The sequence below is a fragment of the Malus domestica genome, chromosome 17, assembly GCF_042453785.1.
Source record: "Malus domestica chromosome 17, GDT2T_hap1".
NCBI classification, from domain to species: Eukaryota; Viridiplantae; Streptophyta; class Magnoliopsida; order Rosales; family Rosaceae; genus Malus; species Malus domestica.
In genome coordinates, this window is record NC_091677.1 from 10,271,767 (window position 1) to 10,329,708 (window position 57,942).

The 57,942-nt window shown below is 37.7% G+C and overlaps 6 protein-coding genes and 1 pseudogene across 6 annotated transcripts; 5 read left to right on the forward strand and 2 right to left on the reverse strand.

Annotated features, from left to right (window-relative positions):
* Positions 1–22,384: 22,384 nt before the first annotated feature.
* Positions 22,385–23,383, forward strand: LOC139193345 (zinc finger BED domain-containing protein DAYSLEEPER-like). The gene is made up of 3 exons (XM_070816339.1): positions 22,385–22,660; positions 22,758–23,067; positions 23,349–23,383. The coding sequence occupies exons 1-3, from the start codon at positions 22,385–22,387 to the stop codon at positions 23,381–23,383; spliced, it is 621 nt and encodes a 206-aa protein (XP_070672440.1).
* A 933-nt stretch (positions 23,384–24,316) lies between these two features.
* On the forward strand, positions 24,317–25,458 carry LOC103405047 (nuclear transcription factor Y subunit B-3-like). The gene is made up of 2 exons (XM_008344017.4): positions 24,317–25,084; positions 25,192–25,458. Exon 1 carries the CDS (start codon positions 24,412–24,414, stop codon positions 25,069–25,071), a length of 660 nt encoding a protein of 219 aa, XP_008342239.3. The 5' UTR covers positions 24,317–24,411; the 3' UTR covers positions 25,072–25,084; positions 25,192–25,458.
* Positions 25,459–28,432: 2,974 nt separating this feature from the next.
* On the forward strand, positions 28,433–29,870 carry LOC139193346 (putative FBD-associated F-box protein At5g56700). Its single transcript, XM_070816340.1, has 2 exons — positions 28,433–29,560; positions 29,667–29,870. The coding sequence occupies exons 1-2, from the start codon at positions 28,433–28,435 to the stop codon at positions 29,868–29,870; spliced, it is 1,332 nt and encodes a 443-aa protein (XP_070672441.1).
* A 4,061-nt stretch (positions 29,871–33,931) lies between these two features.
* LOC103405048 (fasciclin-like arabinogalactan protein 2) lies at positions 33,932–36,794 on the forward strand. The gene is made up of 2 exons (XM_008344018.4): positions 33,932–34,622; positions 35,977–36,794. The coding sequence occupies exons 1-2, from the start codon at positions 34,104–34,106 to the stop codon at positions 36,631–36,633; spliced, it is 1,176 nt and encodes a 391-aa protein (XP_008342240.1). The 5' UTR covers positions 33,932–34,103; the 3' UTR covers positions 36,634–36,794.
* A 1,215-nt stretch (positions 36,795–38,009) lies between these two features.
* Positions 38,010–40,642, reverse strand: LOC103417202 (thiohydroximate-O-sulfate sulfur/sulfate-lyase (nitrile-forming) NSP5-like). The gene is made up of 2 exons (XM_029097539.2): positions 40,464–40,642; positions 38,010–39,182 (listed from the first exon to the last, which is right to left on the reverse strand). Exons 1-2 carry the CDS (start codon positions 40,491–40,493, stop codon positions 38,226–38,228), a joined length of 987 nt encoding a protein of 328 aa, XP_028953372.2. The 5' UTR covers positions 40,494–40,642; the 3' UTR covers positions 38,010–38,225.
* Positions 40,643–43,451: 2,809 nt separating this feature from the next.
* On the reverse strand, positions 43,452–47,281 carry LOC103405050 (nudix hydrolase 2-like). Its single transcript, XM_029097889.2, has 9 exons — positions 47,019–47,281; positions 45,732–45,946; positions 45,564–45,629; positions 45,171–45,308; positions 44,564–44,641; positions 44,422–44,472; positions 44,297–44,331; positions 44,065–44,173; positions 43,452–43,905 (listed from the first exon to the last, which is right to left on the reverse strand). Exons 1-9 carry the CDS (start codon positions 47,176–47,178, stop codon positions 43,696–43,698), a joined length of 1,062 nt encoding a protein of 353 aa, XP_028953722.2. The 5' UTR covers positions 47,179–47,281; the 3' UTR covers positions 43,452–43,695.
* A 4,312-nt stretch (positions 47,282–51,593) lies between these two features.
* On the forward strand, positions 51,594–52,679 carry LOC103405240 (large ribosomal subunit protein uL10c-like; annotated as a pseudogene).
* The last annotated feature ends 5,263 nt before the right edge of the window (positions 52,680–57,942 follow it).

Below are 57,942 nucleotides of genomic sequence, written 5' to 3' on the forward strand. Positions count from 1 at the left end.
CAAAGAACAGGAAATATAAGTGCAAGGGATCAAGTGCTGCAGGTTTCCATCCTCAATGTTGAAATTTTTTACATTTGGGGTATTGATTTTATGGGTCCCTTTCCTTCCTCGTATGGTTTCATGTATATTTTGCTTGCAATTGATTATGTGTCAAAGTGGGTGGAAGCAAAAGCCACCCGGACTAATGATTCTAAAGTGGTTGCAGATCTCATTAGAACTAACATATTTGTAAGGTTTGGCATGCCACAATTCAATAACTTAAGGAGAACTTGAAGGTTAATTTAAGCGGACTTAATTAACCTGGGGTGTTGAGTTTCATGATTGATCGAAAGAACAACTGAAAAATTGGTTTATGTGCAAGTATGTCATGTGTGGAGAAGAACCTCCTAGCTAGCCTTCCATCCATTCAATTTACTCAAATTCGTGCAGATTTTATTAGTTCTTTAATTTACTTGTTTTGTTTTCAAATTCATCAAAACCAAAACCCCATTTACCTTGTTAAGTCATATTAGTTAGAAACTGATTTAGTTTGTGCTTTTAAGTATTTCGAACCAAGTTGAAACCAAAATTCTTCCAAAAGTGTGTTTAGAGTCCAAATCTGCCCAGTTTGTGTTTTTAGGCAGATTTGAGTGTTTTTAGCTTGTTTTGAGTCCTTTGAGTTTGTTTTAAGTTCTTTGAGTCTAGTTTAGTGTTTTTAACTTTGTTTATATGTTTTTAAGTCAGTTTAGAGGTTTTAGCAAGCCCTCCTAATCCCCGGTTTAGAACGATCCCTACTTGCATTTATACTACAATTTGACAACAAGAGGGTTTAATTTGAGTGTTTAATTTTCATCGCATCAGTTCTAAGTGGATTGGACCGTTTGTTATTACTAATGTTTTTGTTCATGGTGCAGTCCAAATCCAAAGCTTGAAAACGGGACACGAATTCAAGGTGAATGGGCATCGTTTGAAGCCCTATTATGAGAACTTTGAGGAGCATGTCATGGATGATATCTCCCTGCATGTCGTGGGCTCTAATGGGGAGTGAATGTGTTCTTCGTCCAGCTGCAAGACGTTAAAGCAAGCGTTTCTTGGGAGGCAACCCATGCATTCAATAAAGGAAGACCTAGGAATCACTCCACTTCCAGATTTGCATTCCTAAACCCTTCTCTTTGTTGTTTATATTTTGTCATGTTTAGTTACTTAGTTGGTTGTTTGTTTACTTGGCTTTATGTGAGTCTATGCTTGAAACATTGAGGACAATGTTTGAATTAAGTGTGGGGGGGGGGGGGTAAATAAGTGCTTTTGATGCAAATTTGTGGGATTTTATCACCCATAACTTCCAAAGTTGTTCCTTGCTGTTTTTAAGTGTTTTTAAGCTGTTTTGGGGCATTTTAGTGTGTTTTGACATAAAAATCCGAAAATCTCATAAAAATTTGAAAAATTGTTTTGAAAAACCCAAAAAAAGTTGTTTTTGAATTGTTTTTGTGTGTTTGTTTGTGTCTTAGGGTACTTTCCAACACAATGATGAGGATTTGGTTTTTAATTGCATGACTGTTAAAGAGAGTTATAAACATGGATGAAAGTTTGATTTACTCTTTGGTTTATACTTGGTTATGGTTATAACTTATGAATTCACATGCAATCATAAAAGAAAATCAGTTTTTGTAACATGCTTGAAGGAAGGAACTCAAATTAATGCTACAACCTTGTGAGACTTGAGCCTAAACGTTTATTTAGAAAGTTGATAATCTGTGCATTATTGTTTTCTAAAGTCATTGCATGATCTCATTATTCTTTGCTTGGTTGCTACTTAGAAGGCGTCTCATCATTTAGTTCCAAATGCTAGAACTTATGCCCATTTCATTCAAAGCATGCTATTGATTTGCATAACACATATTCAAGGTGAAGTTGTGTAGTGACCACCAAAGCCAAATTGCCATGACCTTATTCCATTATGTGTTTAAGTTTAACCCCGTTGAGCCTTGTTTAGCCTATATTGTTTGTTAACCCACATTATCCACACGCCTAGATTAGGACCATCCATACCCTTGTTCTTGAAGCATAGTAAAGCATGACTCAAAATGAATTCCTTTTGATCAATGTATTGCAGAAAACAAGTGTGGGGGAAGTGATTCTTTTGTGTGTGTGTGTGTGTGCCCAAGCCCATAGTAAGGCACGGGTAGAAGAAAGAAAAAAAAAATTTGTGGAAAAAAAAAAGTTGTGAAAAGTATGAAAAAGATGTGAAAAAGATCTCTAAAGTGTTGTTTGTTGAAGAAAGGGTCTAAAAAGTTAAATTCAGCCCTAAGTGTTGCATGAATCTTCCCTTTGTGTTTAAAAGTTGATTTCTGCATTCTAAAGTGAATTCCAAGTGTCGATTTCACTACTTTGCTTGCTATTACTTTAAGAACGTTTGTTATCCCTATCCTTTCTTTGTTAGCCAATACCCCCTAGCCCCGTTACAACCCTTGACTTCAATCTTGAGTGTTGTGTGTTTCAATTTGTGGAGTTTGAATTTGGTATGAGCATATGGTGTCACTGGTTCTCGCATTAAAGTAGTAGCATTCCATTCATGAGATCATATCTAAACATGCTTACTAACTCCAGAAATTGCTTTCTTTGTTATAACATATGTGAGTACTAGTCTTTCATGTTTACATTAATCTTCTCACATATAACTAGTGTAGGGTGTGTAGTCAGAAAATGTGTGTGAAAATTGAGTGCATATCTAGTAAGGAATTGAGCAAATTGTCTAAGGCATGTTGCTACATTCAAAACATCGTTTTAACTAGTTAAATGTGAACTAGAAAGTGGTGATTGTGATTAAGTATGTGCTTAAGTGTGAAGATGACTTAAATATGTGGGAATGATGATTTTTAACATGTCATGTGCATTGGAAATCCCTGAGGCAAATGTTGAAAGGTTTAGGTTGTGTTTTGTTTTGTTTTGCTTTGTTTTGTTTTGTTTGTTTTGTTTTGCTCGAGGACTAGCAAAAGCTAAGTGTGGGGGAATTTGATAGGAGCATATTTATATGACTTAGTTAGCTTGTTCTTGTGCATTTATGTTGTGTTTTCTTGGTTAAGTTAGTCTTTTAAGCCATTTTCATGTGTTTTCAGGTTTTAAGGGCAAAGTATGCAAAGTAGTGCATTTTGGAGCAAAATTGAGCTGGGATTGGATATCACATGCTTGGAGCGAAAGGAATGGACGAAATTGAAGATTTGAAGATTTGAAGGATTCCTAGTTGAAGAAGGGTTCCTAATCAACGAAGGAGTCCTAATCGAAGAAGGATTCCTAATCGACGTAAGATTCCTAGAAGAATGAAGATTCCTACTCAAACAAGGTTCCCTACTTGAAGTAGGAAAGTTAAGCCTAAGTTTCCTATTTTGGTTTGATCTTTCCCAAATCTAAAAGGCCTAAGTTCCAGCAACATTGAAGGCTTCCTAAGCATTTTTGGACACAAAGTAGAGGTTCTAGACACTTTTCCCTCCCTTGCCGTGCCTTTCCTTGTGTTTTAGGGTTTCTAGAAGCCCTATCCCTTCACACCCATCCTTTGCCGCACCTATACCCTTCTAGAATCCTTTTTCCTTGCCTTGCAAGGCATTCTAGAAGCCCTATCTAATCTGTCGCACCTCTTAGCCCTTTTTCCCTTTAAATTCTGATTGTTTGGGCCCTAATCCTTATTTTCTGCTAAGTCCAAGTCCTAACCTGATTTCCCTAGGGTTTTATGTGCCTATATATACTCATATTAACTCTATGCCGCAACACCACCTCCCATATTCACAATTCATGCCAGAAACCGTTTTTCCCTCTTTGTCGCAGCCATCCCTCACCATTCTCCATAGTTTCTAATCTAAAACACCTCTTGCCGCACCATACACCTATCCTAGCCTTAACCCCATCCTTACCATTCATAACCCCCAAAACCTAACCCTAAACCTTGTGCCGCAACAAAGAGGAATGAGGGAAGTTCGTAGACGTGCTTGCTGTTCAGTTTGGATCGCTGGAGCGTCTAGGTGTTTTCTTTCTTTTGTTTTCAATGTCTAAAGTTATTTATCTTTGCTTTGTGAGTATGAGGAACTAAACCCCCCTTAGCTAGGGGGCATTCGAAACCATGTTCATGTTTGCAATATGATTTGATTACTTTCATTTGTGATTCATAAGTTGTGAATTCAATTTACTTATCCGTTTGAATTAGAACTGATTTGTGTGTGTTGGTTGAAAATGCATGCTTAATTTTCATGCATAAATCTGATGCTAGGATATAAAGGAGTTTCACCTAATCGTTATGAACTTATATCCACAAGTAGTGAAGGTTGCTCGTCACAACCGTGTTAAGTAAATTCTTGGCATAAGTTTCATGCAATTCATAGTTACAAGTGCTTCGTCAATGCGTATGATTTTCATAGAACTTAATGATTCTTGCTTTTATCTCTATTATACAATTCATGTAGGGAACTTGTGGGGAATGCTTTGGGTTGTTGTATGCAATCATCCAATTCAATGAAATTAGGAAAATCTGAGGGTTAATTAGTGCAATTCACAGTTAATCTGGGGCGTTGAGAATTCATAGTTTATTGAAAAGCAACTGGAAATCTTTTTTTTTTCAAGTGTGTCATGTGTGGAGAAGAACCTCCTAGCTAGCCTTCCATCCATTCAATTTACTCAAATTCGTCCAAAAATCTGTTTTATTTTACAACTTGTTTGTTTTGCTTTCAAATTCGTCAAACACCAAACCCCCTTTACTTTGTTGAGTCATATTAGTTAGAAACTTATTTAGTTTGTGTTTTTAAGTGTTTTGAACCAAGTTACAACCTATTTTAGTCCAATTTCACTCTTGGTGGCAGATTTGAGTCTTTTAGCTTGTTTTGTGTTGTTTTGAGTCTTTTGAGTTGTTTTAGTGTTTTAGAGTTTAGTTTTGCATTCTTTGAGTCAGTTTAGAGGTTATTAGCAAACCCTCCTAATCCTCGGTCCAGAACAATCCCTACTTACATTCTTTACTACAATTGGTACAAGAGGGTTTAATTTCTGTGCTTATATAATTTGCATCAGGCTTGGCAACACGTTGAGTTCGCGTTCGGCTTAGAGTAACATGGCTTGGGCAGTTGCCTTGGTGCCATGAGCCTTGGATGGCACGGCTCGGGCCGTGGTGAAGGGACCATGGACCTCGCCACTGCGGTGGTTTCCATGGTGGAAACTCGTGGTGGTGGTGCCGCTCCACTTATTGTCACATTTAGCCTCGTGGATCGCTGTGGTCCCATTCCTTAGATATTGGAATTTTCACTCGTGGAATTTTCTAAATTTCTAGTCATTGTATTCTTCTTTTACGTTTTATCAAAGAATCTTTGCAAATAAAAAATTCTAATAATAAGAAAGTATGAAAAAATAGAAGTAGACTAGAAAATAGAGAAAAACCTTTTTTATGCGAGATTCTTCTACGAGTGTGGATTTATGCTTTCAACAAGAGCACCAATTTGTGGATGCAAATTTCTTCCTCCTTGATCTTGGATAAAATTGCACCTACAAATCAATTAACACCTTAGGTCAAGGCAAAGAGCCTCACACGCCCACGATGAATGGGGGGGCTTTGGTCGAAGAACCTCCGATGCCAAAGTTAGAATTTAGAGAGAAAAAGTGTTTGAGAATTCTAGAGAATTTTAGCAAGAGTTGGAAGTAGTTTTTGGGAGAGAATGGTGAGCTATATATAGGGATATGGCCGGCCCTATTAAGAGAATAGGGACCGGCCATTTAGGTATTTTTTGGGTGTAAATTGTGGTTAATTAGCCATTAATAGATTAATTAGGTAATAAATCTATTAATTGACTAATTAACATATTTTGAAAGAAATTATGTTGGGAGTTATGGAATGATTAAGATAATTAGCTAATTGATTAGCTAAAAAGGAGAAAATGAGGTAAAAAAATATATGGAATGAAATAGGTTTTGGGAGTTACCTTGTAGAAGGGATTTGATGAGATAGGTTTTGAATTGTTACCTATTTTGGGCACTTTTGACTTGGTTAAGGGATGATTACCCATTGCTCGCACGTAGGAATCCCATTATGCAAGGTATTTTTGTCCTCTTCTGTCCAAAAATCCACGTGTCGCATTGTGATTATTTTGGCTCTACATCAACCATTTTGATCTACTATTCTGCCACAAATATAGGTTTAGGGATTTGAACTATTTTTCTTTACAGCTTGAGATCATAAAAATCAGTCAAATAAGGCTTCGTGTTCTCCACTTGTAATATCATTTCATAAAGATTTGAAGCTGATTTCCTATTCTTCCTACTAGGATGAAAACTGAACCTAAAAATATCCTCTATTACACGACAACACAAGCTCTAACACTAATCGAACGAAAGAGAACAAGAAAAACTGACAAATGTGCATGCAGATATTGCATTATTGCAATCTGCATTCCAAGCAATATAAGAAACCAACAGAGATTTACAAAAATATACAAAAAATTGCCACATCATACATACATTCAATTATACACAGAGGTTTAATCATATACAAATATACATACATATACACATATATAGAGATAGAAAGTTAAAGGTGCTGACCTTCTAAGAAGATTGACAAATTCATTTACTATGTTTTACATGGCAAGTCACAAATAAATTGCATTATTCATCATCCGAAATATAATAACTTTCGCTATCGTCGCTATCATCACTTTTGGTTTCCTAATCCTCTTCCTCGATAACTACGTCACCGTCATCATTCTGGCCTACTGCAACATCGTATCGCAGAAGTTCACCGAGGTAAATCGTAATTGAGTGAATCCATATTTCGATTGAAAACATTCATTGTATCTGAAACGGTTCTTGGATAAGATTTGTATCTCAAAATGTTTCCGCATCATTTTCCATTGAAGATTCTAAATGTTGGTCAGCAACGTTGTTGACGTCGTCGTCGTCAATTGGGTCTTGTTCAGGTATATCATACACGTTCTTCTGATCCATCTTCTGAACAACTTTCCAACCTCTCCTGGCTTTATGGTCATCTAGATACACAATTTGTTTTACCATGTTTGCCAAAATGTAAGGGTCATCATCATACCAAGCTCTGTTAATGTTCACAGATAGTAATCCATGGTCAATTTTAACATTTCCCTGCCTATTTGGTTTGTATCAAATCATCGACACTTAAACATAATCACTTGGTATTGGTCTTTGTAAAGCAATTGTACGACAGTTGTTAATTTGCCATAGAAATCAATGTCCGTACTTTCACCTCCACCTGGGACATGGACACCACTGTTTTGCATACAAAACTTGTCATCTAGTGTGAATTGGCAACCCAAGAACAATTCAGTGTGAATTGGGCTGAACGCCAAGTTATATAACTCTTCACTGTAAGTGGGAGAATTTGATGCTTTCAATTTATTCACCTAATATTATACAAAAACATACACATGTTAGTTTGAGAAAATTAAATACTACAGTATATTTCCCAAATAGAAAACACTTATAACTTACATATTCAAGAAACTACTGTGGAAACAATTCTCGGTGTTTCTTCGCATATAAATGTGATGGATGTTCTCGCTTCATCATCTCTTCATGCTCATCTAAGTATGCCATTATCTTGTCACAATTGTTCAGTATGAACCAATGCGCTACCTCCATGTCATTTTTAGAAAACGACTCGCCTCATACAAGATCTCCAAAGGGTCTTACGCTTTGGGCAAAAATAGAAAGTTTCTGCTTTTTCACACCCCCGTCATTATTGCGCTGAGGACGATTGAAAGTCATCTCCACATCTTTTAAATACATTCCACAAAATGTAAGCGACTCATATTGAACCTAAGCCTCTATAATTGATCATTCGAGCTTTGACCTGTTACGTACATTTTTTTTCAACTCCCCGAAAAGCTTGCCAAAATAAAACAATACGATACAAATTAGTAAGCGTGGGTTAATGATGCATAAACAAATAATGAGGATTATATACCTTTCTATTAGATACATCCAGCGATAGTTGACGAATAAACATGACAAGTATAACAAAGTAAAAACCAGACAGAGTAGAGTTTAAGAACGTAAATCTGGTTTTGGAGATAGATGATCTTGTTGACTTTCCACAACTTTGATCTCGAACAGGTTTGGAATTCTGAGTGAGGAATATTAGAGTTCCTTGGTTGTGTGGTCTGCATTCTTCTCTGCTTGTTTCTTCTGCACGGCAGGCAGGCACGAGGTAGAGGTAATGGTCTGTTTCTTTCTTCAATCTTTCCAAGTGCCCATCATTTGCTTTCTTTCTCCTTGTCCCTAGCTGAGGATGAATTATCACATTGTCTCCGCATGCTTCGAGGTATCATTTTCACTTCCCTTATCTGTTACCCAGGCAATGTGGTAGACGAATAGGAAGCATAAGATGTTGAAGATGAGTACTTGAGAGCAAGGCTAGGTAAACAATCAGGAAGGGGTTCCAGGCAGTCGGTTCCAGATCGGAAGATTGATACCAAGTGCTGGCTGATTGCTCTCGTTCTCCTTGTCTCGCAGATGAAAACAACGACAAGGAGAAGGACAGGGAGAAAGCATGATATGAGATACTCTTGCTTTCAACCTTCATGATATGAAATACTTTTGCTTTGGATGAGTTGTTTGCAGAGATACCCCAAGGAATAAGGAACACTGAGTGACTCAAGAGGCTTCGTTGGGAAGGCATTCTCGGAGATGAAGAAAGGTTATGTATGTCTGCCTTGCAATAGAGGGTGAAGGTTGACATGTATAAGAATTAATAACTGGTACTATTCTTTCACTCTTGTCGGCAACCGTTGGATGATTTAACAGTAAACTTCACGTGCTTTCTAATTCAATAGAGGGTGAAGGCTGAGTGTGCATGTGATAGGCGCTGACATGTCTGAAAAAGCAGATGCCTCTTCGATATCTGGAATCGGCGCTTCGACAAACTGCCCGTGATTTCCACAAAGTTGAGTGTGCATGTGACAGATGCTGACACGTCTGGAAAAGTATATGCCTCTCCGATTTCTGAGTTTACCTCTTTGAGTTCTGAGCTCACCTCTTCGAGTTCTGATCTCCGTCGAGTGCAGAGGTTGCATGTGACAAGTGCGGACAAATCTGGAAAAAGAAGATTGGCCTGTGGTTTATGAGCAAGCCCAGCTTTAGAGAAAGCTAGCGCCTCTTCGATTTTTGAATTGGCCTCTTCGATCTCTGAAATCCCGTCGAGTGCTGGTTTTTATAGAGGCGTGCAGTACGTTTCAAAGCACACTTGAATTTCTGCCTGTAGAAACTCCCTTCTTGAACTTCTACGATCATGACTTGTCTGACCTCTTCTTTCTTCAACACCTTTGAAAATGTTTCGCCCCTCCAACCGTCGTTTTGACTTGAACCTTGGTGAAGAGGTAGCCATGCCTTCTCCAGACAACATATGGCGCCCATCCTTCATATCCCCTACTGGTCCTCTTACTGTTGGGGATTCGGTGATGAAGAATGATATAACCGCTGCGGTGGTGGCCTGGAACATTGTCACTCCCAAAGATAACAGACTGCTTTCCAAATGGTCTGATGAGTTGGCTGTTAAGGATTCTCTGGCTCTCAGTGTGCAATGTGCAGGTTATGTGTCTAATATGGCCCAACTCCTATTTGCTCGAACCCGTCAAGTTGAATCGTTGGTGGCTAAAGTCATGAGTCTCAAACAGGAGATTAGAGGGCTCAAGCATGAGAATAAACAGTTGCACAAACTCGCACATAACTATGCTACAAACATGAAGAGGAAGATTGACCAGATGCAAGAATCTGATGGTCAGATTTTACTTGATCATCAGAGGTTTGTGGGTTTGTTCCAACAGCATTTTCCTTCGTCTTCTGGGGCTGTACTGCGTAATGAAGCTCCAAATGATCAACCTCTGATGCCTCCTCCTTCTGGGGCTCCGCTGACTACTGAGGCTCCGCCGACTACTGAGACTTCTCCTAAACAGCCTTTGTGAAAGCTTCCTCTTGTATTTTCTGCTTAATGTTCCTTTTTTTTCATGAAAATGAATGTAAAAATACCTTGCATAACTGTCAATGTCTCAAAAATAAACCCACACCCAAAAATAATTAAATAAGCAACAAATAAAAATGACAATCATGGCAAAATAAAACTGCAGAAAAGGGAAAGTTTTTAGAAACGCAAAACTGATTGTAGAGCGATTCAAAAATCTTCCTCATTTGAATACATGGGTTGCCTCCTAAGAAGCGGTTGCTTTAACGTCTTCTAGCCGGACGAAACTTCCTTCTAAGCTTAGATAGGGCCCATAACATGGAATTGATCCTTGAATGGAATGTGATACTTGACGTGATCCATCAATGGTTTAAATTCTAGTGTAGGTGCCTGAATCATCAAAATCAGCAAGTTAGTATAAAATAAAATCGAAGTTGGAGAAGATGGCTTACTTGCTTGCTCCGACACAAACTCAATTACGAACACCACATCTTTGAAGGTTGCAGGGATATGGGATTTGGCCAGATTTGGTGTTTTGAGAGTTATGACTTGTCCCGTGTCATAAAATCCAACTTCTTTGGGATTTTTCGTCTCAAGTGTATCTTCTTTGATGAATTCTAGACATTCCCCATCCACTTCTTGCTCTTGATTCTTTGGAAAGGTTTCGAAGATGCCTTTCTTACCCTCTTCTTCCTTGGATTGCTTGATCCTGCAAGGAATAAGGACATTTGGTGAAACGGGGTCAAGACGAATTGAATTTAGGCTTACCTTGGTTGTAGTGGATGGCATAGAGGGCATATGGGGCTACGGCAATGGTGGTTCTTCCCTTACCGTGGCCTTGTTATTCTCCTCTTCTTCGAGCATCAGCTATTCATCCATGTTTTGGCTTGGTTTGGATGTCTTGGGTTCACCTCCAACCTCCATAACACTTCCCAAAGTGATAGCATCATGGATTTCAAAATCTTCCTTTAAATTTTCAATATTTGAGTTGGAGATTTCACTTTGCGCTTGAATTTATGCCGTGAACTCCATAATCTCTCCAAGTTGATTTTTCAATTCGCTCATCTCCTTAGCTTGATTGAGCATTGTTTCATTTTGATTTTGCTACCCCTGCACCAAAGAGGTTAGTAATTGAAAATTTTGATCACTATCCGTGGACATACTTGAATTTGATTGGAATTGTTATAGGGGAAGCTGTGGTGGCTGCATAGGTGTTAAATAAAACTCATCAGATTGCTGCCAATATCCATCTTGTTGAGCCTCCATAGTTTGATTTTGTGAGCCCTGCACCAAAGAATTTATTTCATCAAAAATTCGATCATAATCTATTGACGAACCTGAGTTTGATTGAGCATATTGTATATGAGGTTGTGATGGCTACATAGGTCTTGAATGGAACTCTTCTTCTTGTTGCCAATATCCATCTTGTTGGAATTGTTGAGGTTTCATGTAATCTGAATAATCTCTCCAATCCGAATTGTAAGCGTTGGAAAACATGTTGTCCCATGATTGGCTATGGCCTTGATAACCCCAAGCATCTTCATTCGCAGCGAATTGAGAATATTGCTGAGTTGGATATCCTTGCCCATAGGACACACCACATGTAGGGACACTTTGCATTATGGTCCTTTTGACATATTGTGACAATTGAGAAGTAAGTTCCACCAATTGAGCTTGAATGGTAGCAAAATCCATGTCTTACTTCTCTAGTACCCGAAATCAAGGAAACAAAACTAAATCAAATATCAAAAGTAAAAAAAAAAAAAAGCACAAACAGAAACAAAGCCAGTAACTAAAAACAAAAGACACAAAAATAAACAAAAAGAAATAACAAGGGATTAGCAAAGTTGCTAATCCCCGGCAACGGCGCCAAAAACTTGATGTGAAAATTATCTTAACATACAAATTTAACCCTCTTTTGACAATTGTAGTACAAGTATAAGTAGGGATCGTTCTGGACCGGGAATTATGAGGGTTTGCTAATAACCTCTAAACTGACTCAAAAACATAAAACTAAACTTAAAAACACTTAACAAGACTCACAAGACTCAAAGCAAACTTAAAATACTCAAAACAGCTTAAAACAACCAAATAAACTTAAACTAGACACTAGGAATGACTTTGGATGAAAATTGACTTTTACTTGAATCAAAACACTTAAAAACACAAACTAAAACAGATTTGAAACACTTTGAAACAAGAAACTAAAAGGGGAGTTTTGATTTGGATGAAGTTGAAACAAACAAACAAGTATGAAAAACTAGACAGATTGTAAAACGAATGTGAGAAATAAGATGATGGATGAGATAGCTAGAGGCTTTTTCTCCACACATGACATGTATGCAAATAACTCGATTTCCAGTTACTACTTCATTGAATTATGAACGACAATGCTTCAAATTAACCGTGACATCACTAGTTAACTCTCAGATTTTCCTTGTTTTATTGGATTGGATAACATCATTCGACAACCCAAAACATTCTTCTAAAGTTCCCTACATGACATCATAATAGAGATACAATCAAAGATCATTACATTTAATGAAAATCATAAGCATTGACAAAGCACTTGCAACTATGACATCATGTCACTCATGCTAGGAATTGAACTTAACGCGATCGTTTATAAGCGACCTTCACTACATGTGAATATAAGTTTGTAACGATTATGTGAAACTTCCTTATATTTTAGCAACGGATTTATGCATGCCAATTAAGTGTCGACCCTTAATTAACAAATACAAATAAGTTATCAATCAAATAGTTAAGCCAATTGCATTCACGATTCAAGAGTTCATAACTAGAATTTATCAAATTATATTACACACATAATCATGGCTTTGAAATCACCCCTAGCCAAGAGGGGTTTAGCCACTCATATTTACAACAAAACGAAAGGAAATGAATTTAAACATTAGAAACAAAAGAAAGAAAACACCTAAACGCTCCAATGATCCAAGTTGGACAGCAAGCACATCCAAGCACTTTCCTTCCCTTCCTTTGCTACAGCACAAGGTGTTGGTGAGTGTTTGAAGGTTTGTTTGTATAGAGGAATGGATGTGAAGATGAATGGATGTGTTTGAATGAAGGTTGTGTTGAAATGGGAGTGAATGATCTAACAAAGTATGAACTAAATTTATGTTACACACACTTCCTTTTATAGAGGAAATGCATGGCAATAGAGGGGAACATGGAACATGGAGTGGTGTAGCAATTGAGTGCAATGATGCATGAAATCTGAAATGATGGAGGGAACAAGGAATGGTGTAGCAATTGAGTGCAATGAGTGGTGTTTGAAATGATTCAAAGGTGAAAGTGAAGTGATGATGCAAAGCATGGGGGTAAAATGGAATGGTGTTGCAGCTAGGGAACATGAATGATTATGAACATGGTAGAGAAAGGAAAGTGAGGTGGAATGATGCAACAAATGAGTCAATGGAGGGAACATGGATGATGATGCACGACATAGGAATCCAAAGGGAGTGCAATGGTGGTGCACAGCAATGATGGAAAGGTGAATGGTGGAGTGACACCCTTTGTGGCTGAGCTCTTTGTCATTTTTACATTAATTCTTCTTTCTCTTTAACACATTCCTAGCCTCTTTAGTCTTCAATTTCGTCCATCCACCTTGCTCCATGCATGTGCTATTCATTCCAAGCCCAAAACTGCTCCAAAATGCATCTTATTACTTTATAAGGCCTATGGACCTACAAACACACGAAAATAGCTTAAAATAAGTAATTAACTAAGAAATAACAACATAAATGCATGAGAACAAGCTAACTCAATCGCATAAATATGCTCCTATCAACAGTCTACATAATTGCTGCCCACAAAGTGAACATCTTCCCAATGGACTTATCGTCCGTGCGTACACCGTTTGTCCATAAATCTTTTAGCTCATCAACCAACAACCTTAAGTAAACATCGATTGACCTACCATTATCCTCAGTTATCAAAAGAGTCATCATCATGAATTCTTTTTTCATGCATTTCCAAGGCGGCAAATTATATGGGAATACGAAAATCGGTCAAGTGTTGTGGTGTTGGTTTAAAACCCCGAACGAATTGAATCCGTTAGTGGCAAGTCCCAATCTAACATTTCGGGGATCAGCAGTAAACTCAGGGAATGTTTGATTGAACTATTTCCATACCTCTTCATCTGCAGAATGCCTCATCACATCGTCGTCTACCCATTTATCCTTATGCCATCTCATGTTAGTGTCAGTATACGTCAACATATACAATTGCTGTAACCTAGGTTTCAAAGGCAGATAACGCATGACTTTTTGTGGGATCTTAGTCGTTCTATTCTGAGATGTCATTTTGAACCTCGATTCATTGCATACAAGGCATTTATCCAATCCTTTATTCTCTTTGTAGAATAAAATACAATTATTTTTGCAAGCGTGAATTTTTTCATAACCCAATCCAAGACCATTCAACACCTTTTGCGCATGTCTATGGTCTTTCAGCAAACAATTGTCGTTTGGAAGCATTCTCTTGAAAACCCATAAAAATTAATCAAAACACTAGTTTGACATACGATACTTTATTTTTCCGTGCATTAGTTTCACAACAGCCATGAGAACCGAAAAGCTCTCGCACCCCAGGTATAACTCTTGGTTGGCATTTTTTAATAGTTTTTCATATTGTTCGAACTTTGCACTGTCCATTGGTGTAGACACGTCATCTTCCCCTTCCTGATTAGTGTTTGTCAATGCAAATGGAAAAGCATGATTTATAATATCCATGACTTGTTCATTAGGATCCACAATAGGTTCAACATTATCCACTCTTGTGGCGTTTGAAGATGAAGCATTGTCTAATTGTTCCCAATCATGGTTGTAAGTATATGTCTCAATCATTCTATTCCTTACTAAATGAAATCAAACATTTTCAATTGTCTCCCTTAACGTGTTGTTACACCTCCTACAAGAATACCGAATTCTAGTTGCACCCGAGTTGTGTGTACGTGCAAAGTCAATAAAATCCTCGATTTCATCCAAGTATTTGTCTGCGCATCTATTCGAGTTCTGTATCCATGTTTTGTTCATAATTCCTACAACCACAATAATAGTACAACAATCAAAACAACTTCATACAAATCATAGTGTCACCTTACGCCTCCGGTAAGGGCTCTATCTCATTCGGGAATGCATAGTTATGTCACATAATTTATGGCTACATCATATTATATTTCAACGTTGATGAATTTCGATAGCATCTCGGTACAGTTCTTCAGATGTACGATGTATATACAAAATACCTATGTGCCACCCGAAGAACGTACAGAGATGACACCGAAATCTCCACAACCGAAACTTAATCCTGCAACCATAAACTATGCGCCATAACTATGCATTCCCAAACTATTCAAATAATGAGACAATTAAAGAATTAATTAGACCACAGTCATGCTTTCGCATTCATGCACGAAATCCAACTAATTCTCAAACAGGAAAGTGTGTTTTACTAAAAATAAAAAACAAGTACGAAGTTAATTTCAATTAACTTCATACATCACAACACATATTTGTACGTCACATACAAATTTAACAACATAATATAAACATAATTTCACAACACAATATGAACATAACAACATAAGTTCAACATCATTTAATTAATTTGATATTTTGAAAAAATATAACAAACAAAATACCTTCTCAATCGTTCCCCACCAATCGCTAATCACACACAATATCCCTATAAACAACAAAGTTCATGGTGTTAATATGAATTTACATTAATACTTTTACCCTAACAAAAAAACGCTTACCAAACACACTAAGATAGCTCGATCAACCTAGGAAAAAAGATGGAGGGAGTATTAGATGATGAAATTGAGAGAAAATGGAAATGACGGATGCCAGAACCGAAGGGGATGAGTGCAAAGGCTAAATCTGTAAATTTTGTGCAGTTTGCCTCTTCACTTTTGGACAAATGATTTTGCGTGATGAATATCCATTTCGTCGCTCAAAGAGCCTTTGCGCAACTAACAAATACTTCGCCGCGTTGCGCGACAAAAATAACATATTCATCGTGGAAGTTTACCATTTTTTTATTTATTTCCTTTACTTTATAATTTATTCTTTTCAACTGTGCAGCCTCTGCACAATCTGAATCCAGATTAATTATAAAGTTGATTTTTGGACAAATATTTTGCACGACGAACAAGGTCTTCGTCGCGCAAATAGCCTTTGCTAAACAAAATTAATTTATTCGTCACGCAAGTTTACATTTTTTTATTTTATTTCCTATACTTTATAATTTATTATTTTCAACAAATTACGCGACGAAAGCATGTATGGTCACGCAATGCATATTTTTTAACTTTTTTTAAAGCTTTTCCATTTTCTTTTTATGTAATGTAAAATTTAATTTTAATCTAAATTATAAACTCAAACCTAATTAAACATGAAATTAATTACCAAAACTAATTTACTATCCCAAATACAAATTATAATTAATGTAAATATTAAATATTCATCCATATAACATAAATTTATTAATAAAAATAAATATAGAGTACACAAAATCTTATTTAAACAAAAAAAAATATTTAACAATTCAACTTCAAGCCTCATCCGCCTCTGCATCCCGCAGTACATCAAACTTCCACTACCGGAAACAATGCCTAAAAGCCCATCCAAATGCTTATGCTGCTTCTCATCGGTTTCGTCAATATCCTAATGAATCTACATTAATGCCAATAACAATAAATTAGTAATTTTAAAAATACTACATTTTAACAAAAATAAATATACATTATTTAATACAAACTTACCGATAACTCCCCCAGCATGGACTTCTTCAACTCCTCAGGCACATTTTTCCAAGACTCAAACTCGACAAAACATTCCCTTCACATTAAATCGCCAATATCATAAATAAGTTCGGCGTACGCCTCATCCATATTTTTGTCTGCAAAGTACGGCACTTGCTTTCGTCGATACCTCTCTAATCGCACTATAACTTTCTTTTTGCTAGAACCTTCTCCATAATTGGCCATTGCTTTTGAAACAAAAAAAAAATATTGAAATTTAGGGTTCTAAAACTGTGTTTATATAGCAATAAGAACCCTTTGCGCGACGAACATATTGGTGACGCAAAGGCTGTTTTTGTCGCGTAAACGCGTCATAACTGCGCAATAAATAGGATCGTTTGAATGCAATCTAACATTTTTCTTGCATGACGAAAGAAGATCTTTGTCGCGCGAAGTGTGCTTGAGCGACGACATTTTCGTCGCGCAATCTCTTTAGCGATGACATGATTGATTGTAATTATAAAGTTTACGTAAACATAGATATCTATGTTTACGTAAACTTTATAATTAGAATCAAATTTCCAGTTAAATATTTATTCTAAAAATAAATATTACCTTAAATATTTATTCTAAAAATAATTAATACCATAATCCATTCAATTCTTTAAATAACCAAGCAGGAGTTAAAACCTAATTAAGTCCAAATACGTAGCTTAAAAAACCTTAAATTTAAATATTGTTATACAAAACATAAATTTAAAACTACTATTTTGATGGTCCTCTATTCCGCTAGACGTCATAACGTCAGCGATTATAGTCTCCCTCCAACGCATCCTCCATCAACTTCATCAACTATTCGTTTGTATCATCATCAAGAGTATACTTACACTGTTAGACATATATGCAAATAATTAATTCCAACCTATAACAACAAATTTCACCAAATTAATTATTGATTCATCAACAATATACTTACTAATAATTCATCCATCACCGCCTTCTTCGCATTCTCGGGCACAAATTTCCAAGAACGCCACTCATCAGTATGAGAATTATTTCGCATGGCTACAGCAATGGCATGCGTGAACTCAAAATGTTCCCTTAAATCATGTGGGTTGGCGTCACGCACACTTTCATCCTTGTTTTTATCCTCCATCCCAGCATGAACATAATTGTGAAGAATAAGGACAGCAGAAGCAGATATTTATAGGAAAGTTAGGGCCTTTGCAAGACGAAGGCTTCGTCGCGCAAACATGTGTACTAAATGTGGTACAGATTCCTCTGATTCACCTGCAGTGAATGGTTTGAGTGAAAACTAATAGCAACTTATGTGACAAACCTTTTGTCGCGCAAGGTTTTCGCGCCAAAAAAATTACCTCACGTTTTTTCTTGTTGACTTTGTGCGACGACAACACTTATTTGTTGCATAATTTTTCTTTTCTTTCCTCTCTTTTTTGCGCGACGACAAATATTCTTTTGTCGCGCAAGGACCTCTTGTGCGACAAAATTCTCTTCGTCGTGCAAGCTATTTTTTTCTACTAGTGTGCAAAGATCATCTTTTTAGAGCATCTCCAATGAGAGTCCTACTTATGAATTCCCACCATGAACTTTGAGGACTTATTTAGGGGCTTTAAAATAATATTCGAGTTCTTAAAAGAATATTGTCAATAATGAAAAATCCTTATAGTATAAGTCCTAAATGTAGGGACTAAAATATTAAAAAATTATTGTTCATTTTGTTGGAGTATTGTAACCATTGATAATAATTAAAAAGCTATATCTACCATTAATTTTTCAAGAGTTAATAAAATAAAAAGATACAAGAGAAAATTAATGATAAATTGTCCCATGTGGGTGGGTTCAAAAAATAAGGAAAAACACATAAAGAGCAGTAGCATTCTCACTAAAAATTAATATGGGTCCACTGAGTCTCTATATGTAGTCCTTATATTTGAGAATTTCTTTTAGGTATCCGGCATGTCCCTATATATTGAGATACTTTGAGGACTTCAATTCTAGCCCATTATAAGCTTTTTGTCCCTATATTTAGGGACTATACAATTGTAGGGACTCCATTGGAGATGCTCTTAGTTACTTGAGCTGAAGATTCTAAATGGTTATTAGGAGTGTTAAAAATCCAATCTAATATTAAAAAAAAAATTGTCAAAATTAAATGGTTCTAATTCAGCAAAAGCCTTATTGAGCTCTGGTTATAAATGTTTTTTTTTTTAACAAACAATATTATCTACTCTAAGAGGGAGAATGATGAACTTAACCTCACAATGTGGTTTAAATTTGGCTTTGGCGATAATCGAACTTAAAACCTCTTACTTACTTACAAGTAAAAAGTAATTTCATTAGATCGTAGTAATAACTGACACATAGTAAAGAAGAGGCATGGATGCCCATATAGCACATAATCCAAAGTGTTTCCTTCTCCATCTCCTGCAAAACTCATATCAGAAGCTTTGGAGCCTTAGACCTACTTTATCCTATCCGCAAATATTTCTCAAATTGTTTTACCTTTTCTTTTCAATCTAAATTGTTCTTCACGCATTTTGTTATAAATTACTGCTTGTGATAATTAGGCCTCATCCATGCTAAACCCGTGGGCTAGCTATCTGAGACTTAAAGCATCTCCTCCTGTTTTAGGAAGACAAAGACAAGGGCAGTGAAATTAATTATCTTTATTGTTCATTCTAAATAATAATTGTTTTTGTGCAAATCTAATCGTTTGAGAAGAGAAAGAACAAGGGCCAGGATAATTACTATTCTTTTTATAGGTTTTACGGACCAATGCCTGTTGCTTCATTGGGGAGAAAAAAATCATAAATATGCCAGTCAATAGAAGGAAGAACCGCCATCACAAATATATTTTTGTACGTTTTGTGCCTTGTAATTTTGTACTTGATAAGTTTATTCTTTGAAAATAAAACTCCGAGATGAGAAGTGGGCTAAACCTTACAATAGGCTAGCAATAATGTGATTCAAATTCGTTTTTTACGAGAATTTATCATTAGACTTCTCACTTACAAGTAAAAAAGAATATCACTAAACCGTACACTAAATGCTAACATTTTGATGTTAATTACAACTTATAAATACGAGTCGATTAGTTTTTAAATCAGATTCAGGTGGAGAATAAACACACATTCAATCATAACTTAGATGAGAAACAATTAAAAATAAGAATTTCTCGAACGCAACTCTGTTCTTTAGTAAGTGATTGTCAAACAAAATAAAGATAACTTGTTGATATGTTTTGTTGGCAATTGACATCTACACATGATTTTTTAAAATTTTAAATTTTGGTAAAACGTCTACACATGATTTACGACATATATTGTCATTAGGGCTGGCATTTTGAACCCGACCGGTTAACCCGATCCGACCTGACCCGTTAAAACTAATATTTGGGTGAGTGCTTAACGGGTTGGGTTGTTAACGGGTCAACCCGTTAGTCACCCATTAAGTAACGGGTCATTTTGGGTCAACCCGCGAAACCCGTTAACACCCGTTAAGAAGGACTTTTGTGTGATTTTATAGTTGGAATAGAAAACCTAGCTCTCTCTGTTCTCTCACGTTCGAACCCGACTGAGTGGCGCCGTTCTCTCCCTCATCTTCTTCCTCAAAGTTGGCTGCCGTTCACTAAGTTCTACCACCCTCTCTCCGGTAAGTTCCGATTCCCTTTCACCTCTTCTTCCATGGCGATTAATTTTCTTTTTTGCAGATTATATTTTTCGTCTTTCTCAGTTTTTGCTTGAGCTTGGTTTGAGGTGGTACTCTTCAGATGAGCTTCGAATTAATTTGGAATTAGTTGATTTGTGTTTGATGATTTCGATTGCGATTGTGATTTTGTTGTGCAAATGGTGCTTTCTGTGTGTGATTGTGCTTTTGTTCTCTTCCTTCGCAACTTAGATAGAGAGAGATCTTACCACTTCTCCATCCCATCACACACTCGATTCATACACACACACATACATACGTTATTCTTCTATCATGGGTTTGATGGTGATTGAGGAGGAGAAGCAAGCGGTGGCCAAGCCCTTCGACGAAATGGGTTTTCATTAGAATTGGGTTTTGATTAAAATACGTGTTCTGTTTTCGCATTGGAAAAAGGTCATTGCTTTTCTCTTTTGCTTTCCCTTTTTAGTTCCTTTGTTTATTGCTTATTGTTTAGAAAAAGTAAGGAAACCTCATTCTGCAGCCTACGGTTTCTTTTGCCTTTTGCCTTTTATGGGTCCTTTGTTGTTCACAAAATCAAGAACTGGTGGTGGAGATAGAGAGGGAATTTAAGATAGAGATGCTCTTCTTGTTACTTATAAATTAGAAAGTGAATGATTGATTTAGACCTACAAGCAAAAGGCGCATTCGAGTTCACAAAGTGGACTTTGTGAGAGATATTTGCTTCTACCTTTTGGTCATTGTATGTTTGGGTGTTATCTTGATTCACAAGGAAATAGATGTGTGGGCTGCAATGGCTTTCTCTTTGCTCTATATTGCTTATGTGATTGTGGTTTACGTCTCACACAAGCATCGGAAGAAAAGTGTAGAATTGAGCTGTAATTCGAGCAATGAGAGTGACTTAACTGTGCCAATTCTTAGCAGAGGAATGAGCTGCACAAGGCAGTTCTAAAGTAGTAGAAGTTAAGAAATGCTGCTCTGATCTTAGATCATCTGTTTTTTTTTACACCGACTGATTTTCATACTTGAGCTACCGCTTTATCTGCCTAGGAGATTGACTATTCCTGTTGTTTGTGAAGCAAGATGGTGTAAGCCATATGTAGTTGCTTCAGTGACACTAGCACCAGTGCTTTTGTCAACACTTTGGAACCATCAATTTGGAAATTTTAGCTTCAAGACAAAGCTTGCAATCTATATTATCGGTTTGATTTTTGGAATTACTTTTGGAACCATCAATATGGTCTTCTGCTGCAATTGATGGATATCTCGCACTCACAACTCACTTTGTTGACAAAGAATGGAAAATGCACAAAAGAATTTAAAATTTTTGTCATATGCCTCCTCCACATACTGAGGTTGCTTTGTCTGAAAAAATTAACGCCTTATTAGTTGAGTGGGGGATTGAAAAGAAACTGTTTTCCATTACTTTGGATAATGCCTCTGCAAATGATTGTTCTGTTGAGCTATTGAAGAAACAATTAAATTTTAAAGGTTTGCTATTAATGGATGGAAAGTTCTTCCACGTTCGTTGTTGTGCTCACATCCTAAACTTGATAGTCCAAGATGGATTAAAGGAAATTGATGGATCAGTGACGAAAGTTTGTGAGTGCATCAAATATATAAAGTGTTCAGAAGGGAGAAAAAATAAGTTTTTTGTTTGCGTTGCACAAGTAAGATTGGCAGGTAGTAAAAGAGGGTTGAGACAAGATGTGCCTACTAGATGGAATTCAACATATACAATGCTGGATAGTGCTATTTTCTATCGTCGTGCTTTTCTCAATTTGGCACTTGTTGATTCTAATTTTAGTTCATGTCCTTCATTGGAAGAGTGGAATAAAATGGAGAAGATTTCCAATTTCTTGGGGTATTTTTATGAAGTTACTTGCTTATTTTCTAGAACAAATTACCCTACATCAAACTTGTTTTTCCCAAAAGTGTTCAAAGTCCATTATTGTATTCAAGATGCTATGAAAGATTGTGATGATTTCATGAGACAGATGGGGAGTTATATGAATTTGAAGTTTGAAAAATATTGGTCAGAGTATAGTTTGATCCTTGCCGTTGCAGTGATTCTTGATCCTCGCTATAAATTGGAATTTGTAGAGTGGGGTTATAATAAGCTTTATGGTAAGGATTCCAGAGAGTTGAAGGATGTTAGTGGCACATTATTTTCACTCTATGGTCTTTACATAGACAAGTTCTCACATCTTCTTGTATCCAACCCAGTCAATCAAACTCCTACTCAAATAAAAGTTGGAGACAAACTTTTTGAGGTAGTATTTATATTTGTTATTCCTGTTTTTATACTTTTTATATGCATCTTTATATTGTTCGTTGACGTCATTGTTTCTATTTTGTTTTTATATGTAGGAATTTGATAATATTTACCAAGATGGGTCAACTTCAAATGAAAAAACTAAATTACATCTATATCTTGAAGAAAAGAGACTTGATAGAAAACAAGAGTTGGATATTCTTTCATGGTGGAAATTAGAGCAATTTCGTTATCCCGTACTTTCTCGTATGGTTTCTGATGTGTTAACAATTCTCATCTCAACTGTTGCCTCGGGATCAGCATTTAGTATTAGTGGTAGGGTGCTTGATCAATATCGAAGTTCTTTGTTGCCTGAAACCGTTCAAGCCTTGCTATGTACTAGAGATTGGCTTTTTGGCAAAGGAGGTAAATTTTATATTACTTTGTATTTTTTTTCTTACATAATAGATTATAATTGTTTTCCTTTTTTAACTTTTATGTTTAGCTTTAGAGAAAGAGGGTGCTGACTTGGAAGAACTCAGGACAATGCTCCAATAGTATTAGTCTTGATTAAGCATGGTATGTATTTTCACTTGTTCTTTTAAAGATATTTTCTATGATGTTTAATAATTAGGATGGATTATGCAAGAGTAATGTCTGATTTTGTATACTTGCTCATTGCTCTTGATTTTGTGGGTGTGTTGCAGATTTTTGGATGTTCGATATGCAAATTCTTCCTTGAAGTAGCGATGTAATTGGGTGGTACATCTTGGTGATGTTGAATACGGCATTGCCCCATGACTTATAGCTATGCTTCACATTTTGTAAAACCCTTATGGAGTTCTATTAATTAGTTGATTTGGAAGATTGTAGTATGATATACATACATATATATATATATATAATACATCTTGGTGATGTATATACATCAGTTATGAGACCCAAAGTCACAATCTTAAGGTCACAATTTGCATTGAGAAGTAGGCTACTCGGTTTCAGGTCACAGTGCAAAACATTTGCAGAGTGTATGTACTTCAATCCCCACAGATATATATATATATATATATATATATATATATATATAATGTTTGTAATTTTGGGTAAAAGATGTGTAATTTGTATTGGAATGCAAAATGTTAAAAAAACAAAAAACAAAAAAAATTATTAACGGATGAAATGGGTGACTTATTAGGCTTAACGGGTTGGGTTCGAGTAACGGGTCAGATTAAACCCAACCCAAATCCAATAAATCCGACCCGTTTACAGGTCTAATTGTCACGCAAGCCTTACATCTCCTCCTAGGGTTTTCAGTACTCTCAACAAACTGCCTGCTACGTTAGCATTAGCCACGGCTTTCACTAACGAATAAGAAAAGACATGTCTGCGATCCGGTAGATTCAACGGTACAGATCTTTTTTCTTTTTTGGGAAAAACAACGGTATAGATTTTTCAATCACTTTTAACTTTTTCGACTCGGCTACAGCCTGGAGCTAAAGCTGCAGCAGCCGCCTGAAGAATCTCAAAACAAACAGCAGCTTGCGTGTCAATTCCACATCCGTTCGATCAAAGTCCCACACCCTAATCCAACAACGCAAAACCCCCCACCTAACCCACACTTATCGAGAAACATACGGCCCAGAAAAATCCACGTTTATCTTCGGATTCGTTATTACCCCTCCAGATCCAACGGACCCCAACGTCTCCCTCTCTCTCCCTCCTCGTCCCCACGACGAAGCCATCCGAGATTCCCAACCCCCCGAAACTCCCGGAATGGCCGATTCGGATAACGACTCGGGAGGGCCCAACGACGTCAGCCACGGGCAGAGCGGGGAGTTGTCCGCGCGTGAGCAGGACCGCTTCCTGCCGATCGCGAACGTGAGCCGGATCATGAAGAAGGCGCTGCCGGCGAACGCAAAGATATCCAAGGACGCGAAGGAGACGCTGCAGGAGTGCGTGTCGGAGTTCATCAGTTTCGTCACTGGTGAGGCCTCCGACAAGTGCCAGAGGGAGAAGAGGAAGACGATCAACGGCGACGATTTGCTATGGGCGATGACCACGTTGGGGTTCGAGGAGTACGTGGAGCCGCTCAAGATTTATTTGCAAAAGTATCGGGAGATGGAGGGCGAGAAGAGCACCATGGGCGGCGGAGGTGGCGGCAGAGAGAAAGATAGTAGCAGCGGAGGCGGAGGTGCGGCGTCTGGCGGAGGCGGAGGCGGAGGCGGAGGCGGCGGTGTCAGCTCTGGGATAAGTGGTGATGGGTATAATGGAGGGTATGGTGGAATGGTGATGATGGGTCATCATAATCATCATCAGGGACACATGTACGGTTCTGGTGGTGGGTATCAACAGCACCATATGGGAATGGGAGGTGGAGGAGTTGGGAAGAGTGGTGGTTCAAGTGGTGGTGGTGGAGCTTCAGTTGTCAGGTGATTCTCAGGTCAAGGTAGATGCTTTACGTTGCGGATTTAATTAAGGATGATGATGACAAATTTTTAGTCTTGATCTTAATTCAGATGGTCAATTTTTCTTGTGTTTTATCTGCATGTGGAGAGAGACCTCTATGGAACGGAATTCACCGCCATCATGGAAGCCCGGGTCACGAAGGACGATGAACTAGTTCCATCTCAATCCTCTCTGTAGCTTGTAAGTGTAACTGTGGGGAAGGAAAATTATAGTGGAAGGTAAAAATGTATTTATAGCTAAAGCTAATTGACGGAGAGATGAAGGTTAAGGTGGGTGTGTCTGTAATTATATCATATCGTGAGCTGAACTTGTTGAGTTTCATTGTTTTCACTAAATCACAATTCAGTTGTTGGATATTTGGTCTTTTACAAATTCAAATCTGTTTTATTGAAATCCATGATTAGAGTAATGGTATTCTAATTTTACCTCAGTTGAAGTAATGGTCTCTTATTTTGACGTAACTTCTAAAGAAGTTGACAAAAATAATTATAGCGGCATGATCACATATTTTTAATTAAAGATTATTGCTTTAATTGAGTTAAATTTAAGTGACTATTACTATAATTTTCCCTTAAAAATTTTATAATGGCTCGGAGTATACTAAAAAAATTCCAAAATATTCGTACTGAAAAATCCCTAATGATTCATTGGATTTGCTTCTATGAAAATGGGTTGTGTTTGTGTTCTTTTGAGGAAAGGCTACTTTGAACTATGACCAAAATCGGCATTATTGTGTACCAAATAAAGAAACATCCTATGTACTTGTTTCCACGGTTGAGTATTTGGTGGCTGTACAAAGACATTGTGTCTCCTTCACTTGCTTGTCTTCCATATGGATAACTCCACCAACCAAAACCCATGTGGAGCATGACTATATGAAGTTTAGGGTGACCTGCATGTACCTCAAACAATATTGGATGCATGACCTTGCCTATTTACGAAAAAATCAACTATGTTTCGGTATTCCAATGGATCCATGGGCCTTGGTTGTGCTTCTATTGTTAAAAACATGTCGAACACTACTAGTAATGCTTCTATTGTTAGAGCACTTCCACCGGGGGTGGGATAGGCCGGCACACAACTAAAAAAATAGCCCGGCACCTAGGGAAGTCTCTCCAACCCACGAGATTATCTGGCACCCAGCCCAAACTAGTCTCCAGGCCAACCCAAAATTGACAAACCTTAGGACAGGCCCGTATGACGCCATGATGACGTCAGGGATGGAATTGGCAGCTTATCTATGGATGCAATGCAGTCGTGAAGTGTGAGTCCACCGCAGAGAGAGAGAGAGAGAGAGAGAGAGAGAGAGAGATCGTTTGAACCCGGAGAGGGATTCGAATCGCTGAGAGAAATCTAGCAGCACTGAAACCCTTGGACCCGCAAAAGCGAACAAAGGGAGAGAGATCTGAGGAGGGCTCAAGCTCTTGGCTTCAATGGTAGGACCTCGCACTATGCACCGATGCCACATGCAAGGTTATGGTTCCTTGAGCTCCAGGGATTACAAAAATAATATTTTGTATTTGATTTGTTGAAGGTTTTGAAGAGGAAGGAGAAGGAGAGCTCATGAGAGTGAGCTGGAAAAGAGAGAGAGGCAGAGAAAATAGATAGAGAAGAGAGACATCTGGTCAAATGATTGGGTAAGGAAATAGGTTTTTAAAACCTATTAAAATCATTATTTTAAAGGTCCAATTGGAGATTCATTTTATTTAATCATATTTTAATAAAATGGACTAAGCTATTTTTTGTTAGGGATTGAGATGCATTTGGCCTATTACTGTTTATTGAGTTCTATCACTGTTCACTGAATGAATAAATAGGTTCGGTGTTGGCACAAAGTCTTTAAAGGTGAAATTGCTCTTAAAGACATGTCGAATCCTGCTAGTAATGCTTCCAACTCATTTGTTCCGTACATCATGCTAACTGTAGCGGTGACAGACGGAACAAATGGCCCATGTATTTGTAAATGGGTGAGCTTGTCACTGGTAGCTTGAGTCTTGTGTTTTTTCGTAATCAACTAACTTTTAGTTTAGTGCCTCTTTTCATTTCAAAGTTCAAACAGAAAGGTTATATTAGTAACATATTTTTATTTATAGTGATTTCCATGCACTATTTGATTATTTTTTGTTATTAAATTAATTGAATTAAAGAAGAATCAAATGATAAAAATAAATAGGCCTAATCGGATAAATGGTCCCCATGGTCATAAGGTATTCGGATGATAGCTCTTGTGGTAAAAAAATTCGGATTTAAACCCCTGTAGTCTAAGTCTGTTAGGATTTATGCCCTTCTGTTAAATAATGCTGACGTGGCTACCAAATCTCTGTCACGTGGCAAAAATAATAATTTTTTTTTTTTAACCTGAATTTTTACAAAAAAAAAAAATAAAAAAAAAAGACCAACCCAGATCTGCAGAACTCCCCCCCCCCCGCCGGACTTCTTCTCCTTCTTCTTCTTATTCTTCTTCCCGCCGGAGCCCTCTCCCCGCCCGACCGTCCTCCCTCTCCTTCTTCCTTCTTCTTCTTCTTCCCGCCCCCCTCACCGGTCTCCCCGCGCGACCCTCCTCCCTCTCCCTCTTCCTTCTTCTTCTTCTTCTTCTTCCCACCGGAGCCCTCTCCCCGCGCGACCCTCCTCCCTCTCCCTCTTCCTTCTTCTTCTTCTTCTTGCTGATCTGGTTTTTTTTTTTTTTTTTTTTTTTTGTTGTAAAAATTCAGGTTTTTTCAAAAAAAAAAATTAAAAATTATTATTTTTGCCATGTGGCAGACATTTGGCAGCCACGTGGCATATATGTGGCAGCCACATCAGCATTATTTAACAGAAGGGAATAAATCCTAACAGACTTAGACCACAGGGGTTTAAATCCTAACAGACTGTGACCACAGGGGTTTAAATCTGAATTTTTTTACCACAGGGGCTATCATCCAAATAGCTTATGACCACGGGGACCATTTATCCGATTAGGCCAAATAAATATAATGTAGAAAGAGAACAAAATGTACAAGAATAATTTCTCTTTATTTAAGAATCAAAGTAACGTTCCGATGAATTAGACTTTTAAATTGGTTTTTTAAGTTGTTCAAGACATTTTACATCTTTCACCGAAGATGTTACAACTTTTGAACCCCCTAGCAAAATGGAGGAGAAAAACCAAAAAGTTCAAGGTTTCGTATTCCATATGGGTCAAGGGTTTCTATTCCTTCTAGCTAAAGGATATTAATTCCTTAATGCTTATAAATGATAACCTCTTTTAGTACCGTCGGCATTCACGCATGCATACCCAAAAGAGAGAAAAAAACGCCACAACCCAAACTCCATCATAACCTAAACGGTCATGGCCGTCGTCATGCCATTAGAGTTTCACTTACCTGACCTTGTCATCCAAAACATCATCCGAATCCTTCCCGCTAAAACCGCTGTCCGGATGAGCTTTCTTTCTAAGCAATGGGACCGCGCCTGGTGTTTGTGCTCCATATTGGATTTCGACGAGGGTAGTGATGACGAAAATCTTGATCATGATCAACACAGAAAGTTCATCAACATCTTGAAGAAGTACCTGGAACTCTTTGTGAAGGATGAGCAAAAGAAACATACATTAGATAAACTTAGGGTTCGCATGACAGGGTACCTATACAAAGAGGACGCCAAGATCGTAGATAAGTTGTTGAGTTGCTCGTTTGAGAGAAACGTCAAAGAGTTAGACATAACCCTAGGTAGATTATTTCAGAGCGATTGGGACTGGAGTCACTACTACATCATATCTCGAATGAGTTTGCTTGATGCAAAATCTTTAACTACTCTCAGTTTGAAGTACGTGAGAATAAAGAACATGGACATACATAATGAGGGGACTGTGCATATAAGTCTTCTTCCCTCTTTGAAAATTATGAGCCTCAAAACCGTGCGCTTTGAAAGTGATGCTCTATTTTTCTTAATTCAGGAGTGCCCTTCCATTGAGTACTTGTCATTAACTTCCTCCTATTTTGAAAAAGACGATAACATTAATCTTGTGAGTTCTAGTCTCAAGTTCTTGGAAGTAAAGCATTGCAATGCTCAGGTTATCGTAGTTTGGGATGCTCCAAATCTTGAATCTTTTACGTTCATTTCATTGAGCTTTTCGCTTCTTGAGAGTATAATGTTGTATGATTCCTACAACTTGAAGAATATCGATGTTCATGCTCAGCACCTAAAACGATTACATATATGGGGATGTCATGATAGTTTGAAAGCCACAATCACTGCTCCAAATCTAGTTTCTTTTGATTTCTCTGGTTATTTAAAGTCCAAAGTTTCTTTGATAGCTCCAAGCTTAAGGGAGACCACCATCTCACTGAACGAATTTTGGGACGAAGATTTACTCAACGCTTTCAACGGGCCATGGAAATATTTCCCTACACTGGCAGATTTGCTTAAGGAGTTTTCTTGCTCAGAAAATGTGACCCTCATTGCTTGCAATTTTAAGGTACGTACGTATCCCTTTTTGCTTTCATCAGTCTACGTTGTGCAGTTATATGTTGAAAAATTCCACTTTTTGGATTTCTAATTTGTTGATTGTGAATTTGGTGTAGGTTGTAATCTTTCCAGATGAATTCAGACACACCTTCTCTTCGCCATTGCCTGGTCTCATAAAGTCCCTTCGGCTCATGGCGCTTAATCCTCCAAGAACTGAGACAGAATATTCTGACACGATAAACTCCTTGTGTTGGGTTGCTCCTTCTGCAGAGACAATTTTTCCACAGTTAGTTGACGTTGATCCACTGGATGCTTTTTGACCCTATGTTTGGATGAGGATTTGCAAATACCAAGAGATTGAGGATATATTGTTAGAGATGAACTATGAAGATTGACTTTTTTCAAGTAGTTATTTGTGAATCCACCATCTGCATCATATCCATTTATCTACTCGGTTTATATCCCTTTATATAATCTTTCTGCACAGCATATATGCATATATGCTTAGTCTAAAATTCCTTGGTATATGCCTTCACCTTTTTTTTTTTTTTTTTGGGGGGGGGGGGGGAGGGGGGAAGATAAAGACATGAATTTCTCAACCCAAACAAATAAAACAAGAAGAAATAAGGTTGGGTGGCATCTTGGTATACATCAATGAAATAAGGTTGATTGGGCTCCGTAGCCAAAATTTAATGAGCATATATTCTTGTTATCTTCAAGTTGAAGACTTCTACGCTCAATTCTAGGCTATAGTTGGATAAAATTAAGTCCAAGCTAACTATATAAAGTTTTACCGCTTAAGATGAAACTTAGAAGACACGATATGTTGGAAAATTATCTAATTTATTAACCCTAGTCTTAACATCTGTGACTTTACCAAACAAAAATTGCGTCATCCAAGGAGCCCTAGTTCACTTTGTAGCAAGGATCTAAAAGACGTTAAGCGTTATTCGGGCGGCAGACTGGGGTCTAGCGCCTAGATGGGACCTATGGGGATTTACTTAAATTTATTATATATTGTGTAAATGAGAATTGCTGTAAAATGAAAGTTATCGATTTTCTGTCTAAATGAGAATTGCTGCAAAATGAAAGTTATCGATTTTTTTTCTAAGTGAGAATTGCACCCTATGCGGGCGCTTAAGCGAGTATAGGCGTACTTTCTTAATTTTCAAATGCCTAGGGACTAATTGGGAGGCGGCGGCAAACATAAATTTTTAAAACAGTGCTTTCTAATGCATATTTAAGGACTTAGCAAGTTTTATGAAGTTTTGAAGAGTTTTATTAAAGCCTTTCTTGATTTTTCTTTTCCTGTGGCCTTTTCTTCTTCTAATAAATTTTCAAACATTGGGCCTTCTAATTATCAATATCCTTGTATTAAAAAAGGTTACCAATAGTCAACGAATAATGGTTGAGTTGGTAAGGATTGTTCTGTTTGTTAGACAAATATTTAGTTTCGAATCCCACTGCAAACAATCCTTTTTGGTCAGTGATCTGTAAACCAAAAAAGGACTAAGACCCCCTTTTAAATCCTCAAAGAGACTTACGGTATGAGCTTCCCCTCCCTCTAAACTTTTTCAAAAAAAAAAAAAAATATATATATATATATCCTATGGTGTGGCCCCATACATCATTTAACTTCAATAAGGTCCTACAATATATACCTACACCCACTAAACAAGCAAATAATCACCTACCTTAAGTTCCTTTTTTCTGTACAGAAGTTCATTAACTTATTCAATCTTCAGCTGAACAGGTTGCGTTAATATATTCATAGTGTGAGGATAGCTTAAGTTAATATATATTCACACAAGAAATGGACCGTTGGAACATGAAAAATGCCAACAAAAGAAAATTAATTTAACTTGTTAGAGAGAAGACAATGCCACCATTAAAAATATGAACAGCCTGGATCCAACACAAGTCTGAAAATAAAATGCTAACCATCATAATATTATTGAATTCTTTTTTATACATTTATATATTTTGTGTATTTGTATTTTTTGTTACGGAGATCAAACATCGCTGTCCATGTTGTCCCTCAATTTCTTTCTTCAAACCAGTCTGGCTTTTCTGGAATACACTTCTGCCGACACATGTTGGCTTAATTTTATTCCGTTTTATTTGTCTTTTTGCTAATCAGGATTATTATATAGCGTAATCACCTCATGCATGAGCATAATTACTTGCTTGGCAATATGCATGAGGACAATGATGTAGCCATTTTATCTGCTTTAAGTTTCTAATCAAAATTATCTTTTGACATCCCATTTGTTCAAATTTAGTGACCCATAGGCCATATGGGAAGACAAAGTCCTTAATTATATTCAAATCTGTGTGATTAACCAGATTAATCTATGGAAAATTATGTATCTACTAATTCAATCTTTTCTGTCTCTTACTAATTTATTCACCCCCCATCGCTTTCGTGTTTCAACCAATATGGTTCAATTACAGCTTCAAAGCAATCATTGCTCTTTTTAGGAACTTAAACATGCATTTGAGAGTTGACCCTCACTCTCTTGGCAATGTTGTTGTTAACTCTAGTGTGTGGTGACCACTAGGTGATTTACCTTTTATCAAGAGAATGACTTACCTATATTTTTAGTATGCAACTACGACACTTTAGACTGATAGCACGATGTTGTTTATTTGAACTCACCTAACATTACATTATTAACCCGAATGCCACATATGTGTTTCTAGCTACGCATATGCAAGGCATGAGAAAAGAACTTTCATATAACGAAGATGTCACTATAATGGTATATTAAGTTAACCCCGCACTATTGTGTGTGAAATTTAAAATGCATGACAATGCGTAATTGACTAAACATACCTTCACAATACATCTCTATTTTAAGTAAATTTCTCTCTAAAATGAATCAGTTATTACATGTGGGAGCATGAGTGGCTGATATTACCATAATTATTTTGTGGTTCATTGCAATATTTAACCTTTACTCGGCCAGATATTGCTTATGCCGTCAATACAGTTTGTCAATTCATGTCCTCACAAACTGAAACTCATTTTGGGGCTGTGAAATGAATTCTGCGTTACTTGCAAGGGACAATACATACTGGCATCATGTATTCTGCAGCTACAAGTCCACAGTTAAATGCATTTTCATATTCTGATTGGGCAGCCGATTTGAATACAAGGCGATCTGTTACTGGTTATGTCTTATTTTTAGGCAATAATCCCATTTCATGGCAGTCTAAAAAGCAAACTTCAGTGTCTCGCAGTTCAACAGAAGCTGAGTATAAAGCCTTAGCTCATACTGCAGATGATATAGCTTGGGTCAGAAATATACTCAAGAATCTATGAGTGTTTTTATGTCATCCACCAAGTCTTCATTGTGATAACATGTCTGCTATTGCCCTTAGTGCAAATCCAGTTTTTCATTCACGTATTAAACATCTTGATACCGATTTTCACTTTGTTAGGGAACGAGTACAGCAAGGTGATTTGGAGATGTTATATGTTCCCACAGAAGATCAGATTGCAAACATATTGACCAAAGGATTACATAGTCCTTCTTTTGTAAAACACTTTCACAATCTCAAACTCGGAGATCCTAGTTGAGCTTGAGGGGGGATGTTGAATGTAATGTGCCATGTCAGCATAAGTTGGAGTGCCATGTAAGCAAGGCAGTTAGAAAGATTGTTAAGAGTCGGTTATATAGTTAGAGTAGTTGCTTAGATATTAAGTGTTGAAGGAATATATATAGCAACTACAGCTATACAATTGTACTCATTCAATATCATCAATAGACAACATTTCATCTCTCTCTCTCTCTCTCTTATTTCTTATCACTTGTTCTTAGTTCTTGCTCTGCTTTTGTGCGTTCTTCTGCATATTGTAAGAACTGTTATCATTAATATATAGGGGCAGAGCTATAAGGTGACCGGGATGATCGTAGGCCCACCCTGACATTTTTTTCACGCAGAAAAGTTATGTTATGCTTATGAATTTCAAGGTATTATGTAGGCTCAGGGCCTCAATCCAACCTTTTTACTCTAATTTCTTTCATCGAGTTTGATATGAGGTTGGTGGCTCCTATAGAGTTAAGGTAATATGTTGCTTATGAGCTTTGAGGACTTTGGTCTGGGGCACAGTGTAGGGAGAAAGGAAGAAAGTCATAGAGGCTTGGAGTTTAGGTTTAAGGAAGAGGATGATGAGCACAACACCTTACCGGACTCAAACAATGTTAGTCGGTTGCTCACCATACGGCAAAATAATTTTTGTAAAATCAGGAGAGCGTTTCAGATTGAAACATTTGGATCCCTCCTAGATTAAAATTCTAGCTCCACAATCTCATAAACTTACAATTATATAAATGCAACTATCATCCCAAGGACCCACCACTACATCATATGCCCTCATCCCTACCTAAACCAAGCTGGCACCACTTTGAGGGACCATATACACCACAATACAGCACTACAAGTCTACAACACTACATGCTCATCACATATAACCACACATCTCCTCCTTCTTTTCATTCCCCTTCTTTGCCCTTAAACCCACCTTCAATTCTCCTCTACATTTCACAATGCAGAAACCACCAGCCCTCACCGCCACCCTAGCCCTGTCTGCCCTCTTCCTCTTCCTCCTGTCCTCGACGTCCCAAGCGCACAACATTACGCGCATACTCGACCAGCACCCCTCCCTCTCCACCTTCAACCACTACCTCAGCCTCACCCACCTCGCCACCGAGATCAACCGCCGTCAGACCATCACTGTCCTCACCCTCGACAATGCCGCCATGTCATCCCTCATTTCCAAAGGACTCTCGGTATACACCATAAAAAATGTGCTCTCCCTCCATGTCCTTGTTGATTACTTTGGCGCAAAGAAACTTCACCAGCTCACCCATGGCACCACCTTGGCTAGCAGCATGTTCCAAGCCACTGGGGTGGCGGCCGGGACCTCTGGGTACGTGAACATAACCAACCTCAAAGGCGGTAAAGTCGGGTTCGGAGCTGAAGACAATGGTGGGACACTCAATTCCTTCTATGTGAAGTCTGTGCTGGAGATGCCATACAACATCTCTGTCTTGCAAATCAGTCAGGTATGCATATTTTAACTGAAATTTTGATATAATTATCCAAATTAACGCTATAACCCTAATGTTATGATAATTAGCAAAGGAAAACTAAAGTCAAAGAAAAGTATCAATTTTATTTTTTGTATATTGTTAATGTGTGATTTTTGTCACTCAGTACTATGGTTCGGTGGTATTTATCTTCCCTTGGAAATGAGAGGTTTCGAATTCGATACCAAATTAGGCTGCCCATTGTGTAGTTTAGCCAAACTTCACCTCCCCTAGTATAAAAATATCAATGTATTAAAAAATATATATGATTTTTATTAATTAGGATGTTATATAAGTCTTTTTTATCAATAGTTTAATTTGATGGTCTACTACGATAATGTGTTAAGCCTCGGTTGGGTCCGCTTTTAAATTCATTGAAAATGTTTTTTTTTTCGAAAATATGCTTTTAAAATCAATCTTAATTAATGTCTGATGGTAAAGGCTAGACTATATGATTGTTTTTCATATTTAAAAAATAATAATAATTCAACCATTTCTTGAAATTTATATTCTTATTTGATATGAAGAAATACAAAAGTTCAAAATAATACACATTTAATTTTGTCCACTGGACATGTACAGCCACTGCCCATAAATAAATATATAGAATTAGTCCAAATTATTGCCATCACTAAAAAAAGTTGAGATATACGAGTGCAAGTTGCCATGTTACTCCACCGACAAAAATCAGATTTTGAAAAAGAAAGGAAAAGAGAAAATGTGTCCCTTGAAAATTAGAATATTTTGTGTGTTTTTTTTTTCAACTTGTAGTTCATTAATGTCTATTTGTTTCTAAACACGGTCATATATGATCGACTTAATTTTACGTGCATTGAGAAAAAGGATTGAATCAAATTGTGTAAGGGGTTAACATATTTACGAAATTGTCGATATTTTTTTATCAAAATATTTTAAAAATTAAGGATTGATATTGAAATGTGTGAAATGTAAACTTCATTTTATATCAGTGAGATATAAAAAAATTAATGAATATCGATTATATTTACCAATTCACTACAAAAATTTTGCCACAACCTACCACCTATTTCGAACTTTTGATTATTTTTTTTTTTGTTATTTTGAAACTTTTGTCTAATTTCGATTATATCTGAATGAGTTAATATACTTACCCATTGCAAATTTTCATAATTCCGTTGAAGACAATCGATATCCGTATCGATATATCCATCGATATTTTTATAAATTTGTATATCTATACTTTTATCTATATTGATATTTTAAACTCTTCTTTTGACTCAATTTTATAGAAGAAAAATATTAGTTAAAGTTGAGAGAAAAATTGGTTGACAATATAACATGAAACGTTCAGGCATTAACTTCTGCTGAAGCCGAGGCGCCAACTGCCGGACCAAGCCAGCTGAATCTAACGGCCATCATCTCAAAGCAAGGCTGCAAAGCCTTCGCCGACTTGCTCATCGCTGCCGGAGCCGACTCCACCTTCGAGACCAACATCGACGGCGGCTTGACGGTCTTCTGCCCGACGGACTCTGTCGTCAACGCCTTCCTCCCCAAGTATAAAAATCTAACGGCGTCCCAGAAGGTGTCGCTGCTGCTCTACCACGGTGTCCCCGTCTACCAGTCCCTCCAGGATCTCAAGTCCAACAACGGTCTCGTCAACACGCTCGCCACCGACAAGGCGAAGAAGTTCGAGTTCACGGTTCAGAATGACGGCGAGGTCGTAAGTTTGGAGACGCAGGTGGTGACGGCGAAGATCACGGGGACGGTGATTGATCAGGAGCCGTTGGTGGTTTATAAGGTGAACAAGGTTTTGCAGCCGACGGAACTGTTTAAGGAGACGGTGGCTCCCGCGCCGAAGGAGGTGGCGGCGGGGCCGGCTGATGCGCCGTCGGATGATACGCCGGCGGATCAGACGGCTGATAGTGAGAAGAATGGAGTTGCGGGATTGGACGGTGGGAGATTGGTCACGGTTATTTTGAGTTTTTGTGTTGGGGTTTTGCTTATGTGATTGGTTTGGGAAGGGTATGTTTTGTGGGAAATTGAATTTTGTTTTTTGTTTTTATTTTAATTTAATCCAGTGAATAATGAATTGTAAAGATGTATTGTGCTATACAATTATTTTGCATGTTATACCATTTAAATACAGAAAGAATATTGTTGTGAAGAGTACTTAAGGTGTATAATGATTTGCACAATGAAGAAATTCACGTATTAAAGATATTGTACTGGTATTGTGAATGCAAATTTCGTATAAGGTTAGATTGACGACCCTGTTAGCTTAATTCATGAACACCTATAAAGATATTGAAGGTATCCGCTAAATGGCCCGTTAATGTCTAAGTAAAAAAAGTAGTTTGAGAGAAAACAAATAGAGAGAATTCTGAGTAATAAGTGGCAATTACTGATTTCCATGTTCTAAGGCAGCACAAGTGCATGCGCAGTTCTGTAGTGTTTGGAGCTCCTAAAGCAGCACGTAGTTGGTCATACATTTATTAACTCTAAAAATTTCTTAAGTGTTTGAATGTTACATCAATTTATGGCTTACTATAAAACCAACTGCGCAGGTGTTTTCTTCCTAAAAATAAGTGCTTTTGCAGTCCTAAGTGTTTGAAAGTCCTAAAGCAGCACACATTCTGTTACTGGTCAGTTTATTCTTCAATTCCAACAGAAGAGAAAGTGAATTTTCACGAAACCATGCTCATGTATGAAGGCCCTTGCTAGCGATCGGAACTCCGTCCCATCGCGAATTGTTTCGAAGACATGGAAAGAGAGCTAAAACAAAGGAAGTTTGAAACTAAAGAATAACTCTCCCTTCTCCCTCGTTTGCTGCTGCAGCTTCTCTCTGTTATAAGAGCTGAAAGTCCAAGTCTGGCAATTATTTGGCAGCTACAACTTGTTTGTAATTGTAGCAGGTGAAAGTTTTCCTACTTTTTTTGTTTTTTTTTTTTTCACTTCCATCACTTCTTGTCTTCACACATGGATGAAACTCTCCTTCTTTTATAATTTAGTGAAAAATTACTGCAAGTTGCTACTGCCTCTCATTGCTCTCAGCTCTTCCTCCGTTCATAGAAGCTAGAAGTCCGACTTATGCATTTTTTGGGCAACTGCTACAGTTTCCTTAGAGCATGTCACTGTTTCGAGCACAGAATGATACAGTGAATAAATTATCATCAAATTTGTATATGTTACACTAGACACAATTTGGAGAGAATTTCATGAAGTCGTTTTAAGTTGATCACTTTAAGTTGACTTTTTGAGGCCTACAATCTAACTGAAGACCATGCGAATCTGAACATCTATTGGTGTGGGATGAACTGGGAATTCTACAGAGATTACATTGGCACCAATTTTGGATATGTTTGAGTAGAAACAGTTTAAAACCACTTTCATGAAGAAACTCGTTGCTTAAGTAATGAAGAAAATTTACACATACTCATGAGTCGAGAGATTATTTCAAAACAAAAACAAAACCAAAAAGCCAAAAATAAAAATTACATTACCAAAGAAAAGAAGAAAAACGAAATACAACCTAAATACCCAAACTCCATTTTTTACATGACATCAACACCATTACTCATACATCCCATGTCTATTCCCCAATCATTTACTATTTTCCAAATAAGGAGTGAAGAAATGAATATCACCAAGTCGATCATTAGTTGGTGAATTCCCACCATACACCAAAAGGCCTTCTTTCCCCTCCCACTCACCACGGGCGAACGCACACCAACCGCGAGGCCCGGGATGATGGTCCGAGCCCAGGCCATCATCCCACCTCTTCCACAGCAATGTTTCGGTGTCCAATGCATAAACCTCAGCAGCAAATTTCCCAGCACCCAAGTGGCCCAAGTCACTTGGGTCCACTTCACCGCCGTATATGATTATGTATTTACCAATTGTTACGGTAGAAAATACGCTCCGAGCTGTTGGTTTCTCGCCACTTGTCTCAACTTGGGCCCACTTACCCTGGGCTGGATCAAAGATGTGTACATCATCCACTTCCTCTCCAGCAAAGCCATACACAACCCATATTTTCCCTTGGACCTCTAGCAGGCCCGGCCCACCCCTCCCCTTCAAACTGTCACCCGGATTTGGGTATTGCATCCACTTTTGATCAACAACATTGTAGGCCCATAGATCATTGAGGCGACCGGCGACACCACATCCACCAAATATGTATACATGGCGGTCATCGGAGGTGACTGAGTGGTAACTCCGGTGAGGGGGCCCAGTGTCCCCACTTGAAATTAGAGTCCACTTGTTTGTGGATGTGTCAAAGGAATAGAGCTCATTGAGTTCATTGTGTTCATAATCCCTACCTCCAAATACATAAATAGTTTCTCCAACAGCTACCAGTGTCACACCAACACGTGGAGGCGGGACATCCCCGGTTCCTTCTATCACAGACCACGTCAGCTCCTTGATGTTGAACACGTGGAGCTTGTTGTCGACCGGGACACGTGGCGTGAATTCGCCTCCGAAAACATAGGCCTTCTGTCCTACTAGGGTAATGGCATGTGAGCTTCTTGCTCCAGGACCAGTCCCCTTTTGATCAAGCTGACACAATGATACAGATTTACAAATGGACACAAGTAAGATAACTTTGTAATGAATAACACCATTTGTTTCATATTTTTAAACTATATTTTTCATATAATTTTATGAAGGAAAAAATTGGACAAATGCAGAAGAAACCTTCAGTGGCGTTATAATGGATCTAACCAAGTAAATGGAAATAAGCAAATAAGGGTAGTGGCATTCACACACCCCTTTCTACCTTCCACACACTTTTGTTAATTTTTATATTTCGATATTCTTCAATTCATTCGATCCGAAAGCAAGAAATCGGGAGAGGTGTGGGAGAGGTAAAAATGAGTGTGTAGATAGCAATATCCACAAATAATATGTTAACATTGTGGGGAAATGGAAGTCATGCTAGCATCAGAGTCACATGTTGCAACAAGCAATATACCAATTGAGATCACACCACATGTTATAATCTGACGATGTAGAAGAGATTCTACCGTATGACTTGGTGTATATATTGACGTAATGGATGAGATATTCACATGGGGGTTCAAAATTTCTTATGTTGTGAGTCTAAACATGTAAAGATTCTACCTTAAACGCTCTTCGGGTCACCTCAAGTGGGTGTTTGCAGGATGATGAGTTAGGATTAAGATGAAGAGTTTGATTTTCTTCCAATGTAACCAAAAACAGAGTATATCTACCAGAAAAAGCAACAAACTTCTAACTGAGGGCTGGTTTGGTATTGCTGTGCTTTGAAAAAAAGCTGTTGTGAGAATAAGCGGCTGTGCTGTGAGAATAAGCGGCTGTGAAATAAAGCCAGTAGAGTGTTTGGTAAACTTTTTTGTGAAAGTGCTTTTGGAAAAAAAAGCAGGATGATAGTGTGTCTTTTCATTAAAGGAGCACTGTAGCTCTGTGTGCTTTGAAAAAACTGGCTTTTTTTCAAAGCAGCAAATAGCAGCTTCAGCTTTTCCTTTGATTTTCAGCTTATTCTCACAGCAGCTTCCAAAATAAGCCCTTTTTTTTCAGTTTACCAAACACAAAAATGACCCTCAGCTTTTTTTCACAGTGGCTTTTTTTAAAATCACCTCATTCCCAAACGGGGCCTTACAAAGGAGAAGAGAGAAATAAAATAAAAAAAAAAAGATATATATGCACCACACAGAGATTGGATAAGCATTTGATGATAAAATATAGTACCACTGTAATTAGGGTTTCATTTCATCAAATTTTGAGAGATTAATCTTTGAAATTAAGCTGGGGATCTAAATAAAACACACGTTGAAAGGAAATTAGTGAAAGGGAACGGACCTTGATCCATTTGCCTTGAACCAGAGACATTGCTGGAGAAGTCTCACTCGCTCTTGAAACTCTGTTTTGGTGGCTTTCTCAAATGCCTGGATATCTGTTGGAACAGACTCTACCTTGTACATATATATATACACATATACATACACACACATGTATTCGTATCATATGTATATCGTGACAAATTCTCGGTGACAAATTCTCGTCGTTTTCAATGTCTTAGTGCTCTAGTTCGGTTAAGTTGCATTTCTTGCCCTCGTATTTTGATTCAATTTCCAATTTGGTTAATATTACTTTAATATTCACGGTTTTAGCTCCGTAGTTTGGTGCAGTTTACAATCGAGTCCAAATATTAAATTATGCTGAATTTGAACGTTAGATTCAAAGCTTTAAATAATATACAACTACCACACGTGAGGGCATTTTGTTCTCCCCACATTTGCAATCGACTCAGGCCTTAATCATATCGTTCTGTTTTTTTTCTTAACAATTTTAGACTTGTAGGACTTAATTGCTAACTAAACAAAACAACGGGATTCAAATTTCGAAAACTAAAGGGATGGGGATCAAATTGGAAAATGGCTCCAGTTAGAGGACTAAAAATGCGACTTGACCTTGAGACTAAAGGCATGGAATGTACCTTCTCATATTATATTTTATAAGGTAGTGGATTTGGATGAAAGATCTGTTTTGTTTTTTTGTTTTTTGTTGGAAAAGAATCATTTAATCAAACTGCCTCGTATATTTAAATATTTTGTGAAATCAAATCTAACCTCCCCTGGTAGAACTCGTTATTATTTTCTTTTAACTTTTCTGGGGCAGTTTTATTTTTTATTTTTATGACATCAATGTATTTTAGAACCATTGGAGGTAGAAGTTTAAGGTTGTATTTTTCAAATAAGAATGAATATTAAAATAAAAAAAAGAGAGTAATGTAATGTCTACTTGTTGCACTATATGACATGCTATTTAATTTATGTTATCAAATTTTGATTTGGAGAGATTTTTCATTGTGCCTGGAACACAAGCATATGCATTATATGTCAATACATGAGTAGGGGACACTTGAAAAGAAAAAAAAAAGTAACGTTAGAGAGACTAAATTTTTCAAACTAAATGATGTATTTCTAATAACAAAAAAGCACGTTAATTAACACTAATAATTAAATATCAATTTTCATGTCATTCAGTTTACAAAATTTAGTCTACAAATTTAGTTTCACTAGCAATACTCGAAAAAGAAAAAAACCTTTCTCCACTTGTACATAATATCATATGGCGTACTGTCCCGTAATCCAAGCATATAGAAAAATATCTCCAAACTTTGGAGTACGCACATCTGGTAGGTCATAAGAGGAGAGGTGTTAGTGATTGGCCTACAGGCAAAAGCATGGTGTCCCAATTATCTCACAAGAAGTGCTTAACCAAGTGATGAACCTGTTTGCAACTGCATTTAACCGTAGTTAAAAACACTTTATAAACCAATACTCATTAACCAAATTATAAGTTATAAGAGTATCTCCAATGGGAGTCTCATCACTATCCTTGAGGACTCATTTAGGAGCTTTAGAGGAGTATTCGAGTCCCTAAAAGAATATTATCTACAATGAAAATTCCTTACAGTATAATCCCTAAATATAGGGACTAAAATATTAAATTATTATTATTCATTTCATTGAAATATTGTAACCATTGATAAAAATAAAAAGCTATCTCTACCATTGATTTTTCAAGAATTATAAAATATAAAAAAAATAAATGAGAAGTTGCTCCACTTGGGTGGGTTCAAAAAACAAGGGAAAAAAACATAAAGAGCATCACTCTCATTCAAAATAAATATGAAGTCCACTATTTGAGTCCCTATATATAGTCCTCATATTTTAGAAGTCTTTTAAAGTATTCGGCAAGTCCCTATGTATTGAGATACTTTGAAAACTTCAATTACAGCCCATTGGAAGTCATTTGTCCCTATGTTTAGAGACTATACGGTTGTAGGGACTTCATTTAGGGTCTTCATTGGAGATGCTCTAAAAGCACTTGGAGAAACACCTAGATCTCCACTTTAGGTTTGTATTAAATTTTTGGCTTAAATATCAAAATGGTCCTTGTGTTTAACCATTTAGTCAATATAATTCCCGTGTTCTAAATTTAGCCGATTTTAGTGTTAAAAATCCATTTCAAAACATTACAACTTTAGTTATTTAAAGAAATAGACTCCAATTAAAAAATGATAACATTTTTGCAATAAAATAAATAAAAGTTCAACATATGAAACTATCCAAAAAGCATCATACCCAAGAGGGGTACAGGGGAAGGGAAATCAGGGAAGTGGTGCAGATTGATGCTATGAAGGTGGCACGGATGGGGGAGGGTCATCGCATTTTCATCTCAATCTGTTTCCCGCCCTATCGAGTGGATATCAACTGCTTTAGCATACGAGTCAGGCGCATTCAGTCCTGCTCTCATAGGGAACCGTTGGGTGAAGATTTACGAGAGGGAGAGTGAGTGGTTGCTAGGATAATTCACAGTGATTGGGGTGTTGCCTTGGGTGTGTTCGATGGTGATGGTGGTGTTGCTAGAAAGGACTACTTTGATGATAAGCACTTTTCCTTCCTACAGAAGCGCTTTTTCTAAAATCTGTTTTATTTAAGGGCTGGTTTGGTATTACCGTATTTTGAAAAAAAAAACTGCTTCTGCTGTGCTGTGAGAATAAGCTCATTTTTGCTATTCATGTTTTCAGCTTTTTTTCACCCAAAATTGTGAAAATAAGATGTTTTTAAGTGTTTACCAAACACATTTTAAAGCTTAGTTTTTTTTTATATCCACTTTTTATAAAAGCACCTTAATACCAAACCAGTACTTAGAAGCACGTCGGATCAGTAATGTAAGTTGTAAACTTGCAAATGGATCTCTATTATTCGTCAAAGGCAAGATACAACAAAAACAACTTGTGTATTTTATATTGAAGCAAATAGCAAATGCAACATACAGTGTTGAGAACTCAAATCAATTAGCAAGTTCTTGAACTACAGTCCCAAGAGTAATACAGCTTGCAGTAAAAAAAAATGAACGAATATATCCTATCTGTGACTTAGAACACAAGTTATTTAGCATATCATTACATAACGCAAGGTAAATGACATCAATCTATACAGGAAGCAATATTCAGATGGCTAGGAATCCACAGTAACTGCTGTTACAACTATATATGTTATTGGAGTATAGGTCGAGGTTTCTACTGCGGATCACCGGTAGCCTGTGTGTTTTCCATATCCCGGTTGTTATAGTACAAGTAGCTTCTTTTTCCAGAGGATGTAGTTGTACTCAGCGCAGTAAAACCGGCATAGTCCTTGTCTGAGTTTGCCAAGCATATTTCTGCTACGTAGTCAAAGAGTTTGTTTTTCTTAACAAAGGGTTGAGCTACATAGTCCCCAACTGGCATCCACTGAAAACAATCCCCAGAAAGTAACACATTAGAATAGCTTCGAATCATGTTAATGATACCTTGTAACACTTGGAAGATATGATCACATTACCAACGAATAGTTTAAAGAAGATTAACGATTATACTCAATGATAGATTATTTGTGCTCCAGGAAATTACCTGGGCTGCCTCAATCTCCGAGTTCTGCTTTTGGATGTCGAAGGATTTTGGGGTCAGCATGCAAACAAAGAACAAATCTGACTTTCGAAAGAATGACTTGTGGCTTTGCCTGTAGAGAGATGGAGAGGGTATAAAGAGGGATTTCTATAGAATTATATGCATAATAGTAACCTGATGCATGGCTTGTATAAATTCATACAACACTTGTTTAATTGGAAGGCAAGTTTCTTACCTAAATGCTAAAACCTCCACGAACTCTGTATCAATCTGTAAAATAAAAACAGACGGTGTTTGATTTACATTAAGTTTGATAGCTTATGTATGATCGATACTATGTTCAATCAGTTATATACTTACTCCTGTCTCTTCTTTGACCTCTCTAACTGCAGCTTTACAAATATCCTCACCCTGTCGATGGATAAATTTTTTAATCGTGAGGATAACGTAATTGTAAATTATTAAGAATTTGCTATATAGTTGTGCTGGTGTTTTTACTCACCTCATTAACAGCCCCAGTTGGCAACTTCCACACACCTGTATTTCTGAATCTGCCACTGATCTCCTGAACCACAAGTATCTACCCAAGCGAACAATTTTAGTAGGCAAAGATAGAATGCGGCAATGAAAACATAATGTCGTTGGAAGAGGTTTCAACAGTAAGAAACTTACAGAATTACTTAGAATGATGTCAACGCGAACTATAAGTGCTTTATCAGAAACATGACAGCCAATCCTATTTTCTGATTTAGAACTTCTAAATTGTCTATGCAAATACGAAAGGAATATGCATAGCTTGCATGTATATTAAAAGAAATTTTCCTTTTAAGTTTTAGATTACGATGGATATCAGTACTCTCTCTCTCTGTGGTTATCTGATCTAAAACCTAACAACCACCGCAGGAAAGTATATAAAAGGACCAAGTTACTGTTTGATAATCTCTTTTAAATAGCAGGTTTCAGATCGAGTGAACAATGTTAGAAACTGTTCACTATTTTCTCGTTAAACCGAAGATGAAAGGAAAATGTTAAAAGTTTGAACTTTAATTTTTACATGTCATATATTGTTAAGAACACTAGGGAAACTAGATTCATGTGAGAAGGAATACCTCTCTCTTACTGTTCATGACAAAAGCGCCAATGCCTACTCGGTGCGAAGCATTTGCAGGAAGGGTGTCCTCAGTTTCGGGAAGCCAACGTACGAGCATTAAATAATCCGATTCAGCATGGTGGTACCTAAATCCTTCCTGCACAAGTAACAAAAGAAGCCTGAGTGTCGTGGCGCCAGATACCAGGAACAAAACAGCTATACTTTTGCAGCCTGAGAGGTGCCGAATTGCGCGATTATACTAATACCTTTTGTCATTTAAAAGAGTAAAGGATAGTTGATCAAGACAATAAGACTACTAGACAAGTAATATTCAGAACAGCTTCAAATAATTGATCAAAAATTCAATCTTTGAGGTGTTTCAGAAGAGATAGGCCAGTAGAATCTCTTGTACCTTAACTGCGGCATCAACAAGATTTGACCGTGCGATAGGCAATTTGATCCAAACGCCCCTCTTCCCCTACAAAATACAATGAAGTAAACAACCTTCAAATCATCAGCATCAAGTGAACACGAGACATATATAGTGAGATCGAATAAAATAAAAGTAACAATTACAAACCTTATGCCTCCAATGCGATATAGAAGCTTGAAGCAAAGAAGCAAAAACCACAGAATCCATAGGTTCGGTCATGTCAACAACAACTCCTCCATGTAAATCCTCAGTTGCAGTGAGTAACTCAACCTGTTCGACTTCATTTTCAGGCACGGCTAGTTTTGCAACGGAGGATGAATTCGTTGAAACCGACACGGCTTGAATCAAGTGAGGAACCTTATCTTTTGAATATGAAGAAATAAGTGAAAGTCACAAATCAACATTTACTTCAACCATCCACCACAAATTCTTCAGAAATAAAACTCATACTTTTCAATTGTTAGAAGACAGAAGGGATGACAAAAAGAAATTGTTAGAAGACAGAAAGGATGACAAAAAGAAGTAGTTGCACCAATAAATGACATTTCCATCGAATGCAATTTTTTTTTTCTTAAAACAGCACTTCAACATTGCTATCATTGAAAGTGACTATGATGAGAATTTATTAAAAAAAAAGAAAAATACAATATATCAAGAGAGACGTAACACCATTTTAGAAAGAAAACAAATGCGATAGACCACCAGAATAATGAAGTCTCACAAGACACCCTTTTAAAACAAGGCAGAGCTTCGTTTCTACCACACCACCATTGCACCATGCCAACATGGATTCACGAGGCATTTAGTAACAAACAACTCTTAGTTCAGAAATCCAAACTTTTGTCCTATTTAGAGTTTAGCCTCGAATTATTTTCCTTTTTGTATATTTAATCCCTAAAGGTAGCTTAGCACTTCAAGTTGACTTTTATATATTTTATTTCTCTCATTTATTTATATCTTTTATTTTTGAAAGAAGTACAAGATGAGGTTCAAGATGAAGTTTTTTTTAGTGTTAATAACAACTCTTTAATGTTAATAATTACTTCTAATCCCCAGTCCACATAAAAAGCTCTTCATCATTGAGTCATATTATTCAGTAAGATATGGTTTGACCTTTTCTCATTCTTTTTGTTTGAATCTTGTTAAAGCAAGCCGGTAAGTTGATTTTTAAACAGAAAAACTAATGAAAATGACTTGAAAACTTTGAGTTTTAACGATAAGAATAAAATAAAGGATAAGAATAAAATAAAGAGTAAAGTGAATAGTACCAGGATTGACTTTTTAATGTAAATATGTAATTTTTCGTTAAAATTAACAGTACCGGATACTTTTTGTTAAAGTTCACTTTTTAAACAATATTTTTCCACTCACATAGTTTAGATTAGATAAAATATCACTCGAATAAAAAGAATATGAAATAAAATTGAAACCTACCTTTGTGATTGCCAAGCAAGGATAACGAGGAAGGTGAAAGAGTTCCAAAGCAAGGCCTCTTTGTTAATGAATGATGAAGGGCTGCAACAGAAGCACCATTGTTTGCAGAAGAAAGATATGGCATAAGCTTGGTGGTGGCTCTGAACCTCTGCATCAACATATTGTTATTTGTGTGTGATTATGTACGTAATTAAGAATCTAAACGCCTGTGAATTAAGAATTTAAACGCGTGTTAGCAAGAGAAAGTTGATTGTTCTGTTCACTTCTTAAGGGAAGCGAAGCGTTTTATACTTTATGCTTTGGCTGCTCAAAAGACATGGTGAATTTTCCTTGGTGGCTGCTGCTGCAGCTTCTTTTGGGTTTGCGACTTTGAACGAGTAAAGTCTTTGCTCTTTTTGGCACGGTATTTGGTAAATCTTTGTCAATTTCCAAGAGACAAATATGATAGTTCAGATTAGAAGACACATGGCAAAGTGCCTGCATCTGCTCGGTGTTTTCTTGGCACTTGGTGTGTTCACATGCAGAGAGCCTGCATCTACTCAGTGTTCTTGACACTTGTGTAATTAATGATATCCCATAGTTGTCTTCAATGTAACATAAACTAATTAGCCAAAAAAAGGATATTCTACGTTAATATATATAGACCTAGTGGGTTAAAAATAATATGTTACTAATAGAAAATAAGCATGTTAATCAATATTTAAGTAATAATTCAATCATCAACCATTATATCATTTGATTTATACAATTTAATTTAAAATTTTAGTATTCTTAACATTACTCTCGTATAAATATTTGCATTCTCTAGAAAAATGAGAGTACTTATATGGATATTATCTGGTAATTTGGTGTTGAAAACTTCAATGTAAATTGATCGTTGCATCTAACAAGAAGGAAACATGAGAACAGGCAAATAGTATGATTGATCAAAATACTCATTCAAATCAAAGTCAATTCTTGTGTCATGGTTTAAACATGTTTTGACACGTACACCAGACAAACACGTTTGGAAATACTTCGTGACTTCCATGCATGGTCAGGGATTGGATAGAGAAACCAACTAGAAGTCAACAACAAACATATTTAGGGTTATTATTCACTTGGACTGGGCCATCACACGAAATAAATGCCTAATTGATTTAAGGTATACTAGTCCGGGTTGGTATGATTTGGTTTGGTTTGGTTTTTCCATTAAACTGCGGTCGAACCAGTAGATGGTTAAGCAGCAGTATAGTTTGGTTCAATTGAGCTAAAAACAATATAGAAACCAAATCACTATTAGGCGGTTCGTGCTTAAGGCAATTAGGTTATGAATACTTCTTTTTCCTACTGCTCTGGCTCAATTATGGTACAAAGTCATAATTTAGAGTTTCGCCTTTCATTTCGCATCATCATGTAAAAAAAATAAAAAATAAAAAAATAAAATAAAAATAAAAATAACCTGTGGCGGCGGTGGGTAATTTTGTCTGCTTAAGTTTCTTGAGAAATGCTACAACTGCTGAGAAATTTTGATGTAAGAAGATTGGTATTTTCTACGCATCTTAGTTTCCTATTCTATGATATCCATACGTGCATGTGACATTTTATATGGTTTCTGGTGGCTCAACCCAAATCACACACTTTTTTTATGTCCTTAATCTCTGTATAAATGTATGGCAATTTTGGACTTATAAATAAAAAGCTAATCATAGGGGGCTGCCCATGATGCTTTATATAATGCTTCTCTAATTTTCTTTATCATTGTTTATATATTTGTACTTATTGTCACTAAATAATGATAAGGACTTATATGGAATAGCATCTCATTCCAATAAAACAATGACATGTATAAGTTTTTTAACACATGAGATTGTATTATTGAATCGGGATATCACGTGACAGTGAACATATTTCATGTAAGTTGCTTCCCTAAATAAAACAAATTTATGTAACTAAAAGGAATTAAAAACAAATTTGGCTCAAATCAAATTCAACTCCAAACTTCCACGCCATAGGAGTACCTAAAGCCAAATGTTAGGAAGCCCCAACACGTACCAAGTTACCAACCAACTGAATCAGCTAGATATGCTAGATTCACAGGGTTTTAATCGTGCTCGAACTTCATCATGCGCTATTGAAGCATGCCTGATCCAGGTCAGGAAATTTGTTGTTCTGTCGACCAGCTCACATGACTACGCTCATCTTGACATGAATACGATGACTATTTTGTAATGAATGCATCTATTCCTCGACTGAATCTGTTTTACTTTGATCACCATAATTAACTATTAACCATCTTATCTAAGTGCTTGATTAGCTGGACCTTGCTATTCATGCAGATACTCAGAACCGGTTTCTTCCATGCTGATCCTCATCCATGAAATCTTGCCATTGATGTGGATGAAACGCTAATCTATTACGATTTTGGTATGATGGGCGATATTAAATCTTTCACCCTGGAGAAACTGCTTGAACTTTTCTATTCTGTATATGAGAAAGATGCAAAAAAGGTGTTATTTCTATGGCATAATCTAAAGGAAACCGATTAAAATATGAACATTAATCGTCTAATATTAATTATCCCTTTTCGCTTTGCTTAGCATATGATGGCTCGGAATCATGCATTTGAATTCATTAGGAACGATCAAAATATATCATCATGTCTGCGTTAGAATATGAGTACGACAAAGAGAAGTTTTAGGGACCGGCTATAGGTATTCAGTTTGATGGAAAAGTCTTGTTGATAAGAGGAGTGCTAGTCCTTGACAAGGATTTTGTATAGCATTGAGATCAGTTCTTATGGCACAAGGAAACAAGTATTGTTTCCCATAGGGATTTTAATAGGGAATTCTATCTGTTATGGAATAAGTATCTATATATATATATATATATATATATATATAGTAGCCTCTCTTCTCACTGAACACACGCTCATATTGGGACTTAAACCTATTTGTAAGTCGAGTTCTTGATTGTCTGTGAGAGAGGAGAAGGTTCACTGAAAGCTTGGTGTCATGGCTTCAAGTTCTCGAACTGCTGCAGGTATGTTTCTCTTCTTGGTTCTATCATACACGAATTCTGGTTAGTTCTTATTAGGTTTGTGAGATTTAAGCTGCATACTAACTTGGAATCAGCATTGCAGATGACTATCCTGCATATGAAATTGGAGAGAATGATGAAATCGAAGAACTTTGAAGAACTTACTGATTATAGTAATAGCCGTTAGAGTTTAAGTTTGTAATGGCTAGTTTTTCTTTCTTGTTATAGAAACTTGCATAGTTGTTATTCTTATATGTTACAGTTGTACTGTGACCTTTGATCTCTCCCAAGTGGAAGGATCATAGCCTTCGATGGCCTGAATGGCTGGAGATGTGTCCTTACTCCCTGAAATGTAGGATTTGAGCAATGGACCAAGTTAGAGTTGTAACCTTGTATTTCCCTTTCTTCGATTTCACTACAGAAAATACATACAACTTCTCTCTCTGTGTTCATCTCTCACCATTGTTATATGTCATCTACATGCCTGATACCATTTCAACATGATATCAGAGCTCTGTGGTTGGATTCCGAAGAAGAGGCGTGAACTGTGAGTGAAATTTATTTATTTATTTTAACTCAGAAAAGCTAAAGACTATACCTTTGTTGAAATTTCTTGCTTGAATAGTCTGAGAGATGGTTGGTCCTAGTTCTTCTAGTTGAGATTTACGAACTCCACAATTTAATGGCAACAATTATGACTTCTAGGCTGTCAAGATGGAAACCATCCTCATAGCACACTATCTATAGGATGTGATTGAACTTAGGGTCTAGCAACAGACAAATCTCAGAAAAGAAATCTCAGATGATGATGGAAATGGGTCGGAGCATGTTCCAGTGGAGCCTTCAACAATCTCAAAGGAAGATAAGATCAAGAATGCCAAGGCATTAAGCCTCATCCAAGGAGCAATCTCAAATGAGCTTTTCCCATGCATCAGAAATGAGAAAACAACAAAGGGGGCTTGGGAAAATTTTAGAAGATTGTTTGTACTATACTTAGGGCCTCCGTATTTAGACCTCGTATAAATACTCAAGGGACTCAAATGTAATTATGTAATAAATGAATGGGCAAATATGTAATAAGAGAGGCACCCTTATTCTATAAAAGGACTCATCACTCTCCTCATTAAAGGAGGCCAAGTTTTAGGCCATGGGAAGAGAGCACACAGAAAATAGGCTAGAGAGCACACTGCCTCTAGCCTTCTTGTATATTCACTATTCAGAGTGAAACAATATCAACATCAGTTTGAACGTAGCTCGAACATTGGGGTGAACCATGATACATCTTGTGTTCTTTACTTTCTTGCAGATTCACGATCGGATTTACGTTGTTCCAAGACCCCTCCAGTTTTGTGCATCAACATTTGGCGCCGTCTGTGGGAATCGACAGAAAAAGCTATGTCGGTTTTCTTTCATTTTTTTCATCAAACCTCCACCATGAATCTGCAGAAACCCAGAACTTCCCCCTTGGGCTTTTCCAGAAAAACCTTCGCAAATCTCTCTCTCATCATCCACTCTCCCTCTCTAGAAAATCCGAAACTAAGTACCGACAAAGCAAACATGGCAGAGAACAACAGCGGAGGCGGCGGCGAAGTCGCGGTGAACCAGACGATCTACATTAATAACTTGAACAAGAAAATAAAGCTGGACGAACTGAAAAAGTCACTTCTGGCTGTGTTCTCGCAGTTCGGGAAGATTGTGAAGGTCTTGGCTTTCAAGACGCTCAAGCACAAAGGTCAAGCCTGACTAGTCTTCGAAGACGTCTCCTCCGCCACCAAAGCCCTTCACCATATGTAGGGTTTCCCCTTTTACGACAAGCCTATGAGAATACAATATGCCAAGACAAAATCGGATGATGATGAGGTACCAGAGAGTGGGCCCAGGCACATACGTTCGATTTTTCAGTTCAACTTGTTCAGCAAAACCACAAGCCCACCCAGGCTCACATCCAGAAATTCATACTGACAGATTACAGTTCTTGTTCGGTTTTAAGTATATGGTCTTCTTGGTTTGCAATATACCACCAACGTAGATCCGCATTTCTGCGGCTGTGCACAATCAACCCAAAACCTCCCCACAATCCGCTCCGCCATCTCCCGCACTAAAAAGGAATAGACCATCGAGACCATCAAGGAAAACCTCGAGAACTGCCACCTAATGGCCGGAATCCGTTACAAGGGCCTCACCGTCAAGCAATTCCAAAACCTACAGAAAGTCCTGCTGGAAACCACCAAGCTCATTGTGGCGAAGAACACCCTGGTCTACAAGGCAATCGAATGGACGCCATGGGAGACGCTGAAGCCATGCATGACGGGGATGAACACCTAGCTATTCGTCCACAATGAAGAAATCATGCCGGCCATTAAGCCTTACAGGGATTTTCAGAAGGAGAAGAAGCTCGACAGCAACGACTTCACCGGGGCGGTTTTCGAAAGGAAATTTTACGATCATGGGGACTTTAAGCGGCTAGAGACAATGCCGATGATGGTGAAAATTTACTTTAAGTTGCTTGGGATGTTGAATAGTCCGGTCTCGAGCTTGGTGGGGACGATTCAGGCGCCGGCGAGGGAGTTAATCATGCTTTTGAAGGCATATGTGCAGAAATTGGAGGAGGAAGGCGGCAGCGGGGGGCAGTAGTGGTGTGGTAAAAGGAAAGCCATCCTTGTCCTCACGGTCGGCTTCTTCGTGTCCATGTGTGGGTTTGGCGTCGCAAAATCAATCATGATATTAGAAAAAGAAAAAAGGAAAAAGATAAAAAGAAAGAAAAATAAAGAAAAAGGAGAAGGAGATCAGGGTAAAGGAATAGAAAAAAAAAGAGCATGATGTTACTAAAGAAAAGAAAAAGAAAAAGCTAATGAAATTTCTGGGCCACAGTATTAAAAAAAAATGAAAAGCATCAAAGTGACAGGACAACAGTCATCCACCATCCACTAAAAAAACACCCATATGCAAAAGTAGGGAATAAAGGAAGGCTATCCTCCGCGAGAGCACATGAGGGACACTGCAAAAGCAACTTCCAGCTGCACATGCTATCCCACTATCCAACCATCTGCCATCCCCACCTTCTGCAGCAGCTTTTTTGAATGGTGTGATTTACTTTTCTTATCTTTCGAAGACATCTGTATAACCCTACTGGAGAGTAATCATAAATAATGAAAGAAGGCAGCACACCAAAAAAAAAAAAACGGCAAGCCCATATAATGGCCTGAAATGTTATGTGGAGGGCGAAGGCTCATATGCCCCAAAGAGCCAGGCCCTATGGATTCAAACTTCAACCTCCATCCCTCCACTTAAAGTTCACCCTCTATTATCACCAACTAGGTGATCAAAAGTACACCCAAAAGAGCCAAGCCCTATGGCTTCAAACTCCAACCTACATCCCTCCATTTAAAGTTCACCCTCTATTATTACCAACTAGGTGATCAAAAGTACGTCTAGTACTCAAAAAATATTCGGCAGCCTGGCGTTATTATCACCAAGCAAGTGATCAAAAGTACGTCCAGTACTCCAAAATTATTCGGCAGCCTGCCGCTATTATCACCAACTAGGTGATCAAAAGTACGTCCAGTACTCCAAAATTATACATGAGCATTACTCATGTCAATCATACATAAACATTCATAAGCATCACTTATGTCAATATTCATGAGCATCACTCATGTCAATCAACATAAACATTCATGAGCATCACTCATGTCAATCAGCTTCGAAACCTTCATTTACAAAGCTCCGACTTCAAAACTTCATTTACAAAAGCTCTAGCTTCAAAGTTTCACTTTCAAAGCTTCACCTACAAAACTTTAGTGCATGGTATACAACGACCACATCTGAACAACCTCCACTTCGGCCCATACATGGATTGAATTTGAAAGTCTCCAGCCAACAGACTCTATTGACTGAAGACTTGGGGGACTACACTATGTACCATATATTGGGCTTCCGCAAATGGGCCTCATGAAAAATACTTAGGGGACTTAGCCCATTATTTATGTACTGAGAAGCGAACTTTTATTCTATAAAAGGGACTTCATCACTTTCATTAGAGATCACCCATCACTTATGTATTGAGGAGCGAACCCTCATTCTATAAAAGGGACTCCCTCACCTTCATTAGAGAGCATCGCCGCCAACTGAGCAACCCCCTCGCCACGAGCATCAACTCTAGCCCATCATTTATGTATTGAGGAGCGAACCCTTATTCTATAAAAGGGACTTCCTCACCTTCATTAAAGAGCATCGCCGCCAGCTAAGCAACCACCTCACCGCGAGCATCACTCCTAACCCATCACTTATGTATTAAGGAACGAGCCCTTATTCTATAAAAGGGACCCCCTCACCATCATTAGAGAGCATCGCCCTTGCTGAGCAACCACCTCGTCGCTAGCATCAACTCTAGCCCATCATTTATGTATTGAGGAGCGAGCCCTTATTCTATAAAAGGGACTCCCTCACCTTCAACGCCACAAGCCGAGCCAACCAAGACAACATAAGCCACAAGCCGAACCGCCTCGCAACATGTGCTACTTCTAGTTGAGCATCATTTCACATATCGAGTATCAGTTCTAGATGACATCTAGTTATTTCGGCCCACACATGGACTGAATTTCAAGTCTCCAGCCAAAAAACTTTCTTGACTGAAGACTTGGGGGACTATTGTTTGTACCATACTTAGGGCCTCTGTATTTAGACCTCGTATAAATACTCAGGGGACTTAAATGTAATTATGTAATAAATAAAGGGGCAATTATGTAATAAGTGATGAGCCCTTATTCTATAAAAGGACTCCTCAGTCTCCTTATTAGGGGAGGCCAAGTTTTAGGCCATGGGAAGAGAGCACACAGAAAATAGGCTAAAGAACACACTGCCTCTAGCATTCTTGTATATTCACCATTCATAATGAAACAATATCAAAATCAGTGTGGACGTAGCCCAAACATTGAGGTGAACCACGATACATCTTGTGTTCTTTATTTTCTTGCAGATTCACGGTGGGATTTACGTTGTTCCAAGACCCCTCTGGTTTTGTGCATCAACATTTGGCACCGTCTGTGGGAAACGACACGAAAAGCTGTGTCGGTTCTCTTTCATTTTTTCACCTCAGCCATGGATTTGCAAAACCTGCAAAAACCCAAGAACAACCACACCAATATTCTAATTTGTCCTCCTCACTACCAGTGCTTTTCCACTTATTTTTCGATCCACCTTCTCTTACTTAGAATGGACTTCATCTCCTCTGCCATCCATGGCATCTGCAAGGTCTCTCAAAGCGACCTCGTCCTTCTATTTCTCCCGCTCAGAGCAACAGTAGCTGAGGATGAACCAACCAGAAGACCCGAGTTAGATCTCTCACCATTCGGTTGGATGGTTACAGATCGATACGGATGGTTTTGAAGGCCCTATCATTTTCGGGACGGGTCAGGGTAGCGGCGAGTACTTTTCCCTAGTCGAGATTAGAAAACTGCCAAGTCAGACCTATGTGTGACTCGACATCGGGAGTGACATCAGCTAGGTACAGTGCGCACCTCACGCCGATTGTAAACAGCCAAACACAATCCTCCCATAACTTGTATTCTACACGTCCCCTCCCCTCTACAAATCATCACCAAGTTTCGTGCTTTTTGCCACACATAAATCCCCTATGTCCACTCCCACCATACCCACTTCTCTCTCCTCAGTTCTTCAAGCTTTCTTTCTCTACAATTGATGTGTACTGTTTGACTATGGGTGCCAGTTTCTCCTCTGTCTCCAAATCAGAAAACCTAGTTGCAGTCCTATGTTTGCCATCGAAACCCGGTCTCGACGATCTCCCGGAGAGCTGTGCGGCACTAATTCTGGGGTATTTGGACCCATCGGAGATTTGCAAATTGGCAAATCTGAATCAGCGTTTCGCAGCGCTTCTTGGGCTGATTTCATTTGGGAATCGAAATTGCCGTCGAATTATCAAACTATTATGGGTAAAGTGTTCGGCGATGGATTGGAAAATCTGGGTAAGAGAGATGAAGCACAAAGAGAGTAAGACTACTTTACAAAACCGCAGCAACACTCTGCCACTCTCTCTCACTGCCGGTCACTCTCACACTTGCTGGAAAGTCGATCAACTTCTTCCCGACTCTGCAATCAAAACAATACACTCCGCATTCTGATCAAATCTCAGCCCTCCATTATTAGCCTTGATGTAAATCTCAGCCCCCTCACTCTCCTCTGCCGATTCGCCCATTTGGATCTCTACAAATCTTGTGGAGTACTGAAGTTGGATACTTGAATGGAGATCCTATTATAAGGTACCAAGGTGGTGTTGATGGATTTGAAGCCACTGATGTGGAATCTGATGAAAAGATTGACACAACTAGACCTTGCAAAGCAACATGGGTGGGCAAAGAAGGAGCGGGGAGATCAAGAAAAGCAAAAGATGACCTTGAAAAGCAACATAGGTAGACAGAGAAGGAGCGGGGAGATCAAGAAAAGCAAAAGATAAGCTTTCTATTATTAATTCTATCATGATTCCTTTTCTCTGCCAGGTGGAGAGACAGAGAGAGATGCGATAGAAAAGAAAAAACAGAAAGTAAAAGCAAGGAATAAAGGGAGGAAAATAATGAAAAAGGAAAATATGTCTGAAGATGGAGAAATTCCGAGGAAGCATGGCACACCCATACCTACTATCATTGATGAATATTTTATTAAGTTGTCTTTTGCAAACTGGAGCAATTATTGTATAGTTATACTGACAAAAGAAAAAGTATATCCAGTACTCCAAAATTATTCAGCAGTCTGCCGTTATTATCACCAACCAGGTGATCAAAAGTACGTCCAGTACTCCAAAATTATTTGGCAGTCTGCCGCTATTATCACCAACCAGGTGATCAAAAGTACGTCCAATACTTTAAAAATTATTCGGCATCCTGCCGCTATTATCACCAACCAGGTGATCAAAAGTATGTCCAGTGCTCCAAAAATTATTCGGCAGCCTACCGCTATTATCACCAACCAGGTGATCAAAAGTACATCCAGTACTCCAAAATTATACATGAGCATCACTCATGTCAATCATACATAAACATTCATGAGCATCACTCATATCAGCATTCATGAGCATCACTCATGTCAACATCCATGAGCATCACTCATGTCAATCAACATAAACATTCATGAGTATCACTCATGTCAATCAGCTTTGAAAGCTTCATTTACAGAGCTCCAGCTTCGAAAGTTCCATTTACAAGAGCTCCAGCTTCGAAAGCTTCATTTACAAAATCTCCAACTTAAAAGTTTCATTTACAAAAGCTCCAGCTTCAAAGCTTCACTTTCAAAGCTTCACCTACAAAGCTTCAGTGCATGGTATACAAAAACCACATCCGAACAACTGCCACTTCAGCCCATACATGGATTAAATTTGAAGTCTCCAGCCAACAGATTCTATTGACTGAAGACTTGGGGGATTACACTATGTACCATATATTGGGCTTCTGCAACTAGGCCTCATGAAAAATACTTGGGGGATTTAGCCCATTATTTATGTACTGAGGAGCGAACCCTTATTCTATAAAAGGGATTCCCTCACTTTCATTAGAGAGCACCCATTATTTATGTATTAAGGAGCGAACCCTTATTCTATAAAAGGGACTCTTTCACCTTCATTAGAAAGCATCGTTGTCAGCTGAGCAACCACCTCGCCGCGAGCATCACTCCTAACCCATCACTTATGTATTGAGGAGCGAGCCCTTATTCTATAAAAGGGACTCCCTCACCATCATTAGAAAGCATCGCCGCCAGCTAAACAACCGCCTCGCCACTAGCATCACTCCTAACCCATCACTTATGTATTGAGGAACGAGCCCTTATTCTATAAAATGGACTCCCTCACCTTTAACGCCACAAGCCGAGCCAACCAAGGCAACATAAGCCACAAGCC

What these genes read in the sequence shown, in the direction of transcription:
- LOC139193345 (XM_070816339.1), top strand. Translation starts at nt 22,385, where the DNA reads ATGGGGAGTTATATGAATTTGAAGTTTGAAAAATATTGGTCAGAGTAT. An exon ending in TTGGAGACAAACTTTTTGAG is followed by an intron (nt 22,661 to 22,757) that starts GTAGTATTTATA and finishes TTTTATATGTAG; the next exon opens with GAATTTGATAATATTTACCA. An exon ending in TTGGCTTTTTGGCAAAGGAG is followed by an intron (nt 23,068 to 23,348) that starts GTAAATTTTATA and finishes GGTGTGTTGCAG; the next exon opens with ATTTTTGGATGTTCGATATG.
- LOC103405047 (XM_008344017.4), top strand. Translation starts at nt 24,412, where the DNA reads ATGGCCGATTCGGATAACGACTCGGGAGGGCCCAACGACGTCAGCCAC.
- LOC139193346 (XM_070816340.1), top strand. Translation starts at nt 28,433, where the DNA reads ATGGCCGTCGTCATGCCATTAGAGTTTCACTTACCTGACCTTGTCATC. An exon ending in TCATTGCTTGCAATTTTAAG is followed by an intron (nt 29,561 to 29,666) that starts GTACGTACGTAT and finishes AATTTGGTGTAG; the next exon opens with GTTGTAATCTTTCCAGATGA.
- LOC103405048 (XM_008344018.4), top strand. Translation starts at nt 34,104, where the DNA reads ATGCAGAAACCACCAGCCCTCACCGCCACCCTAGCCCTGTCTGCCCTC. An exon ending in CTGTCTTGCAAATCAGTCAG is followed by an intron (nt 34,623 to 35,976) that starts GTATGCATATTT and finishes TGAAACGTTCAG; the next exon opens with GCATTAACTTCTGCTGAAGC.
- LOC103417202 (XM_029097539.2), bottom strand. Translation starts at nt 40,493, where the DNA reads ATGTCTCTGGTTCAAGGCAAATGGATCAAG. An exon ending in TTCAAGGCAAATGGATCAAG is followed by an intron (nt 39,183 to 40,463) that starts GTCCGTTCCCTT and finishes TCATTGTGTCAG; the next exon opens with CTTGATCAAAAGGGGACTGG.
- LOC103405050 (XM_029097889.2), bottom strand. Translation starts at nt 47,178, where the DNA reads ATGTTGATGCAGAGGTTCAGAGCCACCACCAAGCTTATGCCATATCTT. An exon ending in CTTGCTTGGCAATCACAAAG is followed by an intron (nt 45,947 to 47,018) that starts GTAGGTTTCAAT and finishes CATATTCAAAAG; the next exon opens with ATAAGGTTCCTCACTTGATT. An exon ending in AGGTCAAAGAAGAGACAGGA is followed by an intron (nt 44,332 to 44,421) that starts GTAAGTATATAA and finishes TTTATTTTACAG; the next exon opens with ATTGATACAGAGTTCGTGGA.